The sequence below is a fragment of the Cetorhinus maximus genome, chromosome 1 (genome assembly GCF_964194155.1).
Source record: "Cetorhinus maximus chromosome 1, sCetMax3.hap1.1, whole genome shotgun sequence".
Classification (NCBI taxonomy): Eukaryota; Metazoa; Chordata; class Chondrichthyes; order Lamniformes; family Cetorhinidae; genus Cetorhinus; species Cetorhinus maximus.
Window position 1 is genome coordinate 196,284,889 of NC_135879.1, and position 72,089 is coordinate 196,356,977.

The 72,089-nt window shown below is 41.3% G+C and overlaps 1 protein-coding gene across 1 annotated transcript; it reads right to left on the reverse strand.

Moving 5' to 3' along the window:
* Nucleotides 1–46,632: 46,632 nt before the first annotated feature.
* Nucleotides 46,633–59,154, reverse strand: sub1a (SUB1 regulator of transcription a). Its single transcript, XM_078551455.1, has 5 exons — nucleotides 59,028–59,154; nucleotides 55,757–55,825; nucleotides 53,803–53,916; nucleotides 50,451–50,559; nucleotides 46,633–48,213 (listed from the first exon to the last, which is right to left on the reverse strand). The coding sequence occupies exons 2-5, from the start codon at nucleotides 55,823–55,825 to the stop codon at nucleotides 48,134–48,136; spliced, it is 372 nt and encodes a 123-aa protein (XP_078407581.1). The 5' UTR covers nucleotides 59,028–59,154; the 3' UTR covers nucleotides 46,633–48,133.
* Between the last annotated feature and the right edge of the window lie 12,935 nt (nucleotides 59,155–72,089).

Genomic DNA, 72,089 nt, shown 5'->3' on the forward strand with positions numbered 1-72,089 from the left:
AGCATTGCTATCAATATGCAAACCCTGTATGGCCTTTGCAAATGTGAAGGAGTCCTTCACCGTGTATGTAAAAAACTTGGTCAAATTTGGTTGTAGCAATTTGTCCAATCATTTGGCCAATTCATGTTGTGCAAACTGATTATAGATAAGATGGGGCGTAGAGAACATCATTTTTGTGTGCCTTGGGCAGCCCATACATATGCGTACATAGCGAATCATGACAACAAACCTTGTCACAAAAGAGGGCGACTATGCAGACATTGTAGTTAAGAAAATGGAATATTTTAATCAGTAAGGGGATCAAGGGTTATAGGAAAAGGCAGAAAAGTGGAGTTGAGGGTTATCAGATCAGCCATGATTTCTTATATTCATAAATATCACGCAGTAGCTCATCACTCTTACACAAGTCCAGCAAACATTTTTTAGCTTACTTTTGAGCTAGTCTGTCCATTCAGCAGCAGGTCCAATGCATATGAATTTGGACCTGCCAGTAAGAATGGTGTGCATTTTGTTGACATAGTCATGCTTGTAAAATAAGTGACAGCCATTCGCTGACACATTCCTCAGGACAATGCCTTGACCAATCAGGGTCAAGCTGCCTGGTTTAAAATGCTTGGCAGTTAACTGTCAGTCACCATCAGTGATGCATTCTCCAGGGCAATGCCACTTCCCAACCAATCAGCACTCTCTTCATATACAGTATAAATTGTTGTTTTCCCCCTTATATTGGTATCCTTGCAAGTGTCCTGATGAGTGCAAGATATGTCCCTTCTTTCAGCAATACTCAAGTTCTGTACCACCAAATGACTATTTATACAACCATGCTTCTTGAGTGAGGTCAAAGATCAGGGATTTTTTTCTGGAACGCGGACATCTCGGTTAATGACCATCTCACAAACTTTAAATTGGACACCGTAGCCAGTGTGACAGTCCTCTTGGACAAGGAACCCTTGCTGAGAGACCTCCCACAATGAACAACAGGCACACCACTCTATGAGCCCGGAGGAATCCGACTTCTAGTATAACCAAGATTCTGGAACCGTTAAGGTAGTCTTTGATGTCATGCACATTATCCGTAACCAGTCTTTTTCTCTTCTGAGCAGAGACGCCTGTGTTGCCCTGAACCTTCTTAAAATGACAGAAGACGTTAAAACAGCCTCTCGTCAATTACACAGAAACTGATAGTTCCCGAGAGCCCCAACAGAAAAGATATGCTTGACTGGGACTTCAGCTCTGAATTGTCTTTACTCTTTGCAGGGCCGGTTTGTCCATTTTTTTTGCAGGTGCCAGAAGCTCTTCATTGGTCAGACCAGCCAACCATCAGATGGTGACCACAATGCCTTGAGTGGAAAACAACCAAGAGATGAACCAGCAGCAAGAAGAGTCTCAACTTTTGGCTCTGACATCTGTTGGCAAGATACTTCAAGACGCCACAACACAGATGCTGCAGCCTTCGGCCAGTACAACCATTAGCCAGACAATGCTGGAACAGAGAAGCAGCCATCAATTGACTGCAGCACCCTTCAATGAGGCAAGGAAGCAACCAATGAGAATGTCATTGCACAGAAAGGTAAACTGCAAGGTGAGCCCATTGATAAATCACACCTACACATTAGGAAGAGGGATCTTCCATCCTAACATGCATCACGGTGAACCGCACGCGGGAAGATAAACAGAATGAACACTACAGAAGAGTTGCAAGTTTGCTCTCCCTGTAAGAAACGGGATAAACCAATGACCATCAATAACACCAGATGGGGAGTTGAAAAGGAATGGTTCAACTCCAAAGAGCGGAAAAGACAATCTCTGAACACTTCCTAATATCACTTTCTGCCCATCTGCCCCTTTCTCTTCCCTACCCCATTTTTTACTGTGTCTACCTCTGGTTAAAATAAATTCTCCCTGAAATCTCTTACCACTGCACTATCAAATCCCTAACCATCTAGCCTTTGGCCTATGATTCATCAACACATTTCTGCAGTTTCTGATTTGCTAAATCACTCCCTCTCCATCATCTCTAATGTCCTTATCCCCACTAAATCCATTACACGCTTCACCTGATATTCACTGCCCCCACTTCTTTGCTGTCTTAAGTCTAAGTGATGCAGATTTGAACATTGTTGGGAGACAACTGGTTTAACCATTCATTGCCAGATCTGGCTGAATCGCATTATGGGGTATTGTTCCCCATCACAAAAACAGAGCGCTATGCAAAGATTACCCAAAAAGGTACTGGTAACTCCTGGCTTGTCCGCTCCACCACAAACTGTCTTTTTAAACCACCCACCCTCCTCCACACTCACCTCCAACAAAAAGTGTGAGCAGCTCATGAGCCTTTTCATTACAAACATCGAGAGCATCCATTCATCTGCCCCTGCTGCTTCTTTCCCTTCCCCTAGCACATTTGGCATAACTTCCCCTAAGGTTCCCTCAACCCTAGCCCTGAACTTGCACCTTTCCCAAGTTTCTCTCTTTTTCCCCTCATGTCCTCTCTGAGTTCATCTTATCATTGAGACCCACCTCCTGCTCTCTAGACCATATTCCTACTGAAAGGCTGATTACCCAGCCTCTCTTCTTCTTTGGTGTCTTGGCTGAAAGTATTGAAGTTTCTCACTCCTCAGGTATTGTGCCACTCTCCTAATCAGCTGTCATCACCCCTCTTCCCAAAAGACCAACCCTTGGCCCTTCCCTCCATGCAAACTATCGCCTGATCTCCAACCTCTTTTGCTTCCTTCTCCAAATGTCTTTGAACTAGTTACCGCTTTCCAAATCCAAGCCATCTTTATTACATGTATGAAACCCTCCAATGAGATTTCTGCCCCACCGTTGTATTGAAACGGTTCTTACCAAAGCCACAAATTACATTTTAGTTGACTGTGACAAAGGTAAGCTATCCACGTCATTCTCGATCTGTCTACAGTCTTTGACCATGAAATTCTGCTCGAATGCCTCTCCATCATAGTCTGGCTGCATGGGACTGCTTGGTTTCACACAGACCTGGTTCTATTCTCATCTATCCAGTTGCAGCCAGAGAATCACTTACAAAAACTTCTCTTCCCACTCTCACACCATTTGGTGTCTCCCAAGGATTTAACCTTGCCCCCCTCCAATTTTTCATCTATATACGACCCTTCGGCAACATTATCTGAAAACAAAGCATCAATTTCCAGATGTATACTGATGATACCCAGATCTATCTCACCCCCATCATTCTTAACCCTCTGTCCACTGTCTCATAATTGGCAGACTGATTGTCTTACATTCAGTAATGGATGAGCAGAAATTTGCTCCAACTCAATATGGGAAGAGCAAAGTCTTCAGTCCCCATCAGAAACTGTATTCCCTTGGCACCAATTCTATCCCTCACCCTGGAAACTGTCTGAGGTTGGATAGGTCTGCCTGTAACCTTGGTGTTTTAATTAACTCTAGGATGAGCTTCCGACCACATATCCACACCATCACTAAGACCACCTATTTTCACCTCCATAATAACATCTGATTCTGACCTTGTCTCCACTCATCCGGTGCTGAAACCCTCATCTATGCTTTTGTCACCTCTATACTTGACCATTCCAATGCTCTTTTTGCTGTCCTCCCTACGCCACACTCTGCAAACTTAAGGTCATTCAAAACTGCTGCTTATGTCCTAAATTGCGCCAAGTCCTACTCACCTACCTCCCCTCTCTTCGCTGACCTATGTTGGCTCCCAATTAAGCAATGCCTCAATTTTAAAAGTGTTCTCCCTTTTAAATCGCTCTATGGCCTCAGCCCTCCTTAGGCCTGTGATTTTGTCCGTATAGTCCCCCAAGATTCCTGCGCTCCAGCAATTCTGGCCTCCTTTTTTTATTCATTCACGGGATGCGGGCTCCGTTGGCTGGGCCAACATTTATTGCCCATCCCTAGTTGCCCTTTAGAAGGCGGTAGTGAGTTGCCTTCTTGAACCACTGCAGTCCATGTGGTGTAGGTGATGATGTGCATTCCTGAATTTAACCACTCCTCCATTGTTAGCAGTACTTTCAGCTGTCAAGGCCCTTACCTTCCTAACTTCTTTGTCCCTCTACCTCACTATCCTCTTTCAAGACATTTCTTAAATTCTACCTTTTTTGCCAAGCTTTGATCACCTGGCTTACTATCTCCTCATGGTGCTTGATGGCAATTTATTTTTTTGAGAATACTTGTAATGTGCCTTGGAATTTTTTTATATGTTAAATGCAAGTTGTTGTAGTTTCCTTTCATTTTACTAGTAATTCTTTCCTACTTTAGGCCTGTGTACATACACTATTTCACAGCCAAAAAATCATGTGGACAACCTAATTGATGTTATGTGCATCTTCTATGCTTGAAGTGAATGAGGGTAATTCTCACTCTACCTCTAGGGAAGCACTCTGCTTGGTACTGACCCCAACTGTCTGTCCTAAAGCTTCATGTGTCTTTCCCACAACAGAAATGCAACATGCTAGATTGGGTATGTGTTTCTTTTATACTTGTTCGTGGGATGTGGGTGTCACTGGCTAGACCAGCATTTATAGCCCATTCCTAATCGCCTTTGTTCAGAGGGCATATTTTTGAAGAGTCAACCACATTGCTGTGGGTCTGGAGTCACATGTAGGCCAGACCAGGTGAGGACAGCAGATTTCCTTCCTTAAAGGCTATTAGTGAACCAGATGGGTTTTTACAACAATCAACAATGGTTTCACGGTTATCATTAGACTTCTAATTCCAGATATTTATTGAAATTCAAATTCCACGATCTGTCATGATGGGATTCAAATCCAGGTACCCAGAGCATTACCCTGGGTCCCTGGAATGCCAGTCCAATGACAATGACAAAACGCTACCACCTTCCCCTATTGTTCAACAACAATAAACTGCGAGGTCGATGCAGAAATTTAATTTTGTCCAATCTTGTTTCTACGGAACATTAATCAAGATGTTTTCTTCAGTAAAACTTTAAACAAGTTAATATAGAATTTCCTACAGCAAAAAAAATGTAGTCTTTTAAATGTCTTATGGCCCATTACACATTGGAATTACAGTATCTTTAATTTTTCTCAGTTGCAGTTCTAATACCCAGTCCAGATGGTTTAGCCTCAGCAAATCTAGATACAAGATAAATCACACTAATCTTTTGCTGCAAAAACATTTGAGTTTAATCTCATTTCTCGGGAAACATGACAAGGATATAAAATGTTCTGTTCAATACAGAAAAAAATTGAAGGTAACAATGTTCAGTTTAAAACGCTCCATTTTACATTGCCTGACAATTGCTTTTTTAATGGAAATTTAACTATCAGGGCAGGTAATTCCAGCTTTATTAAAACAAAATATTATCCACTATCTACCCACACTACCAGCAGCTGCTCCCTCAGGTTCCTTACTAAAATTTGTAATTGCTGTGAATTGACCTTCCACCCTTACTCGTTCCTGAAGTTCTCCTAACGTAAAAGACTTTTTGACTCACTTTACTCTTCCAACTCTAATTTCCATGATCTTGTACTTTCCACCAGTGCATCATTTTGTTTGGCAATTACGACCAGCGTCAAGTTTGATCCATGATATCTCTGCCATGTTTTCACTCTCTAGGCTCCAATGAATCCTTTGGTCCAAATTGTGTTATTATCCTGCATCCGCAGGTTATCCTTCTAACTTTTTACTGACCTGTGCCATCAGTTCAATCAAACAGAACAGCTGAACTAAAGAGGTGAGTTGAGGGAGACTGCCCTTGACATCAAGGCAGCATTTGACCATGTGGCATCAAGGAACCCTAGCAAAACTGATGTCAAAGGGAATCAGGGGGAGTCATACCTAGCACAAAGGAAGATGGCTGCGCTTGTTGGAGGTCAATCATCTCAGTCTCAGGACTCACTGCAGGATATTCTTAGCACAGTGTCCTATAGGCCCAACCGTCTTCAGCTGCTTCATCAATGAATCCTTCTATCATAAGGTCAGAGGTGGGGATGTTCGTTGATGATTGCACAATGTTCAGCACCATTCACGACTCCTCACATACTGAAGCAGTCCATATCCAAATGCAGCAAGACCTGAACAATATCCAGGTTTGGGCTGACATGGCAAGTAATATTCGTGCCACACAAGTGCCAGGCAATGAGCATATCCAGCAAGAGAGAATCTAACCATCACCCCTTGACATTCAATGCATTACTATCTCTGCATCCCCCACTATGAACATCCTGGGAGTTACCATTGACCAGAAACTGAACTGGACTAGCCATATAAATGCTGTGGCTACAAGAGCAGGTCAGAGGCTACGAATCTTGCAGTAAGTAACTCACCTCCTGACTCCCCAAAGCCTGTCCACCATCTACAAAGCATAAGTCAGAAGTGTGATGGAATGCTCTCCACTTGCCTGGATGGGTACAGCTCCAACAATACTCTGGTCCCAGGAGTACTTTGTAGGTATGACTGCAGGCAGGTTCTTTGAGAAATCAATGTTACCACATACAGGTGTATAATTGTACGTCCAGGTACATATATCTGTTTATGTATATTTAGCTGACCGCATAACGACATAAGGTGACAATTTACATACCTGACGTGCTTCATCTGATCCTCTTCCTCCAGAACTTTACAAAAATGGAGCAATTCCTGTCGAGTAAAGGGTGAATGGTTTTATTAATTGGACAATTATGTTAATGATGATGTAAGCATGACATCATGATCAGATGACCATGAAGATCCAAGAGAGCAAGATACAGAACTGTCAGTGTCCAGAGAACATTGTACTTACCATGAGGTCTTTGTAAATAAAGAGTTCAACGAAAAACTATATACTGACCATCTTCAAATCACTTGTGGAGTTAAGTGAAACCTTGTCAAAACATGTGGGAGCGCTGGAGGCCACAGTTTAGGAAGCTGAGACCCCAGATTGGTAACTCATGACTTAAGACCTTGGAACAGCTCAACTTTGTGACAAAGAAGAAAAAAAACTAAAATATACCTTGGGGCGGACAGTGATCCATGCACGTTGTCAGCAATCATTCAGCAGGCACTACCCCTTCCACAGCCCAAAAATGTTGCTGACATACAAAGATTTTTAGACATGGTCAATCAGGTGGGGAAACATGAAACATGAAACAATTTCCTATTGTATTGGAAACTTCAAACAGTAACTACAGAGCAAAACTCATCCTTGTGGAATCTCACACCTAACATTGTATGGACCCTTCAAGGAAGCAAGGGAGCAGTAGGCAGTCTGTCTCCTCAGCCTGGACTTATAACAAAGAGAGAGCCATCAAAATTAATTATGTCAACAGAGTTGCTAATAGCCACCATCTATCTCCTAAGGTGAACTGTGGATTTTGACCAGGGACATTGAATCTGATCATTAACCCGCAACTGACTCAGCATTGGGCAACGCCACATGACCTAAACTGCTTTGGCCTTTGGAAAGTTGTAATGTTACATTTTTTTAAAATTCATTCATGGGATGTGGGTTTCTTTGGCTAGGCCAAAATTTGTTGCCCATCCCTAGTTGCCCTTGAGAAGGAGGTGGTGAGCTGCCTTCTTAAACCACTGCAGTCAATATGGCGTAGGTACACCCACAGTACTGTTAGGAAGGGAGTTCCAGGATTTTGACCCAGTGACAATTAAGGAATGGCGATATATTTCCATGTCAGGATGGTGAGTGACTTGCAGGGGAACTTCTAGGTGGTGGTGTTCCCATCCATCTGCTGCTCTTGTCCTCCTGCATGGTAGTGGTCATGGGTTTGGAAGGTGCTGTCTAAGAAGCCTTGGAGAATTCCTGCAGTGCATCTTGTAGATGGCACACACTGCTACTACTGTGCGTCGGTGGTGGAGGGAGTGAATGTTTGTGGATGTGGTGCCAATCAAGCAGAATGCGTTGTCCTGGATGGTGTCAAGCTTTTTGAGTGTTGTGGGAGCTGCACTCATCCAGGAAAGTGGGGAGTATTCCATCATGCTCCTGACTTGTGCCTTGTAGATGGTGGGCAAATTTTAGGGAGTCAGGAGGTGACTTACTCATTGCATGATTCCTAACCTCTGGACTGCTCTTGTAGCCAAAGTATTTATATGGCTAGTCCAGTTCAGCTTCTGGTCAATGGTAACCCCCCCAGGATGTTGATAGTGGGGGATTCAGTGATGGAAATGCTATTGAACATCTAGGTCAATGGTTAGGTTCTCTCTTGTTGGAGATGGTCATTGCCTGACACTTGTGTGGCGCAAATGTTACTTGCCACTTGTCAGCCCAAGCCTGAATATTGTCCAGGTATTGCTGCATTTAGACATAGACTGCTTCAGTATCTGAGGAGTCGCAAATGGTGCTGAACATTGTGCAATCATCAGTGAACATCCCCACTTCTGACTTTATGATGGAAGGAAAGTCATTGATGAAGCAGCTGAAGATGGTTGGGCCAAAGACACTACCCTGAGGAACTCCTGCAGTGATGTACTGGAGCTGAAATGACTGACCTCCAACAACCACAACCATCTTCCTTTGTGCTAGGTATGACTCTAACCAGCAGAGAGCTTTGCCCCTGATTCCCATTGATTCCAGTTTTACCAGGGCTCTTTGATGCCACACTCGGTCAAATGCAGCCTTGATGTCAAGTGCAGTCACTCTCACCTCATCTCGGGAGTTCAGCTCTTTTGTCCATGTTTAAACCAAGGCTGTATTGAGGTCAAGAGCTGAGTGGCCCTTGCGGAACCTAAACTGGGCGTCAGTGAGCAGGTTATTGCTAAGCAAGTGCTGCTTGATAGCACTGTTGATCTTTCCTTCCATCAATTTACTAATGATCAAGAGTGGACTGATGGGGTGTTAATTGGCCAGGTTGGATTTGTCCTGCTTTTTTTGTACAGGGCATTGCTGGGTAATTTCCCACATGGCTGGGTAGATGCCAGTGTTGTAGCTATACTGGAACAGCTTGGCTAGGGGCACGGCAAGTTCTGGAACACAAGTCTTCAGTACTATTGGCGGAATATTGTCAGGGCCCATAGCCTTTGCAATATCCAGTGCCTTCAGCCGTTTCTTGATATCACATGGAGTGAATTGAATTAGCTGAAGATTGACATCTGTGGTGCTGGGGAACTCTGGTGGAGGCCAAGATGGATTATCCATTCGGCACTTCTGGCTGAAGATTGTAGCAAATGCCAGTGGTACAGGGCGTACCCAGGGATGGTAGTGGTGGTGTCTGGGAAATTGTCTGTGAGGTATGATTCCATGAGGATGACTATGTCAGGCTATTGCTTGACTAATCTGTGAGACAGCTCTCCCAGTTTTGGCATTAGCCTCCCATTTGTTAGTAAGGAGGACTTTGCAGGGTCGACAGGGCTGAGATTGATGTTATCGTTTCCGATGCCTAGGTTGATGCCAAGTGGTCCGTCCGGTTGCATTCTTTTTTGTGATTTTGTAGCGGTTTGTTACAACCGAGTGGCGAGTTAGGCCATTTCAGAGGGCAGTTAAGAGTCAACCATATTGCTGTGGGTCAGGAGTCACATGGAGGCCAGATAAGGTAAGAACAACAGATTTCCTTCCCAAAAGGACATTAGTGAACCAGATGGGTTTCTACAACAATTGACAATGGTTTCATGGTCATCATCAGGCTTTTAATTCCAGACTTTTATTGAATTCAAATTCCACCATCTATAAGACCATAAGACATAGAAGCAGAAGTAGGCTATTCAGCCCATCGAGTCTGTTCCACCATTCAATGAGATCATGGCTGATCTAATAATCCTCAACTCCACTTTCCTGCCTTCTCCTCATAATCCTTGATTCCCTTACTGATTAAAAACCTGTCTATCTCAGCCTTGAATGTACTTAATGACTCAACTTCTACAGCCCTCTGCAGTAAAGAATCCCACAGATTCACTACCCTCTGAGAGAAGAAATTCCTCCTCACCTCTGTTTTGAATGGGCACCCCCTTTCTCTGAGATTATGCCCTCTCGTCCTAGACTCTCCCACAAGGGGAAATAATCTCACAGCCTCTTCCCTGTCAAGCCCCCTAACAATCTTATATGTTAGTACAGGCCCAACCTACACAACCTCCCCTTGTAAGAAAACCCCTCCATCCCCGGGATCAACCTAGGTAACCTTCTCTGGACTGCCTCCAATGCCAGTATGTCTTTCCTTAGATTAGGGGGCCAAAACTGTTCACAGCATTCTAGGTGAGGTCTAACTAGCGCCTTGTATAGTTTTAGCAAGATTTTCCTATTTTTATATTCCATTCCCTTTGAAATAAAGGCCAACATTCCATTTGCCTACCTATTACCTGCTGAACTTGTATGCTAGATTTTTGGGATTCATGCACGAGGACCCCCAAATCCCTCTGTGCTGTAGCTTTCTTCAATCTTTCTCCATGAATATGTAATATTCAGCTCCTTTACTCTTCCTGCCAAAATGCAAAACATCACATTTTCCCACATCATATTCCATCTGCCACATTTTTTGCCCATTCACCTTAACCTGTCTATCTTCCTCTATCGACTCCATGTGTCATCTTCACCACTTGCCTATTTTTGTGTCACCTGCAAACTTGGCGATAGTACATTCATTTCCTTTATCTAAGTCATTAATATATATTGTAAATAATTGCGGCCCCAGCACTGACCCCAGTGGCACTCAACTAGTTATAGGTTGCCATTCTGAAAATGCCCCCCAGATCCTAACTCTCTGTCTTCTATTAATTATCCAGTTGTCTATACTACCCCTAACAACATGGGCTCTTATCTTATTAAGTAGCCTTGTGTGTGGTACCTTATTGAACGCCTTTTGGAAATCCAAATATATTACATCTACTGGTTCCCCTTTATCTATCCTGTTTGTTACCTCCTCAAAGAATTCTAATAAATTTTTCAGGCATGATTTCCCCTTCATGAAACCATGCTGACTCTGCTTGATTATATTATGTATTTCTAAATGATCTGTTATTACATCCTTTATAATGAACTCTAACATTGTCCCAATTACAGATGTTAAGCTAACTGGCCTGTAGTTACCTGTTTTATTGTCTCCCTCCCTTTGTGAATAAGGGTGTTACATTGGCAGTTTTCCAATCCTCTGGGACTTTTCCAAAATCTAAGGATTCTTGGAAGATTACTAGAAGTGCATCCATTATCTCTGCAGCTACTTCTTTTAATATCCTAGGATGCAACCCATCAGGTCCAGGTGACTTATCAGCCTTTAGCCCCATTAGTTTCCCTAGTACTTTTTCCCTACTGATAGCTATTGTCTTTATTTCCTCCTCCCGCTTTTGCCCCGTGATTATTTAGTATTTTTGGTATGTTATTAGTGTCTTCTACCATGAGGACTGATGCAAAGCATTTACTCAACTCCTCTGCCATTTCCTGGTTCCCCATTATTATTTCTCTAAGGGGCCTATATTGACTTTGGTCTCTCTCTTCCTTTTTATATATTTAAAGAAGCTCTTACTGTCTATTTTTATATTACTTGCTAGTTTACCCTCAAAATTCATTTTCTCTCTCTTAATTTTTTTGGTTATCTTCTATTGGTTTTTAAAACATTTCCAATCCTCTGGCTTACCACTAATCTTTGCCACAATGTTTTTTCTTTCACTTTGACACTATCCTTAACTTCCTTGGTTAACCATGGTTGCTTTATCCTTTTCCTACAATCCTTCTTCCTCACAGGGATATACTTTTGTTGTGAGTCATGAACTATTTTCTTAACGTCTGCCATTGTTCACCAACCGTCTTTTCTGCTAAACTCCTTTCCCAGTCCACTCCAGCCAACTCTGCCCTCATTCCTTTGTAATTACCCTTATTTAAGTTTAGCACAGTGTTTCCAAACTAAATTTCTCACTCTCAAACTTAATGCTAAATTCCACCATGTTATGGTCACTGTTTCCTAGGGGATCTTTTACTCTGAGATCATTTCTTAAACCTGCCTCATTACATATTACCATATCCAAAATAGCCTGATTCCTGGTTGGATCCACAACATGTTGCTCCAGGAAACTGTCCTGAATACACTCTATGAATTCTTGCTCATGGCTGCCTCTGCCAATTTGATTTTCCCAATCTACATGAAGATTAAATTCCCCCATGATTAATATACTGCCTTTTTTACATACCCTCATTAGCTCCCGATTTATTCTCTGTCCTACAGCATAGGTACTGTCAGGGGGCTTATAGACTACTCCCACCAGTGTTTTCTTCCCCTTTTAGTTCTTACCTCCACCCATATGGATTCCAGATCTTCTGATCCAAGATAATTTCTTGCTATCGTACTTATTCCATCTCAAAGCTACCCCACCACCCTTTCCTTCCTGCCTGTCCTTTCGAAAAGTCACATACCCCTGAATATTTAGTTCCCAGTTTTGATCTTCTTGTAACCATGTCTCTGTACTGGCTAAAAGATCATACCCATTAACCTCTATTTGTGCCATTAATTCATTTATTTTGTTCTGAATATTACATGCATTTAAGGAATGAGCTGTTAATTTTGCCTTTTCACCCTATTTGCTGCTTTTTATTATGTTTGTACACTCTGTTCCTTCCTGTCACACTCTGCAATGCCACCATATCCTTTTGCTTTGGAAGCCCTACTTATCCCTTCTCCAGAACCCCACCCCTCCTTATTTAGTTTAAAGCTATAAAGCCATTACGGGATTCAAACCCAGGTCCCCAGAGCATTAGCCTGGGCCTCTGGATTATGAGTCCAACAACAATACCACTACACCCTCACCTCCCCATTCCTGGGCACCCAGAGCAGTCTGCTGTTAACATCCAGACTGTTAACACCAAAGCAGGACTCCAGACTGACAATCATGCCTGCCTCAAGTCTAAACCTCCTCAAAGCCTGGTTCTCTGGAAAATCACCTGTAGAGCAGACCAAGTCTCTGTATACCAACCTCATCTTGTTGCATCATCACCAACTCTGTAGGAATTCGGCGAATTTTGCTTTGTTAGCTGAACCCACCTGAACTTTAACTCCTACGTGAAGCAATCCTCACTGGACTCTGACATTCTGGACTCTAATATTTACATGAATTAATATCCGTAACTTATCTTACTCTTAAGTTATCCCTAGTTGTAAAACTCTTCTTTCTGATCTCCATGTGTGTGTGTGCGTGTGTGTAGTTGCAAAGACCACCCCCCAGGTTTGAATATACGAATAAACAATACTTCTGATTTAACCCAAAAGAGAGTTTGCTGCAAATTACTTTAAAATTGACTTCACAAACATAGAATTTAAGGAGACGCACCACAGTCTATTTCAGAAAGTAAACACCTCTGTTTACAGACAGATGGTGAGGAAAAAAAGGAGTTCAGTTTGTCTCTCTGCCCTGTCCGTAACAGGGTTGAGGGGAAGATTTAGTAATGTCATGGTTATATTATTGGATTAATAGTCGAGATGCACAGACTAATAATTCATGAGAATATAATGATAACATTTGTTGCCAATAAGTCTGTACATTATACAATTATACATTGATGTGTTTGGTTCTAGGAATTTGCTGTGATCATTTATTTTGCTGGTCTGGCTACCACTACCAAGTTGAGCTCCGCAGTGCAGGTTGAAATTGAGGAGGAGCCCACCAAAACAACTCAATGGCTGCAGGAGAGGAGGTGAGGAAACTGTGTAGGAGGGGAAAAATAAAATCTAAGCATTAGCCTTTGGCTCATCAGAAATCGGTGCTGTAATAACTTGGGAGCTTTCAAAGCATGTTGGGATATATATTTTTTCTTTATTATTAACATGTTATATAGCATTCAGTCAGAAAGGTTTTGCATTGCATCAAATGCTTTCTTTAATTGGTAATATGGGCTAGGACAATGCTGTAAGTTGCAACTGATTGTATTGAGAATTCCAAGGATCTTTACTTCTGCCAAACTCCAGTGCACAACAAAATCTGAAGGAACTTTAAGTTTGCTGCAATAAAAAATTCCTGTAAATTGGAAAGGTACAGATCTAATGGAAGTTACACCCAATGAATCATAACCTGTCTAATCTCTTTACATATGTTCATTGACTTATTTATTCATTCAGGGATGTGGGTATCACTGGCTAGGCCAGCATTTATTGACCATCCCTAACTGCCCCTGAGAAGGTGGTGGTGAGCTGCCTTCTTGACCTGCTGCAGTCCATGTGGTGTAGGTACACCCATAGTGCTGTTCGGAAGGGAGTTCCAGGATTTTGATCCAGGAACAGTGAAGGAACGGCGATATATTTCCAAGTCAGGATAGTGTGTGACTTGGTGGGGAACCTGCAGGTGGTGGTGTTCCCATGCATCTGCTGCCCCTGTCTTTCAAGGTGCTAGAGGTTGTGCATTTAGAAGGTCCTATTGAAGGAGTCTTGGCGAGTTGCTGTAGTGCATCTTGCTGCTGCTGCTGAACATCAGCGGTGGAGGGAGTAAATGTTTAAGGTGGCAAATTGGGTGCCAATCAAGCGGTACTTTGTTAAAAGCAAAATACTGTGGATGCTGGAAATCTGAAACAAAAACAAAAAATGTTGGAAAAACTCAGCAGGTCTAGCAGCATCTGTGGAGCGAGAAACAGAGTTAATGTGGTGGTGGGGAGAAAAGGATAGAAAATGGATAGAGGGAGGATAAAGAGGGGATAAGACTATGAATAAATTATTAAAAATAAAAATAAGTGCATGCTCTCCTCTGGACCTGAAAAGTTTTGCACCCCTCTATCACCTTCACATGGTCCTTCTCCAAAACTTCCCTTCCCTTCCTTTACCTTTCTGTCTCCATTTCTGGTGATAGACTGTCAATCAATGTTCAATACAAACCCACCAACTCTCACAGCTACCTCGACTACAGCTCCTCACACCCTGCTTCCTGTAAGGACTCCATCCCATTCTTTCAGTTCCTTCGCCTCCATTGCATCTGTTTCGATGATGCCATTTTCCAAAACGGCACTTCTGACATGTCTTCCTTCTTCTTTAACTGAGGTTTCCCCTCCACTGTGGTTGACAGGGCCTTGAACCATGTCCGACCTATCTCCCACACCTCTGCCCTCACACCTTCCCCTCCCTCCCAGAACTATGATAGGGACCCCCTTGTCCTCACTTTTCACCCCCTAGCCTCTGTATTCAAAGGATCATCCTCGCCAAGGTTTCCTCAGGCTAATGGAGAAGCTGTAGAGGCATTACACTCAGAACTGTAAAGGCATTACTGAAAAAGAATGAGGATTTTCAACTAGCGCTCTTGAGTTATAGATCCTCATGCCTGTAGAATAGATTGGCTCCATGTGAGTAGCTCAAATTGCGGACACACATTACTACCCTTGCACATACATTGATGCCACAGGTCAAAGACACAAACTTAGAGAAAGTACAAGAAAGAGAGGAAACGTACCAAAATAAACAGTCGAAACACTATGATGGCCATCATAGAGCAAGGACATTATCAGATCTTTGACAGGGAGACAGGTTTAGATCAGAGATCAATTGAGATTTGGAGAAATAATGGAGAAAGCACCAGACCTGAGATGTTCCATTGAACAGGGCACAGTAAGAAGAAGCAGAAGAGCTTTGATTGCAATTGAGGAATAGTGTGAAAATCAGAGGCCAGAGAGGTCGCACTCATTAGAAATAAAATAGAGACTGAAGCAGGTGATTCCGAACCCTCTACTAGTTTGAATTCTGTTCAACAGCCTCCAGATCAAGAGCAGAATGAGAATGCCTTATTCTCCACAAGCAAGAGGAGAGCTAAGTACAAAGGACTAGTGAATGCATCGCAACATTTAACGGTGTAAGAGAAGGTAAAAATCTCAACAAACTGGAGGAAGGAGAGTGAAGAGAGAACACGAAGAGAATGTGGAGAGAGAAAAAAGAATGACATTTACCTAAGAGAGCAAAAAGAGGCTACGTTGCCTGGGTGACTTCAAAACACTGAAATAGAATGACTTGCACCCACTCCAGCCAAAATGTACCCCCCTTTAAAGAACTGCATTTCTTAAATATATGACCAGGAGACTGAAGCATTGGTTTTCCAGGAATGCCAGAGAATATTGAAGCCTGAACAGAGACTTGTGGGGAGATGTAGTATAATCGAGTATGTTAGACTAAATCCCATAAAGGTTTAACTGTAATAGCCTGTGATGTCATATAAGGAACTGACATATGCTCATGTGACCTGAGAGTCAAGGGCCAGAAACTTTCCCCCGTCGGGGGGTGTTGAGCAGGGGCGGGCACGAACCTGATCAGCGCCCCTGATCAGGGATGCACCGCCATTTTACGTGGGCGGGCCAATTAAGGCATGCCCAGCATGACGCTCACCTGGAAGCGCTGAGCCCTCCCTGTGCGGGCGGGGGGGAATTCACTGAGAGGTTCCCTTTTGCATGTGCACAAAAGAGTGCAGAGATCTCACCGAGGCACGGAGGGGCCTCAGGGAGATTTGTTTCAATGCTAAAGTTTTAAGTAAAGATTTTTAAAACTTTTAAAACATGTCCCCTCATGTTACACTATCACATGAGCTGGGACATGTCAAAGAATAAATGTATAAATTTTTATTAGATTTTAAAAACGTGAAGGCCGCCTGGGCTCTTCGTCTGCCCGCCAAACTTAAGGTTGGACAGGCAGCTCATTAAATTGAATTAATTAGGTTTTAAGTGGCCTTGATAGGCCTTTGACAGTTCGGTGGGTGCGCAGCCGACTCGGATGCACTGCCGCCGAACTGAAAATCTAAATGATGCGTGGTGACGTCAAGACGCCCACCCGACATCACCTCGCATCATTTTATGTGCTGGCAAGCAGGGGTGGGGCCCACTCGCCGACAAGAAAATTCTTCCCTAGGAAAAAGCAACATGGGAAGAAGCTGGTGTAAAGGAGTATCCTCATAACTTGTAAATATGTTACTGCAAAGTTAGAGAGTTTTGCAGCTGGCAGACTTTGGGAGTTATGGAAAATACTCGAACCCAATAGCACAATAATATAGTTTTCATGTTTTAACCAAAATAAATCTCTGGCAGCGAAATTGAATAACACCTGGGCATTGGATAGGGATGCATGACTAATTGACACCCGTTGCTTCTGATGTAAGCAGTACACAGACGTTGTACTGCCAATTCATTTAAATGGTTGCAGCATGCAGCCAGCACTGATTACTCTGTTGAATGGCTGCACAGCTGAAGGAGAGGTGCAAAATCATGAAAGGTTAGCACAATTTCAAGTTAGCCTGCATTTCCTAAAGCAAGCTTGCAGTTCTTGCAGGGGAGGTGCATTTGGCTGGAGCAGGTGCTGTAAGTCATTTTAAGACTGAGTTTCATTTATGAAAGACACAAGAAAGTGTGAAGATGGATTTTTTAAATTTTTTTGGGAATATGGTGGTATTCTTTAAAGAAGGCTCTGTGTGCGTTTGTGCATGTATCCATGATTATTTAAACTGTGGGAAGGTTAGCAAAGACAGCTTGTCTGTGGGAACTGAGAGATGAAAGATAAAGGTGTTAGATGCATACATTTGTAATGAGAAGCTAAGGTAAATTGGATTTATAAGTAAATAGGTTAGGTTTAAAAATTTGCATTAAGAAATAGAGACTTGGCTTTTCAGCTGTTACATTTCAAAGGGGAGTAAGGGACTTTTACAACTTGCAAAGGTTTCATAAGTAAACAAGGGAAAATTATTAAATTTTATTTGACCCAGAAGGGGAGGCAATAGGAAAACATGAAATATTTTTATCTTTTGAAAAGGTTGAGTTCAGAGAGATGCTGAGGACAATAGAATCAAAGATGAAAGGGAAAAAAGATATTTAATGCTAGATGTTGAGCTGAGTTGTGTAGTTGTGTGGCTGTGTGGGGGGGGGGATTTCCTGAAACCGGATCTATGCTGAGAGAAGGTGTGAAAGTGTGAATTTGAAGCAGCCATCGAGTTTCTAAGCCAGAGAAGTCTTTTGTTTCAGAAAGCAGTCTTGTTTCTGAATATTCTTGGATTTCCACAGCAAAGTGGAAGAGAGCGAGAGTCATTTGGTATACCTTTACTAAAGTGGCAGCAGTTTTTGCCTTGGATAATATTACTGGATTTTTATGGTTGAAAATTTATAAGGGAGTTGTTGCCAAGTAGTTTACTTGTGTGTTCTGACCAAGTGAGATTTTTGGGGGATGCTTTGTAAAACTGTTTTAACTATGTAGGTTTAATCTTGAGTGCTTAAGTTTTATTTTCTTCTTGTAAATAAATATTTTAAACTTAAAATCCTAGAAGTGTTACTGGCATTCTATGCTTCTGGGATCAGTAGTTCTTTCCCTCATTTTCAAAATGGAAAAAAAGTTTATGATCAGTAAGACAACTTTCCCTTGGGTTGGCTTGCTCAGCAAATGACATCGGCTGTGGTTGTATCAAATTGCACAACATGGCAGAGAGCGCACTCCAAAATATTCCTATGCTGCACTGAAGACCATAGTACAGGAGGTGGACAGCAGACCAGGAGGCTGCCCAGACAAACTTTATGAAGAGATTAGGACCAGATAGTTATGGCAGTCAAAGCCAGGGGTCTAGCCCTGAGGACCTAAATACAATACGGCAAGAAATTCAGTAATCTCGCAGGAGTGGTCAAGATCAGTGAATGTATCTTCAAATGTCATATTGATAAATTATTACTAATTATCATTTAATTACAATCAACATTCAATTCATTAATCAAATCTAGAATATAAGGTGTAAATTAAATAACAAGGGATAGTACACTCAAAAGATCCTAAATTTTTCAATCCATTAAAATCTGAGGTATGTAGATAATAAGAGTTAGATAAGACACTTACGTTAGCCCCCCCACAAAATTAAGTAATGTCAGCACAAGGAAAGCAGCTACTTGGTGAGCAGCTCAAGCGGTAGCTGGCATTACTGCTATGCATCTGTGAGGTTGAGGGTTTCTGGATGTGGTCAGCCCACAGTTTAAAGATGTGCAAGCAAGGCAGATGGGGAGGTGGTGGCGTAGTGGTATTGACACTGGACTAGTATTCCAGAGACCCAGGGTAATACCCTGGGGACCTGGGTTTGAATCCCACCACAGCAGATGGTGAAATTTGAATTCAATAAAATCTGAAATTAAAAGTCTGATGTTGATCACAAAACAATTGCCAATTGTCACTAAAAACCCATCTGGTTCACTAATGCCCTTTAGGAATGGAAATCTGCTGTCCATATTTGGTCTGACCTGCATATGACTCTAGACCCACAGCAAAGTGGTTGACTCTTAAAATGTCCTTTGAACAAGGGATGGAATTAGGGAGGGGAAATAAATGTTGGCCTGGCCAGTGATTCCCACATCCCATGAATGAACTTTAAAAAAGGCATAGAGCCAGGTGACTGCAAGGAAGTTGGTGGGGGCCAGTACTCAGCCAGCAAGCCTGGTCTTTATCAGTGCCAATGACAAGGTAGGAAAGGTATGAGGTTAAACAGATATATTTTAGGGAGCTAGGAAAGAAACTTGCAAGCAGGACCTCAAAGATAGTAATCTCCAGATTACTCCCAGAGCCACATACCAGTGAGTATAGAAATGGAAGGACAGAGCAGATGAATGCAAAGCTGGAGAGATGGTGCAGGAAGGAAAATTTTACTCTGTTGGAAAACTGGGGCCTGGTTTAGGAGACCTGTACAGGCCAGATGGGTTGCACCTGAACAGAGCTGAGACCAATGTCCTTGTGGGGTGATTTGCTAGTGCTATTGGGGAGGGTTTAAAGTAACTTGCCAGAGGAATGGGAATCAGGAAGTAACATTAAGGAATGAAAACAAAGTGCACAAAGAATTAGGAGAGACAGATAGCACTAGAGTAAGAACTGGTACAGTACTATATGGGGTCAGAGTAAGAGGAAATGCAATAAGGCCTAAATTAGGTTTACAGTGCATGTGTGTGAATGCACAGAGTGTGGTAAATAATGTTGGTGAACTGCAAGCACGGGTAGTCACGTGGGAATATAGTGTTGTGGCAACAATGGAGACCCGGCTCAGAAAAGGGGCAGGATTGCATACTAAATATTCCAGCATGCAAAGTGTTCAGGAAAGATGGGGAAAGTAAGGAAGGAGGTAGCATGGCAGCATTGATTAAGGAAAATTTTACATACAGTGTTGGGGAGAGAGAGAGAATGTTCTGAGGGAGTCAAGAACAGAATCTAGGATGCTTCCCCATGTGGGGGAACCTGGAACTGGGGGGAACAGTTTTGAAATAAGGGGTCTCCCATTTAAGATGGAGGTAAGAAGGAATTTCTTCTCTGAGGGTCAACAGTGTTTGGAATTCTCTTCCCCAGCGAGCAGTGGAGACTGAGTGGGTCATTGTATATATTCAAGGCTGAGTTAGACAAATTTTTGACTGACAAGGGAGTCAAGGGTTGTGGGTGGGAGGCAGGAAAGTGGAGTTAAGGCCACAATCAGATCAGCCATGGTCTTAATGAATGGTGGAAGCTGAAGGGCCTTAAGGGGGCGAATAGCCTACTTCTGCTCCTATTTCTTATGTTCTTTGTTTTTCTGTTAGAACAAAGAAACAATGGAGGTACGATTACACTACCAGGCTTCTTCTGTAGGCCTCCAACAAATCTGCGAGGAAATTATAGAGACGTGCAAGAACTATCCTCCTCCAAGTACCATGCCCTAAAAGGGCATTGGCAACCATGGACTCCCATTGGATTGGCCCATGATTATGCTTGGCTAAGTACTGCAATGGTTTGCCATTGCCTTCTGCAGTATGGCTGACCAGGAAACTCTCCTGGCTCTAACCACCAGAAAGACTTAGGCCCGGATTTTCTCTTTGGTGTGTGGAGGCAGGTGCCGCACGCCGACGTGTAAAATGATACGCAGTGCAATTGGGCGTGCATCCCGACGTCACTGCATGACATTCCAATCTTCCATTTGGTGGGTCCGCACTGGAGTCGGCTGTGCACCCGTCGAGCTGTCAAAGGCTTGTTAAGGCCATTAATCAACCAATTAAACAAATTGACAGGGCTGCCTGTCCAACCTTAAAGTTGGCGGGCAGGCGAAGAGCCCAGGCATCTGTCGCATTTTTCATAAAACCTCATCCACGGGAGGGATGAGGTTTCATGAAGGGTTTATTAATTAAATAAAAAATTTCATGAAAATTCATAAACATGAGGGGACATATCTGAATAATTTTATTTTTCCTTTTTTCAAAGTTTCACATTGAACATAATCTCCCTGAGGCAGCTTCGTGCCTCAGGGAGATATCTGTGCTCTTTTGCGCACATGCGTGAAAGAGCGCAGGCCCCGACTCTCCCTCCTCCCCCTGCCTGTACAGGTAGCGCTGAGTAATAAGAAAGAAAGATAACTTAATTGAAAGCGAAAGAACTTTGCACTACAAGACCTCTGTTACAAAGCTATAGAACAGTTAGAAAGTGGGACTATAGTCATCTTACTATAGATTAGGATAGTGTACAGGACAGAAGGGTGGAAGAGTTTCTAAAGTGTGTTTGGTTGAATTTTCTACATAATAGCCTGTAACTTCCACGCATCCCAGTGTCGGATTTGGGGGGTTCCCCAAAGATGTGCTGGGGAATCCCTCTGGCAAGTTCTTTCGCTTTCAATTAAGTTATCTTTCCTTCTTATTACTTTTTTAATATATCAATGTATATTATTGACATATTATTATTATCATTATTCAATATTCAATAAAGTTGTTGTTTTAACACATTACTTGTCATAATCACTCATTCCTGTTACATCCAGAGTATGGCTCCGAACTTAAGTGACTCAGGAAGGAACTCTCAGGCCCCTCCCTACAGAAGGAAGAACAAAAGGGAAGGTCTGTAATAGGGTAGAGGGCAGGAGAGATCGAATGACAAAATATTTTATGGTACAAAAGCAAATGGGAGTGGTCAAGGGTTAAAAAAAACAAAAATGTGTCCAGATGAGATGTGAATGGTTGCATAGCAACCATCTAAAGTGAAGAAATAAAGGGGAAAAAAAAGAAAAAAAATGAACCAACAAAAAGACATGTAAGTGGGAGGCAGAAGCTATGAGCTAAAATTATTGAACTCAGTGTTGAGTCCAGAAGACTGTAGAGTGCCAAGTCGAAAGATGAGTTGCTGTTCTTTGAGCTTGCATTGAGTTTTCTTGGAACACTGTAGCAGGCCAAGGACAGAAAGGTCAGGGTGGGAGCCAGGTGGAGGATTAAAATGACAAGTGACAGGAAGCTCAAGGTCTTGCTTGCAGACTGAGCAAGAGGTGTTCCGCAAAGTGGTCACCCAGTCTGCTTTTGGTTTTCCCAGTGACGAGTAAACTGCATTGTGAGCAATGAATACGTTATGCTAGATTGAAAGAAGAGAAGGGAATTGCTGTTTCACTTGGGAGGAGGACTGTTTGGGACCTTGGATTGTGAGAAGGGTGGAGGTAAAAGGACAGGTTTTGCATCTCCTGCACTTGCACAGAAAAGATGCTGTAGCAAAGGAATGGAGTGTTGGGGTAACTAAGGACCGGACCAGGGTGCCATAGAGGAAATGGCCCCCTGGAATGCTGGAAAGAGAGGGCAGGGGAAGGCGTGTTTAACAGCATCATGCTGGAGGAGGGTGATTAGTTGAATCGGGATTCTAATGGGGTGGAAGGTGAGAACGAGGGAAACTCTACCATGCTTCCAGGAGGGAGGGCATGAAGTGACAGCAGAAGTGCATGAAATAGATTGGCCTGAGTGGAGGGTCCTGTCAACCAGGCTGGCTGGGAATCCTTAGTTGAAGAAAAAGGAAGACATAACGGAAGCTCTCGTATGGAAGGTTGCATTGTCAAGACAGATGTAACTGAGACAAATAAACTGGAATTGGAGGTGAGGTATGAGCTAGGAAGTGTAGTCAAGATAGCTGCAGGAGTCTATGGGGTTATAGTGAATATTAGTTGATAGCCTATACCCTGAAATGGAGGCGGACGTCATTATTTGTGATTTTGTCCTGTAACTGAATTCTCATGATGGATCTCAGGTGTCTTTGGAAGAAGTGTTCCAGAGCTTTGATGTGGCACCTATAGCAGACCCAGGATTCTGCATCACATGGCAGGGTGGTAAGGACAAGGGCCTGGTGGGGTTTGCTTTAGTCTTTAGCTTAATGCCATGCTGCTTCCAGGCATAATCATGGAATTGGCCACAGGCAGAACTTGCTTTCCGTATACAGGCTCTCTAACTCAGTTTAAAATCACCTGTTTAGAACATAGCTATAATCACAAGGTTAAAGTTTGAATGGGTGTGCATGTGTTTCTTTTATTTATTATATTTGGATGTCTTGTAATGAGACACTTGTTAACATTCGTGTATCATTCTCTGTGAGGGGGAGGTGTTATGATAGTGTATCGAGTACCATGAGGAATATTAATCAATATTTTCATTAGCTACTGTAATGCCCCTGATTGTTTATAAAAATGGAAAGAAACAGCTAGAACAGCAAATGGCTGCAGAATTCATCTGACCTGCAAATTGATCAAGTTTCTAGAAGAAAAGGAATTACCAGCAGACTTGTCTAGGCAGTTCCCCTGGTGTACTGAAACCTGGTTAAAGTCTCTTTTATTCTGTGTAACAGTAACGAAGGTAAACAATTGGCCATTTTGGTGAGTGAATCAAACTTTTAAACTAATGGTGTGACCTGTGGAGTTGGGGGCTAGTCAAACTGCACAGTCCTCCCTTCCCAGTCATAACACAGATTGGAGTCTCTTGCAGGGTTTGAAACATGGACAGTGGGTGATTGGACGGGGAATAATAATAATTGGCAAAAAAGGATAAAAGGACAAAGGCCAGGTTTCTTATACATTAGTAAAGCAAAATGGCTTTGCAAGTTGCTAAGGCTTTTCGAGAGATGGGAGAATTAACTCTGACTGGTTTACAAAAATAACCAAGAATAAGCTAATGGGATTGGCAGATCAATTGTAGTTGGAATTAACTGTAGGGGCGAGGAAAAGGGACATAGTTGAGGTAATAGTGCAGCAAATGAAAGTGGAAGGGATACAAGAAAGACTACATTCTCCAGGGGTTAGTCAATTGAGTTAGCTAGGATTCATATGAATTAGGAGCAGGAGTAGGCCACTCGGCCCCTTAAGCCTGCTTCACCATTCAATAAGATCATGGTTGATCTGATTGTAACCTCAACCCCACATTCCTGCCTACTCCCAATGACCTTTCACCCCCTTGTTAATCAAAAATCTATCTAGCTCTGCCTTAAAAATATTCAAAAACTCTGCTTCCACCACCTTTTGAGAAAGAGTTCCAAAGACTCACTGCCCTCTGAAAGAAAAAAATTCTGCTCATCTCTGTCTTAGATAAGCAATCCCTTATTTTTTAAACAGTAAGCCATAGATCTAGATTCTCCCACAAGATGAAACATCCTCTTCGCATCCACACTCAGGATCTTAAAGGTTTCAATTAAGTTGCCTCTTATTCTTATAAATTCCAGTGGATACAAGCCTAACCTGTCCAGCCTTTCCTCATAAAATAACCCACCCATTCCTGGTATTAGTCCAGTAAACCTTCTCTGAATTGCTTCTAATGCACTTACATCTTTCTTTAAATAAGGAGACCAGTACTGTATAAATACGCCAGTGCCCTATACAACAGAAGAATAGCCTCCCTACTTTTGTAATCAATTTCCCTCACAATAATGATAACATTCTATTAACTTTCCTAATTACTTACTGTACCTGCACACTAACCTTTTATGATTCATGCACTAGGACACCCAGATCCCTCTGAACCTCAGAACTCTGCAACTTCTCACAATTTAGATAATAAGCTTTCTTTTTATTCTTCCTGCCAAAATCAATGATTTCACATTTACCAACATTATGCTCCATTTGTCAGATCTTTGTCCACTCACTTAACCTATCTATGTCACTTTGTCGCCTCCTTACATCCTCTTCACAATTTACTTTTCTACCTATCTTTGTGTGGTCAGCAAATTTAGCAACCATTCCTTCTGTCCCTTTATCCAAGTCGTTTATATAAATTGTAAAAAGTTAAGGCCTCAGCATTGATCCCTGTGGCAGACCACTTGTCACATCCTGCCGACCAGAAAAAGACCCATTTATGCCAACTGTCTGCTCCGTGTTAGCTAACCAATCTTCTATCCATGCCAATATGTTACCTCCTACACCATGAGCTTTTATTTTCTGCAATAACCTTTGATGTGCCACTTTATCAAATGCTTTCTGGAAGTCTAAGTACAGCACATCCACCAGTTCCCCTTTATCCACAGCACATGTGACTCCTTCAAAGAACTCCAATAAATTGGTTAAACATGATTTCCCTTTTACAAAACCATGTTGACTCTGCCTGATTGCCTTGAATTTTTCTATGTGCCCTGCTATAACATCTTTAATAATAGCTTCTGACATTTTCCCTATGACAGACATTAGGCTAATTGGTCTATAGTTTCCTGCTTTCTGTCTCCCTCCCTTTTTTGAATAAAGGAGTTATATTTGCTATTTTCCAATCTAATGGAATCTTCCCCAAATCTAGGGAATTCTGCAAAATTAAAACCAATGCATCAACTATCTCTCACTAGCCACTTCTTTCAAGGCCTTAGGGGAAAGTCCATCTGGACCTGGGGATCTGTCAGCCCGCAGTCTCAATAATTTTCTCAATACCACTTCCTTGGTGATTGTAATTTTCCTGAGTTGCTCCCTCCCTTCCATTTCCTGATGTACAGATATTTCCGGGATGTTACTTGTAACCTCTATGGTGAAGACCGAAGCAAAATACCTATTTAATTTGTCTGCCATCTCCCTACTTTCCATTATCAATTCCCCAGACGCACTCTCTCTATAAGACCAACACTCACATTGTTAACTCTTTTCTTATTTAAATATCTATAGAAACTCTTATTATTTGTCTTTATATTACTAGCTAGCTTTCTTTCATACTCTAATTTTTCCCTTGTTATTAATATTTTTGTCATTCTTTGCTGTTCTTTAAATTCTTTCCAACCTTCTGACCTGCCAACTGTCTTTGCATAATTATATGCTTTTTCTTTAAGTTTGATACTGTCTTTAACTTTTTTAGTTAACCACGGATGATGGACCCTCCCCTAGGATTTTTTCTTTCTCATTTACATATATATACATATTCTGTGTATTCTGAAATATCCCTTTAAATGTCTGCCACTGAACTTCTATTGACATATCCCTTAACCTCATTTGCCAGTTCACTTTAGCTAGCTCTGCTTTCATGCCCTCATAACTGCCCTTATTTAAATGTAAAATACTAGTCTTGGACACGCTCGTTTCTCCCTTAAAATGAATGTTAAATTCAATCACTTTATGGCTGCTGCTACCTAGGGGTGCCTTCACTAGGAGGTTATCAATTAATCCTGTCTTGTTGCTCAATACCAGGTCTTATATAGCCTGCTCTCTGGTTGGCTCCAGAATGTGCTGTTCTAAAAAACTAACCAGAAAACATTCTATGTACTCTTCATCTATGCTACCTTTTCCCACCTGATTTTTCCAATCCATATGTAGATTAAAATCCCCCATGATTATTGCTGTACCTTTCTGACAAGCTCCCATTATTTCTTCTTTTCCATTCTGTCCTCTGTGTAGTTACAATTAGGAAGTCTGTACACCACTCCCACAAGTGACGCCTTGTCTTTATTATTCCTCATCACAACCCAAACCGCTTCTACATCCTGGTTTCCAGAACTTAGGTCATCCCTCTCTATTGTGCTAATACCATCATTAATTAACAGAGCCACCCCTCCACCTTTTCCTAACTCCCTGTCCTTTCTAAATGTCACGTACTCTTCAATAGGATTCAGTTGCAAATGAAGCAGCTTGAACATGAAAAGGAGATTAAAAAAACTTGAATTGGAGGCAAAAGGAAAAAAAGAGAAAGGAAAGAGAAAGAGAGATGAGAAAACTTGAAAAAGAAATACAAAGAGAATTGGAAATACAGAAACTTGGCCTCCAGAGAGAGAAGTTAGCAAGGGAGGAAAAGGAGAAGGATAAAGAAATGGAGGCAGAGGAGAGAGAGAAGGAACAAGAAAGGGAATATTATCTTAAAAGGCTGGGATTAAAAAAAGAGGACTCAGATGCTGGAGAAGGTTCTGATGATGAAAAACCACTTCCAACCCAAAGCCTAGTGGGAAGATGTTCATGAGGTTTATGCATCACTTTCAAAAGAGCTTTCTGTGGATTATGATGCAGTAAAAAAGGCTAATCTTAGTGCATATGAGTTGGTCCCTGAGGTATACAGGCAGAAATTTCAAACGTAAGGAAACAGCCTGGGCAGACCATGGTGGGGTGATGGCATAGTGGTATTGTCACTGTCCAGAGACCCAAGGTTTGAATCCCACCATGGCAGATGGTGAAACCTGAATTCAATAAAAGTCTGGAATTAAAAGTCTGATGACAACCATGAAACCATTGTCGGTTGTTGTAAAAACCCATCTGGTTCACTAATGCCCTATAGGGAAGGAAATCTGCTGCCCTTACCTGGTCTGTCCTACATGTGACTCCAGATCCACAGCAATATGGTTGACTCTTAAATGCCCTCTGAACAAGGGCAACTAGGGATGGGCAATAAATGCTGGCTTAGCCAGTGACGCCCACATCACATGAATAAAAAAAACCTATACTGAACTTGTGAGGATAAAACAAAGTAATTTTGACCATTGGATATAGGCATTAAAGGTAGAGACAATGTATGAAGCTCTTAGGGAAATAACTCCCTTGGGAGAACTTAAAAATTCACTCCCTCCAGTAGTTGGAACCCATGTTGAAGACCAGTGGGTTGCAACAGCTAGACAGGCAGTGGAGATGGCTGATGATTATGAGCTGGCCCATAAATCTAAACCTTTTTTCTTGTCTCCCCCACAAACCCAAGGAGGATAGAACATGGGAAGGTAAAAGGAAGGCAAGTAACCAGGGAAGAGAGGGACACCTTGGAAAGGCATAACTTTTCCTCCCAGAAAGCACATTAAAATTAAAAGTTGAAGTTTTAATAAAGGGTCTTGGCAGGGAGTACATACCTGTACCTTTGTAACAGGTGCACTTGGAGTGTGACCTAATCTCTGGGACAATGACAGTAGGGGTTGTTCAGAAGTTACCCGTAGATGGAGTTGACTTACTCTTGGGAAATTATTTAGCTGGAGCAAAGGTAGCAGCTTCTCCCATAATTATAGAAAGCCCAAGTGAGGTTAAAGATACAGAACAGTTACAGGAAAAGGTACCAGGAAATTTTCCTTTGGGTGTGATGACCCGAGCGATGAATAAGCAAAGTCCATCATCGGAAGTCCAAGTAATACCACAGACAGATATTTGGCTAGCTGAAACTTTCTTAAAAGACTTAGATAATCCGAAAGAGATGTTTAGCAAACCTATTCTAGTTGAGACTCAACAAAGCAATCTGGAGTTAAGTAAGGTAGCACAATCAGCCCAAACTGAAACTGACATTAGAATATAAGAAATAGGAACAGGAGTAGACCATTAGGCCCCTCGAGCCTGCTCCGCCATTCAATAAGGTCATGGCTGATCTTCCTGTGTTTTGATTTCCACATTTCCATCTAACCCCGATAACCTATCATTCCCTTGCCTAACAAAAATCTTACTACCTCTGCCTTAAAAATATTAAATGACCCCACATCCACCGCCTTCTGAGGCAGAGAATTCTAAAGTCACATAACCCTCTGGGAGAAAAAAATTCTCCTAATTTCTGTCCTAAAAGGGTGACCCCTAATTTTAAAACAGTGCCCCCTACTTCTGTATAATTATAATAATTCACCCACAAGAGGAAACGTCCTTTCGACGTCCACTTGTCAAGGCCATCCACGACCTTGTATACTTCAATCAAATCACCCCTCACTCTTCTAAATTCCAGTGGAAACAAACCCAGTCTGTCTAACATTTCCTCATAAGACAACCCACTCATTTCAGGTATCAATCCAGTAAGCCTCCTTTGAACCGCCTCCAATGCATTTACGTTCTTCCTTAAATAGGGAGACTAAAACTGCACACGGTATTTGAGGTACAGTCTCCGAAGCATAACATCCTTACTTTTATGTTCAACCCTTCTCGTAATAAAGGATAACATTCCATTAGCCTTCTTAATTACTTGCTATACCTGCATTCTAACTTTTTATGACTCATGTACTAGAACACCTAGATCCCTCTGCACCTCAGAATTATGCAGCCGTTCTCCATTTAAGTAATACTCTGTTTTTTTATTCTTCCTACCAAAGTGAACAACTTCACATTTTCCCACATTAAACTCCATTTGCCAGATCTTTGCACACTCAACCTATCTGTATCCATCTGCAACCTCCTCATGTCCTCTTCACAACATACTTTCCTACCTATCTTTGTGTCATCTGCAAATTTAGCTACCATGCCCTCATTCCCCCCATCTAAGTCATTGATATAAATTATAAAAAGTTGAGGCCCCAGTACAGACCTCTGTGGAACACCACTCATCACATCCTGCCAATCAGAAAAAGACCCATTTATGCATGCTCTCTGCTTTCTGCCAGCCAGCCAATCCTCTATCCATGCTAATATGTTACCCATTACACCATGAGCTTTTATTTTCCGTAATAATCTTTGATGTGACACCTTATCAAATGCCTTCTGAAAATTCAAGTACAGCACGTCTACAGGCTCCCCTTTATCCACTGCAAATGTTACTCCTTCAAAAAAACTCTAATAAATTGGTTAAACATGATTCCCCTTTCACAAAACCATGCTGACTCTTCCCAATTGCCTTGAGTTCTCCTACGTGCCCAGCTATAATCTCCTTAATGATCGATTCTAATAACTTCCCCACGACAGACATCAAGCTAACTGGCCAATAGTTTCCTGTTTTCTGCCTCCCTTCCTTCTTGAATAGAGGGGTTATATTTGCTACTTTCCAATCTGATGGAACTTTTTCAGAATCTAGTGAATTTTGGAAAATTAACACCAGCGCATTGACTACCTCATTTTGCCACCTCTTTTAAGACCCTAGGATGTAGTCCACTGGGACCCGGAGACTTGCCAGCCTGCAGCTTCATCAATTTGCTCAGTACCATTTACCTTGTGATTTCAATTTCACCAAGTTCCTTTCTCCCGTTCACCTCCTGATTTGCAGCTATTACTGAAATGTTTTTTGTATCCTCTATAGTGAACACAGAAGCAAAATATTTGTTCATTTCTTCCGCCATTTCCTTATTATCTACAATTAACTCCCCACTGTCACTCTCTAGAGGACCAACACTCACTTTGCTTTTTTCCTTTCTAAAAACCTGTGGAAACTCTTGCTATCCATTTTTACATTTCTAGCTAGCTTACTCTCATAATCTAATTTCTTTCTCCTGATTAACCTTTTAGTCATACTCTGCCGTTCTTTATATTCTGTCCAATCATCTGTCCTGCCACTCATCTTTGCGGAGTTATATGCTTTTTCCTTAAGTTTGATGCTTTCCTTAACATCTCTAGTTCACCACGGATGGTGGGTCCTCCCTTTAGAATTTTTCTTGATAGTAGGAATGTACCTATTCTGAATACCCTGAATTATCACCTTCAATGTCTGCCATTGCTTCTCTATTGATCTATCCTCGCTTCCCAGTTTGCTTCAGCTAGCTCAGCTTTCTTCCCCTTATTTAAGTTTAAGTTACTAATCTTATATCCACTCTTCTCCCTTTCGAACTGGATGTAAAATTCAATCATATAGTGGTCACTGCTACCTAGGGGTGCCTTTAGTCTGAGGTCATTAATTAATCCTGTCAGGTTACACAATACCAAATCTAATATAACCTGCTCTCTGGTTGGTTCCAGAACATGCTGCTGTAAGAAACTATCTCGAAAGCATTCTAAGAACTCCTAATCCAGGCTACTGCTGCCAATGTGATTTTTCCACTTTATGTGTAGATTAAAATCACCCATGATTATTGCTGTCCCTTTATTACCAGCAGACAATATTTTTTCTTGAATACTTTGTCCTACACTGTGGCTACTGTTAGGGGCCCTGTAGACCACTCCCGCTAATGACTTTTTTCCCCTACTATTCCTCGTCTCCACCCAAACCGATTCTACATCCTGATCTCCTGAACCAAGGACAAAGAAGTGTTGACGGTGGTGATATTAGCTAAGAAATGTGCTAATAGGTGACCTTAAGGGTAGAAAGCAGGACGAGCAAGGTACAGATAGCCCTAGTGGGGATGGGGTGGAGGGAAAGGATCGAAATAGGCTGAAAGGTAGAGATAAAACAATGCATGGAAATACATTTAAAAATAATGGAAATAGGTGGGAAAAGAAAAATATATATAAATTATTGGAAAAAAGGGGGATCGGAAAGGGGGTAGGGATGGAGGAGAGAGTTCATGATCTAAAGTTGTTGAATTCAATATTCGGTCCGGAAGGCTGTAAATTGCCTAATCGAAAGATGAGGTGCTGTTCCTCCAGTTTGCGTTGAGCTTCACTGGAACATTGCAGCAGGCCAAGGACGGACATGTGGGCATGAGAGCAGGGTGGTGTGTTGAAATGGCAAGCGACAGGGAGGTCTGGGTCATGCTTGCGGACAGAACGAAGATGTTCTGCAAAGCAGTCACCCAGTCTGCATTTGGTCTCTCCAACGTAGAGGAAACCGCATTGGGAGCACCTCTCTTCTATTTTTCCTTAGTTCTGTTGAAGAGTCATACGGACTCAAAACGTTAACTGTATTCCTATCCGCAGATGCTGTCAGACCTGCTGAGTTTTTCCAGGTATTTAAATTGAAAGGAACCTCATTTTAAATTCATGAGATAAAAATATGTTTTGCCTGGTGTATGTTTAAGTCTATGGGTTATTGTTGCCTTGGGGAAGATTACCTGTGAGTGATTAATTTGGGGATTTGTTTAATAGTTATTATGGTAGTAATTTGTAGACATGTGTATGTGTTTAAAACCTTGTAAAATTAATAAATGTTTAATTTAATTTATATAAAAAACCTCTGGAGGCTTGGTGGTTTAATTTCTAATTCAGAGATGCATCTCAAACATATGAAATAAAAATATAGGTTATGACAATTGCTTAAAGTTTCCCTCTGGGATTTTAAATAACTCAGCCTTTACCAACTGCTGTGCCATAACATTATATTCAAAATAGAATTCTAATGAGCAAGTGGAGACCTCCTCACAGACGTGTCCAATGAAGGGTGGACAGTTGTTCATCAGGTAGTGGTACAAATATCGTAAAGAGATATTACAGATAGCACATGAAACTCCTCTGGCATGGCATGTAGGTGCACGGAAAACTCAAAAGCAGATAAACTGACTTTTACTGGCTGGGTCACTTTGCACTTTGGTAGGAAGAATAGAGGCATGGACTATTTTTCTAAATGGGGAGAGAATTCAGAAATCTGGAATGCAAAGGGACTTGGGAGTCCTAGTCCAGGATTTTCTTAAGGTTACCTTGCAGGTTGAGTCGGTAGTTAGGAAGGCAAATGCAATGTTGGCATTTATTTCGAGAGGACTAGAATATAAAAGCAGGGATGTGCTGCTGAGGCCTTATAAGGCTCTGGTCAGACCACATTTAGAATATTGTGAGCAATTTTGGGCCCCGTATCTCAGGAAGGATGTTCTGGCCCTGGAGAGGGTCCAGAGGAGGTTCACAAGAACGAAACCAGGAATGAAAGGCTTAACATATGAGGAACGTTTGAGGACTCTGGGTCTGTACTCGATGGAGTTTCGAAGGATGAGTGGGGGGGGGGATCTGATTGAAACTTACAGAATACTGAAAGGCCTGGATAGAGTGGACGTGAGGAAGATGTCTCCATTAGTAGGAGAGACTAGGACCCGAGGGCACAGCCTCAGAGTAAAGGGAAGACCTTTTAGAACAGAGATGAAGAGAAACTTCTTTAGCCAGAGAGTGGTGAATCTATGGAATTCATTGCCACAGAAGGCTGTGGAGGCCAGGTCATTGAGTGTATTTAAGACCTAGATAGATAGGTTCTTGATTGGTAAAGGGATCAAAGGTTACGGGGAGAAGGCAGGAGAATGGGGTTGAGAAACTTATCAGCCATGATTGAATGGTGGAGCAGATTCGATGGGCTGAATGGCCTAATTTCTGCTCCTATGTCTTATGGTCTTATGGGTCTTCACAAGGATGTGGTTCAGTTTTGTAAAACGCGCCGTACATCCCAGATGGTGGAAAAATCACAACATGCAATCAAATCTGCACCCTTAATTCCCATACCAGTTTTTGAGGAACCATTTAGTAGGGTGTTAGTAGGCTGTGTGAGACCGTTACCAAAAACAAAAGCAGGACACCAGTGCGTCCTTACTATTATGGATATGACAACTCAATTCCAAAGGCCACCCCTTTAAGAACAATTACAACTAAGATAGTGGTAGAGAAGTTAACCCAATATTTTATTAGATATAGATTAACGGTGGAGATCCAGTCAGAACAAGGTTCCAATTTTATGCCTAAAGTTTTTCAAAACATAATGAGTAATTTGGATATAAAATAGTTAAAGTCCACAGCATATCATTCACGGACACAGGGTGCTTTAGAGAGCTACCATCAAAACAATGATTAATGCATATTATGGGATAAAGGACTGGATTTTGTTTTATTTGCTATCCAAGATTCACCAAATGAATCTACTGGTTTTAGCCCTTTTGAATTAATTTTGACATGAGGTAAACGGTCCTCTGAAATTAATCAAAGAAAAGTCTTTAGGACAGAGGGAAATCCACCAAGTTAGATTATGTGTCCGTGTTCCAGGAATGGCTCAATAGAGCCTGCAAAATGGCCCAAGAACATCTTAAAAGTTTCTCAAACATAAATGAAGGAATGGTCAGATAAGCAAGCTATGACCCGAACATTACAACCAGGGGATGAAGTGTTAGTGTTATTGCCTTTACCGGGGGAACCTCTGAAAGCATGGTTCAGCGATCCATACATGAGGGTTGGTAAAATAAACTATTTGATAGACACCCCAGAATGGCGGAAAAAGAATCGGCTGTGTCATATCAGTATGTTAAAACAATACCATTGTAGGGAGGAGGATAAGAAGGCGCAGTTATGTCAAGTAGTAGGCAGAGTGGAGGAAGAAAGAGACAGTGAGTGAGTCAAAAGGAGATTTAGACAGTTCACAGATTGAGCCTCCTATTACCCAGTTAGCTAACACTGAAATATTAGGACAGTTAGATACCATATTTTCATTCTTGGAGGCAGGACAATGAGAGGATCAAGTGAGGGTACTTATAGTATTTGAAAGGATCCATAGGGACAAGCCAAAGTGTACAACCTCAGCCATACATGATGTGGATATAGGAGAATCTCCACCTATAAAACAGCATCCTTTTCTCTTGGGGCCAGAGAAACAGGCTCAGGTGAAAGCAGAGATCCAATATGTGTTAGAAAATCACCTCATTGAATCCAGCCAAAGCAGCTGGAGTTCCTCTGTTGTGTTAGTACCTACACCAGGTGGTTTGGCCAGATTCTGTGTAGACTACAGAAAAGTCAATGCAATAACAAAAGCAGATTCCTACCCAATTCCTCCTTTGGAAGACTGACAGAGTTGGCAGTGCCATGTTTCTTACCAAAGTAGATCAATTAAAGGGATAATGGCAGATTCCTTTAACACCCCAAGCTAAAGAAACATCAGCCTTTATCACGGCAGACAGTCTATTCCAATGCCGAGTGATGCCATTCGGGCTAAAAAACGCCCCAGCAACTTTTCAGAGGCTAAGGAACCAAGTGGTGGCTGATGTTCCTAACTGCATGGTTTATCTTGATGATGTACTGATATTTAGTGACACTTGGAAACACCACCTGAAACAGCTAGAAGCCCCATTTTAAAAAAACTAGTCAGCTGATTTGGTAATAAACCTTGCCAAAAGTGAATTCACGAAAGCACGAGTAACTTATCTAGGGCATATTGTAGGGCAAGGACAAGTGTTGCCAAGAACAATGAAAGTACAGGTATTGGTGGAGCTCCCTGCCCTTAAAACTAAGCAAACGATCAATAAGTTTTTAGGGATGTATGGGTTTTACCGTAAATTTGTACCAAATTTCAGTACTATAGCTGCTCCACTGATGGACTTTCTACAAAAGAAAGTCAAGTTGGTGTGGTGGGAGAGTGTCAGTCTTCTTTTGAAATGCTGAAAGCAATATTGATCAATGAAGCAGTGTTGACTGCTCCAAATTCCACTAAACCCTTCAAAGTAACAATTGATGCTAATAACCTCGTGGTAGGTGCACTCCTGTTACAAGATGAATTGGGCATAGAAAGGTCGGTGGGATACTTTTCCAAAAAGCTGCATTGACACCAAAAGAAAATACTCTACAGTGGAAAAGGAAACCCTGGGCTTGCTATTGGCTCTTAAATATTTTGACGTGTATGTCTGCCATCGATTCAGGGAGACACTGGTATATATTGATCATAACCTCTTACCCTCTGAGACAAATTTAAAAACCAGAATGCCAGACTATTTCAATGGAGTTTATTATAGCAGCCTTATCACTTAAAGATTGTCCACATTGCATGGAAAAGCAATGTAATTGCTGATGCTTTGTCTAGAATTTAACTTTGCTTTAAATTTTCTAAATGCCAAAGTGTTACAAAGAATAACTGTATTAGCCTTGTATTGTTATGACACAGCACATGATGTGTGCCAGGCAGATCAAATCCATGAGGGAAACTTAATCACATGGCCACAAAGATTTTGCAATTTGTAGTTATTTTGAGATGCGTGTCTGTTATGAGGCAGCCTTTTGGTAAAGTTGTTATTTAAAAATCCCTAAGGGAAATTTTAAACAACTGTCATAACCTATATTTTTTTAGTGGTATGTTTGAGATGCAACTCTAAATTCAGGAATCAGATGACCAGTTCTCGAGAGGTTTCATATTTTATTAACATACACAAGTTAAATACATATACATGGCAACAAATTACTACTATCATAACTTTTAACAAATTCCTAAACTAATCTCCATTAAGGCAACAGAAACCCATAGACTTTCAGCAGACACCAGGCAAAACATTTTTACCGTACAAATTCAAAATGAGGTTCCTTTCACTTTGGTTCCGGTGGAGACAGTTGTAGGCTTACGGCTACTTTGATCTTACATTGCCTCTGCTCTGCACACATGAAAACTGCTATCCTTATACCTAGCACAGCTCACTGAATGTAAATTCTCATTGTATCACCAGCCTCTTCTAACAATAAAACCCTTTTCATAGTACCAATTTTATTAGTAATATAAACATATTGCTTGGTCTCTGCTCACTAGGTGCCATATTTCACCTCACTTCTTGAATTCTTTATTCAAAAAATGCAAATGTACTCTACCTCTCTTACATCTCACAACTAGTACACATCAAAGCACACAGACTAACTGGCTTTAATCCAATTAAGACACACCGACAGACTAAACCTCTATTTTAAAGGAAAAATATTTTCCAATAATATTATATACATTAATAACTTCATGACAGTGCCCTGAATTCAGTAGTAACAAATCCACCAAGACTTTAGAGATTTTTTGTAGAAAACTAAATTAAACATTCACTAACAAAAGAAAAGATTTCAAGCACTTGCATAGGTCTACAAATTACTACTATAATAACCCCTAAAACCCTTAATTAATCAGGCTTCTAATTATGTTAAGGTAACAGTAAACAAACAAATAGATTTTAAATAGATTCCAGCCACTTAACACAATACCCTGGACGGTAGAATGCAAAATAGCTTTTCCCAGCTTCAGTTTCTGTAGACAGCAGCATATTGCACAAATGCTGGAGTCTTTTCACACTTCTGGTCGATCTTGTAATGGCTTCCTTGACCCATAGCTTCAATCTCCTTTATACATGTTTCTCCCTTTTAACGCAAATTCCATTGTTCCCATATGTCTTTGGAACTTTACTTTCCTCATAATATAAATCTATTCATGGTGCTAATATTGTCAGTGACCTTTGGGAAAAATAAACACACTGCTTGGCCTAGCATCTCTGGCTAGGTGTAACATCCTACCATTTCTTTGAAACTCCAGCTACCCTGATTTATCTAAAAATGCAAATTCTCCTCGCCTCACATTCTAAAACTTCAGCCTTCATGTTTACGTATTTAGTATTTCAAATATAGCTTCTTTTGATGAGTCAAAGCCTCCAGACCAGTTGTCTCCAATTCAATTAAATCCCATACATACACAGAAACTATCCAAACCCCACTATGAACCTGCTTTTACAATAAATCACAATAATATTATGAGGATTATTATACTTTTGTGACAGTATCAAAAGTGAATGAATGAGTGTGATGGTGTGTTTTAGTATTTTTGTTTATGTTTTATAACACTTTGTAATGAAATGCATATAAATATGGTGTTTCATTTCTCCAAGGCAGGAAGTATGATGAGCACTTTAATTACAGAAAATGGTTCATCAATTAAACAGTTGTAAAAAAAAAAGCTGGAAACCCCTTGACCCTGGTGGACTGTGTACAAAAAGGGCCACGTGATAGTTTATGGTTCTGGAAAAAATAAAATATGCCTGAAACTGTGTTTGAAAGTTGGTTTTGGTTTTGCTTTGAGAAGGAGAAGGACTAACAGCTTGGGAAGGAAGACAGCAGCCCTTTTGTAGTCCAGAGCCAGCCCACAGCCAGAAATGAATGTAAGCTGCTTTTAAGTTGCCCTACTTGCTGGAATTGAGTGCTGCAGGTGTTCCTCGAGTCTGCCTGAAGTAGTGCAAGAGTCAATTGTTTTACAGATCAGTGCTGAGAGACCAACTGCAGAAACCGGACGCCATTTCAAGGACTCCATCATCCTTCCTTTTTCCTTTTTCTTGTGGAGTAGTGGGGCTGATCAAACTGCACACTCCCCCCATCCCGGTTGTAGCACTGTTGGAAGCATGCCATGCAGCTGCACTTTCTAGATACACAAACACATAGGGCAGGACTTTTGTCCTTGGCGGGGACGGGCGGGAAGCCGACTGCCACACTGCAATTTTACACAGGCGGGCCAATTAAGGTCCACCCAGCATGGAACGCAAGCGGCAGCACTCAGTGCTGCCTGTGCGGGTAGGAGGAGGAGGGCATGCGGGCCTAGAGCAAACTTCGCATGTGCGCGCGAAAGACGCTTCAATCTCCCTGAGGCAGCTCCGTGCCTCAGGGAGGCGAAGCCCTGTTTAAAAAAACTAATGAACACATTAAAAGTGTCATAAAGCACGTCTCCTCATGTGACTCTGTCACATAAGCAGGGACATATTTTTAATTCAAGTGTAAAATTTTTATTTTATTTTTATTTGATTTAGGAAACCTCATCCCGCCTGTGGATGAGATTTCCTAAAAAGTGCAAAGGCCACTTGGCATTTTCACCTGCCCGCCAACTGTAAGGTTGGACAAGCAGCGTAAATTTGAATGTAATTACCTTTTTAGTGGCCTTAATAGGCCTTTTAATTGTCAGCTGGCATGCTGCTGACTCCTGCGCACGCCTGCCAAACTAAATATCGCGGGACTAGGCAATTATGTCGGGACGCTCGCCCAACGTCACTGTGCATCATTTTACACTCGACCGGGTCAGGCGTGCGCCCGCCCGCCAAGCTCAACATTCTGCCCATAGTCCTCAAGGTTCTTAAACTCGATATGAACTAATAATATCATGTTTTCTAAACAATACACAATGGAAGTCTTCTGGAATTCAGCCAATAAATTTCTATCAAAACAGACACCATAGCTAGGGGAGTTTATTTAGCTTTATTGGACACGGGTTGAGCTCTAGATTTTTAGAACTCCCTTACGGGTTGGACAAAGACACTTCAAAACATTAAGAAATTATACTGGATTATAAATATAATTCTCTTTAATCAATATTTGTTTGTATATCCAAACTGTTTATTCTAGTGGACTTAAAAAATGCAAACAGAATTACCTGGAAAAACTCAGCAAGTCTGGCAGCATCGGCGGAGAAGAAATCAGTCAACGTTTCGAGCCCTCATGGCTCTTCGGCAGAACTGAAGCATAGTTTCAACAAGGGAGAAATATAAATTGGTTTAAGGTGGGTGGGGGGGAAGAGACACATTGAGGGTGTGGTGTGAGCAGATAATCAAAAGATGTCAGAGACAAAAGGGTCAAAGAGGTGTTGAAGGTGGTGGTCTTTGTCTGAGAAAAGTGCTAATTAAGAATGGAAAACAGGATATTCAAAGTACAGCTCTAGTGGGGGTGGGGTGGAAAGACTAAAGGTTTTAGTTTTAGATTTAAAAATAATGGAAATAGGTGGGGAAAGAAGAATCTATATAAATTATTAAAAAAAAAGGCGGGTGGGGGGGGAAAAGAAACGGGGTGGGGATGGGGGGAGGGGGAGTTTAAGATCTAAATTTGTTGAATTCAATATTCAGCCCAGAAGGCTGTAAAGTGCCTAGTCGGAAGATGAGGTGCTGTTCCTCCAGTTTGCGTTGGGCTTCACTGGAACAATGCAGCAAGCCAAGGACAGACATGTGGGCAAGAGAACAGGGTGGAGTGTTAAAATGGCAAGCAACAGGGAGGTTTGGGTCTTTCTTGCGGACAGACCGCAGGTGTTCCGCAAAACGGTCGCCCAGTTTGCGTTTGGTCTCTCCAATGTAGAGGAGACCGCATTGGGAGCAACGAATGCAGTAGACTAAGTTAGGGGAAATGCAAGTGAAATGCTGCTTCACTTGAAAGGAGTGTTTGGGCCCTTGGACGGTGAGGAGAGAGGAAGTGAAGGGGCAGGTGTTGCATCTGTCCGCAAGAAAGACCCAAACCTCCCTGTCGCTTGCCATTTTAACACTCCACCCTGTTCTCTTGCCCACATGTCTGTCCTTGGCTTGCTGCATTGTTCCAGTGAAGCCCAACGCAAACTGGAGGAACAGCACCTCATCTTCCGACTAGGCACTTTACAGCCTTCTGGGCTGAATATTGAATTCAACAACTTTAGATCTTAAACTCCCCCTCCCCTCATCCCCACCCCGTTTCTTTTCCCCCCCCACCCGCCTTTTTTTTTAATAATTTATATAGATTCTTCTTTCCCCACCTATTTCCATTATTTTTAAATCTAAAACTAAAACCTTTAGTCTTTCCACCCCACCCCCACTAGAGCTGTACTTTGAATATCCTGTTTTCCATTCTTAATTAGCACTTTTCTCAGACAAAGACCACCACCTTCAACACCTCTTTGACCCTTTTGTCTCTGACATCTTTTGATTATCTGCTCACACCACACCCTCAATGTGTCTCTTCCCCCCCACCCACCTTAAACCAATTTATATTTCTCCCTTGTTGAAACTATGCTTCAGTTCTGCCGAAGAGCCATGAGGGCTCGAAACGTTGACTGATTTCTTCTCCGCCGATGCTGCCAGACTTGCTGAGTTTTTCCAGGTAATTCTGTTTTTATTTTGTTTTGGATTTCCAGCATCCGCAGTAGCTTTTAGCTTTTTGTTTTTAAAAAATGCATGTTATCTTAATAGAATTGGCATGTTATAATTAACTTCAATTGCCATTTATGCTATGATATAATCCTCATTTATAAAATGTAATCTATAATTGGTTTTAACAATAAATATTCATTCAACACATATAAAAGAGTTGTAGCCTCATGAGCCCACATATAATAATATCCTAGAATTCTAAGTTAGGATTATAAGGGCTGATATTGGTAAACTCAACAGTTTATTCTACTATATTATACCTTTATGTACTTTCAACCCTAAGATAATTTTGCTGGTTTGGAAATTCTGGGATGGAGGATATTTTATTTCAGAACCCAGTCTACAGCTGATCAAGCTGACTATGTTTCTTTAATGATTTGAAATTTCTTAGTTGAGGTTCTAAGCTAACAATACGTTCAAGGGAATAGGTTTACCTTGTTGGGGTAGTGAAGATAGTAGAACCATTAACAGTCTCTTTCCTTAGCTTGGAATACCAGCTCTAATCATTTCTGTTCTAGCTATAATTTCCCTAAAATTAGTTTGTCAATTTCAGTTTCCTCAGGTTCAAAATCCAGATGTCATGGCCACAAGTTTTAGAATTTCAGTTTTCCTGGCTTTTGGGAGAAACCCTAACCCTAATTTCCTTGCTGTATTTTTTAATTCCTCAAGGAACAGGGCCCTTAAGCTATTCCAAGTTACCTCACTCTGGTCTAGGAAGGTACTGGCTTCAAAAGTGAATATTTTGGTTAGTATGGTAACATTGCAAACCACAAGAGAACTGTACTGGCATTTTAGTTCCCACTTCCAATTCCAGATAACTCACATTGGCCAAATTACCATCGTCCATTCTCTGTTCCCTCCTCTAAATAATCAATAAGGTTGGTCAAGCAAGATTTTCCCTTTTGAAATCCATGTTGGCTATTCATTATTATATTTTTTCATTTCTAGATGCTCTTCCAATCTCTCCTTTAAGTAGAGTTCCAATATTTTTCCTACCGATGTTAAGCTGACTGGTCTATAATTTCCTGTATGTATTCTATCCCCCTTCTTAAATATAGGAATTACATTAGCTATCCACCTGGCACTACACTTTTAAAAAAATTATTAAATAAAAGTAGTAATACCTCAGTTATTTCTTCCCTGATTCTCTGATCATTGAGGATGGGAATGTTTGTGAGCCTCCTTCTCCAGTTGGTGTTTCGTTGTCCACCACCATTCATGACTGGATCCAGCAGGACTATTTGAGCTTTTAAGCTGATCTGTTGGTTGTGGGATTACTTTGTCTATTGCATGCTGCTTCTGTTGTTTAGTATGAACATAGTGCTGCTTGACCAGGCTGGCACCTCATTTTTATGCTATTGATTCTGTTCCTGGCATACTTTCCTGCACTCCTCATTGAACCATGGTTGATCCCCTGGCTTGATGGCAATGGTAGTGTGAGGTATATGTTGGGGCATGAGATTACACTTTGTGGTTGAATCACATTCTGCTGCTATTGAAGTCCCACAGTTCTTCATGGATGTCCTGTTTTGAGCTGCTTCTGTTTTGCATCTATTCCATTTAGCACAGTGGTATTGTCACACAATATGATACAGAATATCCTCAGTGTGAAAACAGGACTTCATCTCCACAAAGATTGTGCAGTTGTCAGTCCTGCCAGTCCTGTCATAGATAGGTACATCTGCAATAGGTAGTTTAGTGAGGGTGAAGTCAAATAGGTTTTTCCCCCTTGGTTCTCTTACCACCTGCCCAGTCCTTCGAGATTCAGCAAGATCAGTCAGTGGTGGTGCTACTGAGTTATTCTTTGTGATGGACCTATAGGTCCTCCACCTAGAGTATATCCTGCGCCTTTGCTACCCCCAGTGCTTCCTTCAAGTGGTGTTCAACATGGAGGAGTACTGATTGATCAGCTGAGGGATGGCAGGGAGTTTCTTTGCCCATGTTTGACCAGATGCCATGGGGTCTAGAGTCAATTTTAAGCACTCCCTCCCAGCTATATACACCAATGCGATGGAGGAGTCTGCAACATTGACTGTAAGTAAGATTGGTGAGAATGACAATCTCAGGGTGCTGTTAGACTAGTCCCTGGAACAGCTCTCCCAACTTTGGCATAATTTCCCAGAAGAGGACTTTGCAGGGTCAACTGGGGTCATTTGTCAATGCCAGGTAGCCCATCTGTTTGGTACAACTGAATGGCTTGCTGGGCCATCAGAGGACAGTTAAGAGTCAACTACACTGCTATGGTCTAGTCGCATGTAGGCCAGAACAGGTAAGGGCATTAGCAAACCAGATGGGTTTTTAAGACAATTTAGTAGTTTCATGATCATCATTACTGACACTAGATTTTATTCTAGATTTATTAAATTTAAATTCCACCAGCTGCCGTGGCAGGATTTTAACTCATGTCACCAGAGCTTCTGGATTAATAGTCCAGTAATATTATCACACAACTGTTCCCATGTTGATATTCAGAGGGATCTTGACTCCTTGTGCACAAATCACAAAGTTAACTTGTAGGTATAAAAGTAATTAGGACAACAAAAAACTATTGGGCTTTTATTTTAAAGTAAGATGGAGTATAAAAGTAAAACAGTCTTACTGCAATTGTATAGGTCTCAATTGATGAGATCACACCTGGTCTCAGGATTCCTTATAGAAAGATATTCTTGCCTTGGAGAGCAGGTAACCAAGGTTCACAAGATTTAAGCAAAAAACTGTGGATGCTGGAAATCGAAAATTCCTGGGATGAGAGAGATTGAGTAGGGCAGGCATATATTCTCTGGAACAAAAACAAAAATACCTGGAAAAACTCAGCAGGTCTGACAGCATCTGCAGAGAATACAGTTAACGTTTCGAGTCCGAATGAGTCTTCATCAGAACTAAGGAAAAATAGAAAAGAGGTGAAACATATTTCATCTCTTTTCTATTTTTCCTTAGTTCTGATGAAGAGTCATTCGGACTCAAAACGTTAACTGTATTCCTCTCCGCAGATGCTGTCAGACCTGCTGAGTTTTTCCAGGTATTTTTGTTTTAGTTCTAGATTTCCAGCATCCGCAGTATTTTGCTTTTATATTCTCTGGAGTTTGATAGAATGTAAACAATTTAAGTGAAATAGAAGATGCTCAAGCAGTTTGACAGGGTATATGCTGTGAGGATGTTTCCCTTCACTGGGAAGTCTAGAACCAGGGGTTAGTCTCAGAATAAGGGGTTGGCCAGTTAACACTAAGCTGAGGAGAAATTACTTCAAAGGGTTACGAATCTTTGAAATTGTAGATGCTCAGTGTCAAGTATATTGTCAGACAGCGACAGATTTTTGGATACTAAAGGAATTGAGGTATGGGTATAGTGAGTGAAGGTGTAGCTTTTTTTTCATGGGATGCAATTGTCACTGGCAAAGCCAATGTTTGTTATCCATCCCTAATTGGGCTCAAGAGGATGGTAGTGAGCCACCTTTTTGAACCACTGCAGTGCGTGTCATATAGGTACATCCACAGCACTGATAGGAAGTTCCAGATTATTGATGCAGTGACGGTGAAGGAACAATGCTATGGCTCCAATTCAGGATGGTATGTGGTTTAGAGAGGAATTTGCAAGTGGTGGTGGTTCCATATTGCAGATGATCAGCCATGATCTTAGTGAATGACAGAGCATGCTCAATGGGACAAACGGCCCACTCCAGCTCTCATTGCTTGTGTTCTGACATATAACAGCACCTCATCTTCCATACAGCCTTCTGAATTCAACAAAATTAAACAACTTCACATCATAACCTCTGCCACCATTTTTCCCCCTCAGATAGTAGCTGTTGGTAATAATTCTGCTATTCCCATTGACACAGCCTTCAGACCCAACTTTTGTTTCTTTACATATTACCATTTCCTCTCACCAGCATCAATTTGATTATTTAATCTTTACGGTCTTTCACCCTATCACAGGCCTTTCCTTTTGTTCTTTCCTCTCCCCTGTCCTTGCTTAAAACCTGTTACACCTTTAACTTTTGCCAGTTCTGACAAAAAAGTCAATAACCTAAAACATTAACTGTTTCTCTCTCCAAGTGCATGTGGATTTCCAAAAGGTATTCGATAAGGTGCCACACAAAACATTAATCTGCAGGATAAAGGTTCATGGAGTTGGGGTAATATTAGCATGCATAGAGCATTGGTTAAAAGACAGGAAGCAGAGAGTAGGGATAAACAGGAGATTTTCAAGTTGGCAGGGTGTTAAGTAGTGAAGTGTCACAAGGATCTGTGATAGGGCTTCAGCTAATTACAATTTATATTAATGACTTGACCTAGACACCTTACTCGATCTCTTCATCTAAATTGTCTGACGATACAAAATTAGGTGAGAATACAAAATGTGGGGAGGACACAGGCTGCAAAGAGATATAGACAGGTTAAGTGAGCGCACAAGGTGGCAGATGGAGTATAATGTGAAGTGTGAGGTTATTCACTTTTGTAGCAGTATAAAAACAGATTTTTGAACAGGCAAAATGTTAACATTGATGTTCAGTGAGACTTGGGTGTGTTGTATAAGGAATACAGAAAGTTAGCACGCAGATACAAGGAGCAATTTGGACGGCAAATGGCAAGCTCTGAAGAGTCATACAGACTCTAAACGTTAACTGTTTTTCTCTCCACAGCTGCTGTTAAGACCTGCTGAGTTTTTCCAGCATTTTCTGTTTTTGTCTGAGGCAAATAGCATGTTGGCTTTTATTTCAAGGGGTTAGAAGTACAAGAATAAGGAAGTCTAGCTACAGTTCTTTGGTGAGACCACACCTGTGTGCAGTTTTGGTCTCTGTTTTTAAAAAATATACTTGCCTTGTACAGCAAAGGTTCATTAGATTAGTTCCTGGAATGAGGGGGTTGCCCTGTGGTAAGATGCTGCTTAAATTGGGTTTATACTCTCTGCACTTCAGAAGAATAAGTGATCTCATGGAAGCAAACAAGGTAGACACAATTGTTTCCACTTGCTGGGGAATCTAGAACATAAGGGCACAACCTCAGTACAAGGGGTTCATTATTTAGGATGAAAATGAATAAAAATTTCTTTACTGAGGGTTATGAATCTTTGGAATTGTCTACCCCATAGGGTTGTGGATGCTCCATCAATGAATATATTCAAGACAGACTGATAAATTTTTTATCTCTCAGGGAATTAAGCAGCATGGGGAGCAGGCAGGAAAGTGGAGTGAGGGAGATTGGCTATAATCGTATTGAATGGTGAAGCAAGCTAGAGGAGCCTAATGGTCTAAGCCTGCTGCAATTTCTTATATTCTCCATAGATGCTGTCTGACATGCAGAGTATTTCCAGAATTGCCTTATTATTTCAGATTTCCAACATCTACAGTACTCCAGATTTCATTATCAACCTGGAAGTGCTTGCGGTAAATGATAATCAGTAAGGGCCATATGATAAATCCTGAAAGTGCAAACTAAAGCAATTATAGGAAAATAATGTAAATAAAGCCATGTTGTTTCCCAGCTGATTTTTTTTTTTAAACCAGTGGGAAATCTATCCAAGTAAAAAGTCAATTTTACCAATAACAAACTGATGTTTTTATTGTAGCATATGTGCAATCAAAATTGGCATTTTAATTCAGCAGTTTTTAAATTAAGCCCATTGGTATTATAATTGAAAGGGACACCATCTCCACATGTTTGCAAATAAAAAACACCAATGCATCAATACCTCACTAGAGAATGATATAATCTTGACAAAAAGAACACTCTTCTGGATACTTTGTTGCTTAGGGATTTGTCAGGAACGTTGTGCATCATTCTGACATCACATACTAGAGACAAGCTAATTAATTTTAACACAATGTATGTGGCTTTGGTGCATGGAAAACAAATCTTCCAAAGATGATGTCTTGTTAAGATCCCACTTAGTTCAGCATTAAAAAATGACTAAACAAAACTAATAAACTTAATGGTATAAATAGCACAGCAAACATTTGTCAAAACAAATAAGTTTCAATTGCAACTTTAATTTCTAGCTTACTTGCTCCATCCAGGGTAATAGTAACCAGTCTACTGACTGTTTAACAGAAGCAGTATGCATGCATTTAATTACTGCCACACAACACTGACAAAGAAAAATGCACTCTATTTCATACTCTAAATTTGGCAAAAAAAACAATATCTTTTGTGGGACACAATTCATGTTCAACTTTGGCTTAACTATCAATACTTCCCAATGAATTTCTGTGCTGAATTAATGTAAATCTACAGAAGCAAAACTAAAAATAAGCATCCTTGTGGCCTTAAAAGGATCATGATAGTAAGTTTTTAATTGCAAGATCAGTATGATTGCTTTAAAGAAATGATTATGTAATTCTTTAATGGTAAGCTTCAGTGAATTAACTTTAAAGTCAAAGTCAGAACAAGTTGCCGCAACAGCTTTATTTATTTTTTTTACCATATTTCAATACAGATCAGAGAAATATGAACATGGTGAAATAATACAAAAAGCATACTGAAAATAGTCAAAGCATGCTGCGTGAAAATATTAAATTGGGACTGATACCTCATGAAAGTACTGTGACAAGAGCCCACGTGGTTGTATGACTGACCAGTCACTTCTCAGCTTAAAATTATTCATAAGTAGCCATCACTTAAACAGTTGCGCTCAGAGCAAACCAGAGACGAGGGAAATGCTGAAAAATGCTGGACTAAATGACAGCTATGATGCATTTTTTAAACTAACTTCGATTCAGTTATCTAAACAAGTTACAGTTCCCTGCATCAGTCCATTAGTTATTACAAAGCCACTAAAAGTGTTTACTAGTCCAAAGAGAGCTTGAAAAACCCAAAGCTGAATAAATTTATTTGAACTATGGAATCCACCAAATGTGTGTGTAGGACAGAGCTAGTTCTGATTAACTGTGGAGTCAAACACTACATTATCCCATCCTCCCCATCCCCAGAAAAACATGGTATATTAGGATTATCAGAATCTGAGAGAAGCTTCAATATACAGTATACTTTTTTTAAAAAGAAAGCAAAAAAAATTAAATTATCCCTATGGTATTGGTGACACGTAATGTTTTTTCATCCCCTCCCCATCTATCCTGATGACACCAACTCTTACTGGAATGAAGTTCCAGACACGTAGCTCTTTGGCAACTCATTAAGATGCCATGTGTATATGTTTAGCCCTGGGTCAAAAAGTTGCAACCATGGACAGCAACACAGTAAGCTTAACCCAACCCTGAACAGACATCAACAGGTTCATTTTCCAGTAGTGGATAGTGAATGACAATCACAAGTGGAAACCCTGACCGAGTTTCACTGTTCCTATTCCAGGGCACAAAGGCAAATTGTTGTGGCCCAACTGCTGTTGCAGCCAAGGTCAGCTCAGCTAATATTGAATAAACCATAAATCAACCCTCGGATCTTCTGGCCTGTATGGTTTATTGCTACACCTGATGGTGCATTTACCCACAAGGCCACTGGGGAAAGCTAAAAATGCCAATTTGAAATAGCCAGAAGATTCAATGATTGAACCATACTTCAAAAAAAATCTTGGTAGAGCTGCATGAATTTAAATATGAAATTGTTCTTGAAAATATTTGTCTACTAGCTCAGGATAATATAAGCAACAGTCTACAGACATGATATGGCAGTTGCTAAACATCAAATCAGGAAACAAAAATGTAATTTTAACACTAAAAACAAATTCCATACCACTTTTCTATATAGTGTACCCCTTAAAGAGTTTTTAAAAAATATGAAAGCTGGGATGTACTGCAGATACATAAAACAGTCACATTATGAACATTACAATACAAACAAGCTTAATTTCTTTAGAAAACAATTAAGTGTTAAAGATGGACAAGTTCAATGACAAAAAGCAGGGTACATCTTTATATGGTCATCCTATAACCTTTTTAGTGCATCATCAATGTCAGGAATCATTTCCTTCAGTTGATTCCATTGGTCCGGTAATAAAGAGATTCCTAAATTTGGGTGGGAGGTGGAAAGAAGAAAAAAAAGTAACAAATGGGAATCGAAGCTTACCAACAGTTATAAAACATATTATGGAATTGTTGAGATCTTATCTCCTCACAGGGTACAGTCCCACAAAACCACTCACTCTACAGTAACTTGTTTGAAGTGACATTATTTATACGTGAACAGTAGGCAATGCCAGGCTTTTTGAAAGGTACCATACCAGAGTCAGATTGTATCTTTAACTGAAATTTAACTTGGACATTTCCCCCCCAGGGCTGTTGAATAATCATTCGTAATGTTAATAGTTATTTACTGTAATACCTATTAGTCAGCACAGCTCAACTACTTACTAAAGTGATCGGAGTTATCAGGGAGCACAACTCGTTCTTCTTTTTCCACCCTCCTATGAATTCCATTTTGTCTAACTAAGGGAAAGGAACACCTCGCATTTGGGTAACAGAATTATAAACAGGTTTTCTACAAAGCTCCCTCCCCACTCCAAATGGGCAACTGTTGGAAAAAGCGCATCCAACCATGCAATGAAGCATATATATCAATACAATACATCATATAAAGGATAGCAATAACCACCATAAAGAATACAGGAAAGTTAAAATTTCAGATGCATCTCCTTCATCAGAATCTGGAATACAGCCAGTAGGTTATATAGTCTTTTATGTACTTCCTTTAAGATTGGCAATTTTTGGTTACATCCCAGTAAGGATGGCCAGGACCATGCTATTCACAGTGGGCACCATAGGATCAATCATAAGATCATAAGAAATAGGAGTAGGTCATTTGGCCCTTCGAGTCTACTTCACCACTCAGTAAGATCATGGTGATCCGATTGTGGCCTTAACGCCACTTTCCTGTCAGAACCCCTAACCCTTCACACCCTTGTAGGTCAAAAATCTAACTCAGTCTTGAATATATTCAATAACCCAACCTCCACTGCTCTCTGGGGAAGAGAATCCCAAAGACTAACAACCCTCAGAAGAAATTCCTCCTCATCTATGTTCTAAATGGGAGGCTCCTTACTTTTAAAGTGTGCCCCCTAGTTCTAGATGCCCCCACAAAGGGAATCATTCTCTCAGTATCCACCCTGCTAAGTCTCCTCAGAATATTATACATCTCAACTTTCATTCTTCTAAACTCCAATGAGTTATAGGCCCAGCCTGCTCAAAACGTTCCTCATAAGGCAAATCCCTCTACCCAGTAATCAGCCTTCTGAACCTTCTGCGAACCGCTCCCAATGCAAGTATATGCTTCCTTAAGGAAGCCAAAACTGCACACAGTACTCAGGTGTGGTCTCACCAATGCCCTGTACAGTTATCTGCCAACCTTCTTGCAATAAAGGCAATTGGTTTTGAGTGGAGAAGATTCACCATGGTTTTACATTTATTTAGCCTTGGGCAGTACTTAAAATGTTTTAAATACAACAAGACACCTTACTTTAGTAACTGGTGCCTAGGGGTTAGAAGTCAAGTGATTAGCAAAAAAACCCGAGGTGACACAAGGAAAAACTTTTTTTTAATAGAACGAGCAGTTAGGATGCACAAGCTGATAGGGTGGTGGATAGATTTAATAGTCGCTTTCAAAAGGGAGCTGGGATAAATACTTGAAGGAGGAAAAACCCGTAGGAATATAGGAACAGAGTGGAGTACAAGTGACTTGACTGCTCTACAAAAGAGCTGAAGCAGCAGATCAAATGGTCACTATACCATTCTATGATAAGACCTGCGACTTGAAGTTATTTTTTTCTTGAGTTTGTGGTTTGTCACTGGACAGAGCCAATATAAGGAAATGGTTGGTTTTAGTGCCAACAAAAACTTGGGATCCAAAAAAGCCTTGTACAATGCAGTTCTGTTGAAGGGTCATGAGGACTCGAAACGTCAACTGTGCTCTTCTCCGCCGATGCTGCCAGACCTGCTGAGTTTTTCCAGGTATTTCTGTTTCTGTTTTGTACATGCTGTTCATTGCAAGATTCCACTATAGGCACTATTAGAACCAACAGACCAGTCCAGAGTGGCAGTGTTATTATTTCAGATGTTTCGTCACTAATGCTCCAGGATTTTATATTTCCAAACCCAGAGAAATGAAATATTGCTACACAGCAACCAAGCAGCCCATCAATCTGGGTCGACTTTTTTTAAGCCACCTCACCCAATAAAACAAGGTCTTATTCAATTTGCACCCTCAATCCTGTCTTCCCAACATATATCTAATAATCCCAATATATTACCTTTCTTTCCAGGCTTCATTTCACCATCTTGGTTCATCCAGTATTCTCTGACATCAATTAGAACTTTGCCTTTGAATTCGCGCACGCTAACATATCTCATCTTGCCAATCTGTCAATAAATATTGTGACGAAAGTCCATTTCGTTAGTATGCTACAAAACAATGAAGTCAATATATAAGTGAATGTACACACTGAGAATTTGGATTCCATAGGTGCAACAGAGATTAGAAGAGGTTTAGAAGATGATTTAGAAGGGAGACGGTGGCTTAGTGATAAAGTCAATGGACTAGTAATCCAGAGGCTCAGGCTAATGGCTCTGGGACACAGGTTCAAATCCCATCACGGTAGCTGGTGGAATTTAAATTCAATTAATAAATCAGGAATGGAGGAAAGCTAGTCTCGGTAATGGTGATCATAAAACTATCACCAATTGTCGTGAAAACCCATCTGGTTCACTAACACACTTACCGAGTCTGGTCTACATGTGACTCAAGACCCACCACAGCAATGTGGTTGACTCTTAACTGCCTTCTGCAATAGTCCAGTAAGCCACATCAAGGGCAATTAGGAAAGAGCAACAAATGCTGGCCTTGCCAGTGGCACCCACATCCCATGGAAAACTTAAAAAAAACGTTTTGGTTGTAGGTAGAAGTCCTTCTATCTTACTCCTGGTGCCTTGTATCGGATGAATGAAAACTGTTACACCTAGAACATCTGGAACTTTAATGTTAACTTTAATTTTTAAAAGGGAGACTGTGGGCCCTGACAATTGAGTCGCTATCCTGATAGTACTCGGGAGCTAAGATGGAGATTTTCCTCAGCAATTGTATTTGTAGGAAAGCCACCATCAGAATTTTTGTCAATTAGTGAAACTGTCCATTTCTTTGGGTTATCTGATTGTTTGTGTGGACAGTGACATTCGTCTGCAGTTGTTAACACGTCTGCATTGGAGAATCTGCTTGGGTGGGAGTCCAGAAAATTTCTGGAGATTTGCCTGGGAAATTTTTGTGCCTTTGAACAGTCAGAGTTTCATCTCCTTGCCTGTTTTTGGATATACCGGACTCAGCTTACATGTGAGCCCACAATCAATATAATCCCAATGGAATATTCACCACGGATTAATAGCAGGCAGACTTGGAATAAAGGAAGATTTAACTTTACTGCATCCACTGTATAGCATACAATTCATATTAACCGATTTAGCCATTAAAATGACAAAATAAGGTGAAATCTTGTGGCACAGAAAGAGGCCATTCAGCCCATCGAGTCTCTGCCATCTCCCTGCAGAGCAATCCACTCAATCCCACTCCCCCGCTCGTTCCTCGTAGCCCTGCAAGTTTATTTTCTACAAATGCCCATCCAAATTCCTTTAGAAATCATTGTTTTTGCTTCCACCACCCTCATGGGCAGCCAATTCCAGGTTATCACTCATTGATTTTTCATTGCAGTCATTTGGTGATCATTGTTCTTGTTTGTTGATCCCAATGTGGATTGTAACCAAAAAAATGAAATTAATGCCAGCTGCCCAGTTAACACAACTTAGTGAATTTGGTCTGTACCTTCATGTGAATTCCTTGGCCCAGATGAAGCAATTTCAAAATGCGTTACTAATATTGCAAAGCATAATTCAAACTGCTCATTGGGGATATTTTCCATGTTAGAGATTCATTTGGCCAGCTCAGCAAGTTCCATTCCAAACGCAGTGTTGTTATTAACAGCAGTGATTTCTTCTCAACTTACAGTAAAAGATAAAAATGTAATAACCATGGGCGAAAACAAGTTTTTTTTTTTAACAATGTTATGACAGTTAAAGGAACTTGTTTTCTTCCTTTAAAAAACTGAAGCAAATTCAAGTTTTTGTTTTTATTTTGTCTTGCATACCCACTATTTAGCAAGTTCAATTGCCTTCAAGATCAGGATATATTTATGTAAAATTAACTATTATTCTTTACTCAAAAAATAAGGTCAGGGTTCAGGAAATAGAGAACATTCTACTCCAGTCAGTTCAAATCACTAATTTTCAAAATGCTGGCTTACAGGCTAATGACAGAAGAAAAATATTCTTCTGTCATTAGCCTGTTGGTGAAGGCAGGTTCAAGTGAAGCATTTAAAAGAGAATTAGACTGTTATTTGAAAAAAAACAATGTGCAGGGTTACGGGGAGAAGGCAGGAGAATGGAACTGGATGAGTTGCTCATTCGGAAAGCTGGTGCAGACACGATGGGCCAAATGGCCTTGTTCTACACCGTAACAATTCTGTGGTGTTGAAAGGTTTCTTCCGTATTAGTGCAGGTTGGGAGTGAGCAATCCAGTTTATTGAAAGGCAAGAAAGACAACTGTTTACGCCAGCAAGCAAACGTTCAATTACTCTGCACATAGGCCGAATTAATTTCTTTTGGGGGGTGAAAACATTTTATGATTACCACCTATATTATCTGTAAAGATTATACAGGCACTTACCTTCCAATGTCTAAGACACACATCAAACAGACTTCAAACTGCATCATTGTACTACAATGGACATGAAAGAATTATGCATATTCATACATCCATTATCACATTGGATTGAAAACAGCAAATGCACATTGTATCAATAGTGCAGGAAACACTCTAGATTCAATTGGTATGGATGAGTCACAACTGTACCAATCCAGTTACTCAAATATGCAAATAACAATCCTCATGGGTACAAGGTCAAACTAGTTACTATCTTGGTTACCAATACACAAATATCAATAGAGTGAACACCTGCATCTTAAATTGTTTAATAGGGTTAACCACTCCCCCACAATGATTCCTAAACTTTAAAAAAAATCAAGCCAATATTGAAAAATCAAGTCAATATTGGGACTCCACATTTTAAAATGATGTCCACAATCAAACTCCCAACTATATAGGTGGCAATCTTAGCAGAACAGTAGGGATGTAAAAATGCTTTAAATTACTTAGAAACAAAGGTCTATTTCCTAAAAAAAAATGACCTGGATAAAACCCAGTTCTTCACCTGGAGTACTCTAACAGATTTTTGTCTCATCATGACAGTGCCCCCAAGGTAACTATTAGCCAACTTCTGGGCAGTCACCTCATAACCAGCTTCAGGAGCCAACAGAAAAATACTCCCTCTCCCTCCCCACCCATCCCAAACCTGGTTAAAATGAATTGAAACATCAATAAACTACAGCATATAGAGTACGCCAGTCAACAATTTATTTTGGGTCTCTTAAATAGAACTCCTCCAACAAACCAGTATTTAGGATAAACCATATATACTGAATGCTTTAATTGTTCAAAGAAAAAGCTAGCAGTATCACAATTGTACACCTGTGAATAATGCTGCGACAGAGCCAACACACCTGAAATAGGTTGTCATCTTTGTCACTCTTAGTGCATTTTGCACCCCCAGAACTCTCTCCACTCTTTTGCTTTTTTACTTGTTTCTCTACTGGAGTTGGCTTCTTTCTCTTAACCTGTAAAAGAAACCAAGAAATGCATTACAGAAATTAACTCTTCATAAACATTATGGAAGAGAAAGGGAGGGGAACAGAGGAGAGAGCAAAACACACAAGTAGTAGTTTTCATGTTGCTTAAATTTTCTATTTCAGGTTCACTTAAGAGTTTTATCAAACCTTAAAATTATCAGCCAATTATAAAATAGTATTTACTGCACTAATTCAAGTTTCTGTTACTTTCATTCCCAATCACTGTTAGTGCTAGAATTCCAGACTGAACCAGAATTACTCTCTTCAATTCTTACCAGAATAACTACTGATCTGCAATCTCAGGTCACTCTGAATTCAGTACAGAGTACAGCTAAATTGCCAATTGTACAGAATGAATCTAGGTCAGATGATTATCTAACATCTCATTTTGCAGACAGAAATTAATAACTGGTTTATATACACAGCCATCATGTCGACTGATATTTGCACTATATTTGAATCACATGCTTAATGTACACATGGGAAAAAAACTTTTACTACACCCCTTTACCCTGTATTCAACAGACTACTAGCTCTACCAGGAACAAATAAAACGGGACGTCATTAAGTGGTGTTTCAAAATATACCCTAATCTGCATCATTTTCTAATGTTGTGTTGAGGTCACAGAGGATGCACATTAATCAAAAGTACAGAATACAATTATTAGAAGAGAGAGGAATTAAAGAAGACAGGGCCTAATTTTTCAGTAGGATTAAGGGCAAAACTATCAGCAGTCGCCGTCAATACTCCTCTGAAACTGACAGCAACTTCTGGAGTCTGCACATGCGCATTTAAACATGGAAATCCAGAAGTTGCTACACTTCTCCAGCACTGCTGAGGTCTCCCCAGACTGCAATCAAATTTAAAAAGACTGATCTGACGAGAACTCTGCCTTTTTACACTATTAGTCTTGCTGCGAAAACCCTTGAAAGAATTACACTTGTTGAATAAGGTCTAAGTGGGTGACTGAAAAACTCTGGCCCTTGAAAATTAATTTTATATTTGTGGAATGTAAAATTTCTCTATTGTGTTAAAATTAAAATAACTTTCTCCTAACAGTTTGATATTTCAGCTTCCACCTTAATCCCATATATTGTACCAATCATTTATTTCAATCAGCAAAATGATCAACTAGGAGTCACCGCTTTTATCTTCCTGGTTTGCTGTCGGTGAAAATACTTCAGCATGATTGGCTGGTTATCTTGCTTGATATTACTGTTGCTGGATGCTCGAGAACTCATGGACTTGGTACCAGATCCAAACTGATGTCAGGAAAAGAGAAATTCATACCACAGAAGTAGAGAGGTTTTAGTGGGCAGCTTTCCTTGAGGTCAACAGCGAGAGTGACCACAAAATCAAGGCCATAGCTTTGCTGAAGGTCAGGGGAGGAGGAAAAAACTTTTTGATTACCTCTCCAGAAGCCCATGAAAAGCCATGGGCCCGTGCTTTATTTCAATAAAATCAGCTGGTTGACATACATTTGCAGATGTCAGTTTGGAGCCAAAAGCAATTTTCAAATTTAGTACTGCAGTGAAGAAATTGTAATGGGAATGTCTTATTCAGTAGAAGAGAGCTGTTATGAATTGTAATTATCCCATCTATATTCACAGTGTCAACATTTAATGACTTAGCCGTGATGGCACTTTAAATTCAATAGATAGCTCAGCGCCACTTTCCTAAACCTGTCTGCTATCTAATCATACTGAAACCAAAAATTGAGAACGTTTCTTCTGTTAAGTCATTCAGGTGTTATGTAAATAACCTATCAGCTATATAAAACCACACATATGCTTTTAAAACAACATTCAACATCATATTTTGCCTTACCTTTTGATCAACCTCACTATCTGATTCGCTGTCTGAGCTTGTAGAAACAACTTCCCTTGACTTAGGCATCTAGTGATTTAAAAAAAAAAGTTATTTTAAATTACATTGTCAAAAGGTCAGAAGAACAAATTCATTAAGACAAGAAAAACTCTTCCATATAATACAGGTCATTTGATGGAGACAAGTCTGCTTTCAGTTATGTGTTTAAATAAAGCAGTGCAATACTGTACTTCAGACCTTTATCATACAGGCAGGACAACCACAGGAGTGTAAGACAACTCTGCTACAGAGCCAACACACATTCTTCTCCACACTAGTTTGTCTTCAACAATATCTTGCATTTATGTACCACCTTTAATATAGAAAATTACTAGAGACTTAATCCAAAACTGGAGATGAATGGAGAAACTAAAAGCTTTGGTCAAAGGGATGTTAAGGAAACCTTTAGTCATTTCAATTTGCTACTTCCATTCTTGAATGTTGCCTCTTTCAGGAGATTGCATGGAATATTCAATTAGAAGTGTTACATGGGTTGGGAGAAAAATGGCAGGACACATGAAGGTTGCACCTTGTCTGGATGGGCCAGTCCTTTCCTACATTTTTTTATGTGCTCAAGTGTTAATTTATATTCAAAGTGTGCTTTTGGCTGTCAGCATCTTAACAGCTCAATTAAACAGGGCGGATTATACACAGTTACTGGAACACACGTCAATTTAAAAACAATTGTCATTTTTGTCTCATTTTTCAACTAGTGGGTAAAACATTAATTTCAAAAGTACAATAAGCTCTTTGCTGCTAATCTTTATCCCATTTTCCCAAACTCAACACAGGTCGAAGCAAAAATTTTAATACTGGTATCATGGTATGATACTATGGTGTCTTAAGAAATTTTTCTCCAGGCTACAGAACAGAAAACGCAGGACCCAGAGTGGGTACAATCTCGCTCTCTTCATCCAACCTGCAAGTTTGAGCCCTACAATCTCGCTCTCTTCATCCAACCTGCAAGTTTGAGCCCTGTCTGGTGTTTGACCATCCACATGCCACAAGCAGTGTTTTGAGAATCAACCTTGCAGCTGTTGACTAAAGGAGACCAAGTAGAATCTGTCCATCTATATTTCTGTATCATCGCATCGCAGAATCTGGAAAGTCTCCTACCCAGTCTGAAACCCATCCACACATCTATTAATCGAATCTGTATAGAATGGACTTTAAAACAAAAACTGTTTAATCTATCCTCCCACTTTGTAATGTGTGTGCATGCGAAGTCTTGAATGCATGTGAGAGTCAGAACACTATTATTTTTATTAGATTGGATGTTTAAGTACAAATAATACTACTCTTCTTTTCAAAAACTTACAAGGAAATCTTGTCTTTTACAGGCACAGAACTGAAACAGTTAAACAATCACTGAATTGGCAAGTATATCTTTTGTAAAACAGAACACTGTTGAGGTCAAGCAAGGAGTGGGAAACGAAGGGAGCCATTCCACTCCTCCTCGCCCGATTGTAACAATATGGAGAAAACTTACCAACTACAAAAAAAGGGCAGGAAAAGACCGGTAGTTAAATTAAACCTGTTCCATTCCTGGTGCAAAGAAGCGTCATTATACCATACAGAGAATTTTCTATATTCAATGGCACAGGCTCAATACTTCCATCATCTTTAGATAGGACCATAGTAATTATTTCCCCCTAATCCAAGGTTCTAACATTTGTACAAATTTTTACATTATCTGTGAACTTTCAGACAGCTCCTCCAAAGATTTCATCCAGATAGTTAATAAAGGTTATGAAAGACAGCAGACTAACATCAATCCCTGGCGGAATCCTCTAGTAACCTGTCTTCATACAGAATCATGATCATTAATCATAACCATCTGCCTATTAGAATGCAAAAAAATCCTTTTCCAGCCCAAGATCTGTCCAGCAATCCCACAGAAATCTACCTTATAATATAGACTACAGTGTGGCACATTGGTAAAAGCTTTCACAAAGGCTATAGTTGATTTAGGTGCTTTAGTAATTTGTACAGATGGCCCATTATCCCATAAAACCCAAACAGTATTAAGAACATAATAGAAGCAGGATTCGACTATTCAACCTCTCAAGCTTGCTCTCAATACAATAAAGTTGATATTCTGACTTTATTCCACTTTCCTGTAACTGTGAGCCATATTACACATTATGTAATTACATATTATGCATTTCTTCAGTATACATCCTATGAAAAGTATAGATCAATCAGAAGTGATATGTACAGTTATGTAAAATAATTCTAATTGTAAATGCAGAATTTGTATTCATACTAATGCACAATATTCATTTTCAGAAGTTAATGCACAAGGCTGAATATTCACCTGGGGTACCAAATACTCTTGCACCAGCCTTGATTAGCCTGTATCATGCACACAAATTTCTGGTGGGGCTGGAACCGCAGAGCAACCTTCTGACTCAAATGCCAGTGTATGAAGCCAAGGACAGGAACTCACATGGCTAAGTGAACCACACCGAGGCAGGAAAGCCATGTGACTGGCAGGGACACGCTTCACTTTGGGAGTGATCAGTCATTGTTGGGCAATACACTTAGCTTTTTGCATTGCTCACTAATCGCACTGAAGCATTTAAGCAAAAACTATGCAATGTCTCTAAAACAATACAGACATCCTGATTGCGTTTTTATTAAATTTAAGTGCTAGAACCTCAAAATTTCACTATCAATTTTATAATTCTTGTGAGGAAAGGCTCGCCTGGGGACCGATTAACCAGCCAAAATCATCCAGGGAGCTGCTGCAATTTTACAGAGTTACTTTAACCGAGTTAACCTGATATTTTTTTTAAAGTGATCTGTGATATAAATGACTGGAACAGTGTATTGTTCCTCTCCCTCTGGGCTGCACTGGGAAGGAGGGAGGGAGGGAGCTGCCAAGCTCGACGCTCCACTCTGACTGCGGCTCCCATTTTATTTCCATCCGAAAAGGACACAACGCACTTGGTTCAGGGGCTGCAGCAGCAAGAGGAAGTCCGGCCCCCGCTGCGCTCTGATTGGTGGATCCACCTAGTTACCCAGTCAGCCGCGCTGCCCCATTGGCCGAGCTCAGCCTTCCATTAAAAGGGAGCGCCGGCTTCCTCCTTGATCTGAACAATTAAGAGAAAAAAATGGAACGAGACCCGCCACCGCGGAGAAAAAAAAACCCGGGAAGAGAAAAGCAAAACCTCGAGTCTCCTCCCTACCGACCGGCGATTCACCCATCTTACTGTTGAAAAATACATACATTGACGGAGTAGGGTTCGTGTAACCGGCAGTTAGAGCTCACACGCAGCTTCTCTCCTACTGAATCTCCCCCAACAGACACTGCTCGCGCTATTGCGCTGCTGGAAGCGCGTCACTTCCGCTGCTCGCCTGTGGAATGCTGGGAATTGAAGTCCAACCCACGTGTCCCTGGACCACAAAAGTGCCATTGTGAATGTTCTTTGCTCCCCTCCTTCCAAGGCCAATGCACTAGTTATGACTGGTTTGGGCTAGCACAAGACAACAAGTGACAGCTTGTTTTCCAAGTGGAGAAGATGGACCTCTATGCAAACTGCAATATTGCATTTTATATAGATTATTATTATAAAGACCAATCAACATAATTTGGAAATGTAAGAAGCTATATGACCAGGATTTTTAAAAAATTCTTTCACAGAATGTGGACACTGCTAGTTGGGCCAGCATTTATTGCCCATCTCTAATTGCGCTTGATCTGGGCTAGTCACATATCTCTTCTCCATTACCAAATGGGTGGGATTGCCCTTGCCTGGTCCCACTTCTATCAGCCCAACTGTAGCCAGAAAATCCCCTGCAAAGACATTTTATATTCGTTCATGGGGTGTGGGGGTTGCTGGCTAGGCCAATATTTATTGCCTGCTCCTGCACCATTATAGTCCTTATGAGATTTTTTTTTCATTCATGGGATGTGGGCATTGCTGGCGAGGCCAGCATTTAGTCCTTGTCCTTGTTCAGAGGGTATTTAAGAGCCAAACACATTGCTGTGGATCTGGGGTCATATGTAGGCCAGGCCAGGTAAGGACAGCAGATTTCCTTTCCTAAATTGTGCTTGGCCCTCTCCTATATTAATTTACATGCTATGTCTCAGCATGTAATCCAAAAACACAGAATTATGCAGTCAACTGTGACAGAATGACACGTTCATTGTGCTGACAACTTCCATGTCAAAGGTCCTTCATTCTGACTGTCTATGCAAATTGTTAAAATGAATTAAAAATCCAAACTCACCTGTGTCAATGCTTGAAAATACTTATACACTGCACCAAAATCTTCTTCCTTCCGGAAAGCCCCTACCCCTGGTACACTTGATACAGTCCCATGCCAAATGTCCCTTTAAATGAGTGGCCATTACCTCCTTCCAGGTCATAGCCTGCCAGTTCAGTGCCCAGGTGTCCCACCGCTAAGCCTCATTGGGCGGACAGGCCATCTTGAAATGTTGCGGGCCGGAAACCCACCTGGTGGATGATAACTGGAAGGCTGCCTTATTATCCTGCATCCTGGAACAGCGGGGCTGGGACTTGGTGAGCCACTCGCTTCCGGGCCCGACTCCCACTCACTGCCACGGAGCGTATTATTCAGCCCAATGAGAGGGGAAGAAACATGGGATTAAGAGAGAGAGATAAAAGAGACAGGAAAAAAAGCTTTAATTTGTTGTCATGGACAGAATTTACATGTTTTCTTACTGTCTGTGGTTAGTGTTTTTGGATGTGAGGGATGTATGTTTTCCTATCCTCGGAGTGATTGTCCCAATTTAAATAATTCCAACAGCAAGCTTTTGGTGAATTTAAAAATAAGGAAGGTTATTTATTATCACACACTTGCCCTGGAAGTTTATAAATACAATGTCTCATTCACTCAGCTCACCCAAACTATCACTCACACAAAGATTAGATGCAGATGAGGGAAAAAAAAACAATACAATTACAATGTATGTCTCAGTCTCTCTTTTGTGGCAGGCTTGTAGTTTTTTAGATGAGTTGATGCTTTAGTTGAAGTGAAGGTCTTGTACAGCAGAGGATTCTCAGTAAGCCGCAAAGCCTCTTGTAGCTGGCTTTCCAGGAGGCTGATTCTCAGGTGAACTTGAAGTTGTAACAGTTTAGGGAGCCCTTAACCCATTCTCAAGGTATGGTTGTTTATTACCTTGGCTGGTTATTTGACAAGCAGCTGGTTTGATGGCTGTCTGATGGATTTCTCTCCAGAGCAGTTTCTTCCTGTTTTAATAGCAGGCATCAAACATGGCTGTCTTACCATGTGACCTGTCACAAGTCCAAAGACCTTTTCCAAATAAGTGGGCATCTAGGTTGATTATATATCCCGTGTGATGAGTTTCACATCTTGGGATTTTGTATCTGAACCACCCATTCAACTTGAAATTACCTTTTTAAATTAGTTTCAGGAAAACATCAGTCTCAAGAGTTTCTTTTGTTCCCTCTTGAAACAGAACTAGGTTTCTCTGAAAGAAAGTTGCTTGTAAAAAAAGCATCTTGCTTTTGACCAAGCTGCCTAGGAGATAAACAATAAGAAGAAAAGGGTCAACCAGTAGTTAATTATATGGGTGTGTAGGTCCCTGGGTGTGGTTCTGTGTTCTGTATTCAAACAGTTTGAGTTTAGTTTGGAACAATCTGAATGCAGAGAACATTTCTTTCAAGCAGGATTCAGCCAAAATTCTTTGTGATGGCTAAAAGGTTTATAAAAACCTTGATAACTGAAGGACTCTACCAATAGTGAGTTGGACTTTAAGGATAGCCAAGCTGAGAAGAGAGAGAGAGTGCTAGGTACAAGACTCCAGAGTTTAAAAAAATTAGAACCAAGAGAATTCCAACTCAAAGTGGCTACACTTAAGACACTAGCGATGTCTGTGTTGAACTGAGAGTCAACAACTGTGAGATGGTTGGAGGAGATTTGAAGGGACAACCTTGCCAGAAGTAAGTGGAAGGCTCAAGAAATCTCAACCCTTATTTGAATCTTTGAAACAGTGCTCAGACCAAGTGATTAATCTTCCAAGTTCTGATAAGTAGCTGACTTGAATTTTTTGGGGTGTAAGTCAAATTGGTGGAGAAGTTATACTTAGAGTATAAGTAACTGTGTTCATTGTACTTTTAATATCTTTAAGGTAACTGATTGTTTAAGTTAGAGCATAGTTGTAATTACTCACGTTCTTTCATTTTTGTATCGTGCTGCTCCTCCTCCCTTCAGGTGCCTGAGGGCCACGCCTGATTCATTGAGGGTAAGGTGCACCTGGAGGGATGTCGAGGTGCCCAATTTTCCTCTCGCATTGCCACTTCAGGAACTCATCCATGGCTACCGCAATGGAGTGCAGGTCTGCGCATATCTCCACATTCTGTTGGATCAGGGTCTCTATCCTCCCCATGGAGACCTCCATACACGCACATGTGGGCACTACTTCATCAGAGAGCAGGCGGACATGTTATGGCAGAGCGGACGACAAATGCTGAGCTGTTCAAATCCCAGAGGGAAACTTGAAACAACTGCCACAACTATTTTACAATTTGTATTTATTTTGAGATGCGTACCTTGAATTCAGTAGTAATAAGACCACCGAGTCTTATAGGTTTCTTACAAAACTAAATTAAACCTTTATTAATAAAAAAGTGATTTTAAGCACATACATAGTTTTACAAATTACTACGATGATAACTCCTAGCTCCCCAAGTTAATCTAACTCCCAGTTACACCCCTGTTAAGGCAATAGTAAAACACATAGATTTTAAAAAGAACCCAGGCAAAGTAACACAATACCTTGAACAGTCGAATTCAAAGTGACTTTTCTTCACTTCAGTTTGTGTAGACAGCAACTTGAGGCTTAGAGGCTGGAGGCTTTTCACACTTGTTAAATCTTAGAATGCCTTCCTCTTACACATATCCTTTACCTTAATCTCCTTTATACAGGATTCTCCCTTTTTAATGTAAATCCATTGCCCCAATATGTATTTTCAAATCTACTTTTCTAATAATAAAAACCTTTCATAGTACCAATTTTAATCACAGAATCACAGTGCAGAAGAGACCCTTCGGCTCATCAAGTCTGCACTGACACATGAGAAACACCTGACCTACCTACCTAATCCCATTTACCAGCACTTGGCCCGTAGCCTTGAATGTTATGACGTGCCAAATGCTTGTTTATCAGTGAGCTTTGGGAAAAATGAACACACTGTTGGCTTCTTCTGGCTAAGTGTAACATTTCGCCACCTCTTTTGAAATTCAAATTACTCTGGTTTATACGAAAATGCAAATTTTCCCTTTACACCTCATTCTAAAATTTCAGCCATGTTTACCTATTTACTTAGTTCTCCTCTGCTACATCAAAGGCTTCACATCATCTGTCTTTAATTCAATTAAGTCCCACACACATACGCGCACACCACAGATACACTATTCCGATCTTACAATAAATTCCCATAACATTATGAAAATTATTTTTCCTGACAGACACAATCCTCCGACTCACGTGCCACTCTGTTGAGGGTTTCCAAGAGCTCTGCATGATTTTCCCCCACCTTCTTCTGACTCTCCAGGATGAGTTAGAAAGCCGAATCCAGAGGCTCATCATCTGACTAGGACACAGATGCCTCTTCCCCAGTGGTCCTCCAAATTGCCAGGGAGCTCAGCCGAATCTGCCTCCTCCAGCTGCCACTCATGTCCGTGCGGTGACGACCAGATTGTGAACCCGAACCTGCTCTAGGTCTAGGTCCCACCGAGGTGTGTTTCTCTGGGCAGGTGGAAGGTGTGGATAAGCGCTGTGACAGGTCTTCCAGACTGTTTATTTCCAGCTCATCAATGGATGAGATGTCCTCTTGGCTGGAGGTGATGACCTGGATAGAGCTGAGAGACTGGCTGGCTGAGGGTGTCGGTCGCTTGGCAGAGCTCCCTGTGAACCAAAGTTGAGATGGTTAGTTCATGGCAGCAAGTCAAAAACATGAGAGAGAGCACTCACAGTTGCATTAAGAGAGGGATGATGTAGTGCATGATCCTCACGTGGGTGTTCGCCGGTGACCTCACTGTTGCCGCAGGCACAGTCCATGCCCTCACCAGTCAGCACGATGGCACACTCCTCAAAGTGAGTGAGGGGTCTAATGTTGGCCACTCCACCTCCGGTCTGGGACCTCTCCCTGATGTTGTGAGCCAGCTTCTCCTGCGTAAAAACAGATGGAGAGAGTGTGAGCAGGCTGCATGGCACTGCATGGAATGTTTGTGTGATGAGCGGAGGCATGGATGGGATGAGGATGTGATCTCCAGAGGAAATGAGCCTGATGTAAATGCGAGGGTGAGTGTGTGAGAGTTAGTGGCGTTGTTCTTTGCGGTGCAAGAACCCTGTGGATATGTGATGGGTTTGTGAGTGTGTGAGTTGAGAGTGATGGGATGGTTGACTTACCCTGGCGGAACAGATGAGATCATTCATCCTCTTCCTGTCTGGATGGCTGTCCTGTTTTGCAGGGCATTGGCGCTGACCCTGCCTCTCATGCTGGATTGGTGACCTTGCCTGCTGCTCTTCGCCCAGAGTGGGGATAGAGGACTTCACCACAGGCCTCCACTGCATACAGTAGGCCCATGAAGGAGGTGTTGCTAAGTTTGTGGGCAGCATGTTTCCCCCCTTTGGCAGCCATCAGTTCCCAGCACCTCCCTAAGCCTTGAAAAGTGCTAGCTCTGGCCAGGGGCAACCTTTAAATATGGCACCCGGTTTGCTGAAGGCCTGAGGTGACACAGGGCGGGTGAATCAGAGGCTGCCCTGTCAGTGACCTGGCATGTTTCCCAGGAATGAATTATTAATCGCAGAATTGTTACGGTGTAGAAGGAGGCCATTTGGCCCATCATGTCTGCACCAGCTCTCTGAGCATTTTAACTTAGTGCCAATCTCCTGCCTTTTCCCCATAACCCTGCACGTTGTTTCTATTTAAATAACCATCTACTGCCCTCTTGAATACTTCAGTTGAACCTGCCTCCACCACACTTCCAGGCAGTGCATTCCAAACCCTAATTACTCGCTGTGTGAAAAAGTTTTTTCTCACCTCCCATTTGCTTCTTTTGGAAAACACTTTAAAACTGTGCCTTCTGGTTCTCAATCCATTTACAAGTGGGAACAGTTTCTCCTTATCTACTCTGTCCAGTATCTCATAATTTTGAAAAGCTCTATCAGGTCTCCTCTTAGCCTTCTCCTCTCCAAGGAAAACAGTCCCAATTTCTCCAATCTTTCCTCATAACTGAAATGCCCCATCCCTGGTAACATTTTCGTAAAACTCTGCTGCACTGTCTCCAATGTGTTCACATCCTTCCTATAGTGTGGCACCCAGAACTGTACGCAATACTCCAGCTGAGGTCTAATGAGGCTGGATGCGCCGGGAATCGGACAATGTGGTATGAAAAGCCGCCGTTGATGCCTACGGGTAAAACTTGATTTTTCAAGCCCGTTACCGCACTTAGTGCAAATCTGGAACAATTTCGCCCTTAATGTTTCAGCATTAACTCTGTTTCTCTCCTCACAGATGCTGCCAGGCCTGCTGAGTTTTTCCAGCATTTTCTGTTTTTATTTCAGACCTCCAGCATCCACAGTATTTTTGCTTTTAAATAAGGTTGAGAGGAGATTTTGTCGATGTATTTAAAATTGTGAGGGGTCTGGACAGAGTAGATACGTACAAACTGTTCCTATTGGAGGAAGGACTGAGAACAATTGGGGCACAGATTTAGGGTAATTGGCAGTGGCAACATGAGAAAAATGTTTTCATGCAGCGAATGGTTAGGATCTTGAATGCATTGCCTGAAAGTGTAGGGCATGCAGATTCAACCGAGGCATTCAAGAGGGAATTGGATCATTATTTGCAAAGGGAAAATGTGCAGGGCTACAGTGAGATGGCAGCAGAGTGGCACTTGGTGCATTGGTCCTTCGGAAAGTCAGCCCCGACTCGACACGCCAAGTGGCCTCCTTCTGTGATGTAACCATCCTGTGATTCTGTGAATCTGTGATGTCAAGCAGGAAACATCAGGTTAAATCTTGTAGTAGTTCAATCATCAAGATAGCCATTATTTTAAAGTCTGGCTGTTTGGTCAAAAGGAACCCCACTTCAATATACATTCTGGACATCATGTGATTTAGCTCAGATTAAAGGGGAAAGGTTCAAAGAAAAGTTGCCTATATGCCATGTGGGACCTTGTCAAAAACCTTGTTAAAATTCATGTAAACTACATCAAATGTGCTAGCCTCATTGACCCTCTTTGTAACTTCCTTAAAAATTCATTCAAGTTTGTCATTCACAACTTCCCTTGAGCACCCCCAATTTTAATTGCTCTATCATTGGTGTCATGCTTTCAGCTGCCAAGGCCCTAAGGCCTGGAATTCCTTCCCTAAACCTATCCTCCTCTCTACATCTCTTTTCTCTTTTAAGACTTTCCAACATCTTTTGCCAAGCCTTTTGACATCTGCCCTGATAGCATCTTATGTGGCTCGGTGTCAAATTTTGCCTTATAACGCTCCTGTGAAGCAGCTTGGAATGTTTTAATGTATTAAAAGTCCTATATAAATACATGCTGTTGTTGTTTTTGTTGACTAACCTGATTGATGAATGTAGTAGATGTTATATATATAAACTTTCAAAAGGCATTTGATAAAGTACCACATAATCCAAAGTTATTTGAAAAGTAGAAGCACATGGGGTCGAAGGGAAAGTAATAACTGGGATTATGAGTGGTTGAGGGATAGAAGGCAGATAGTAGTGGTGAGCAGATGTTTTTCTGACTGGAGAGATGCAAGCTGTGGGGTGCCCCAGGGGTTAGTATTAGGACCAGTACTTTATTTGGTAACTATGAATGACCTGGACTTGGGTATAGTGAGTCCACCAGTCTTTGGGACGTACGGCCTACATACCTAGCATCATACTGGCATTGAAATTCATATACCATGTTACTCATTTCTGTGATAGGCAGAACATCTTTTTGGCTTGATGACAGCATCCTGTTAGTGGCGAATACCACATGTGTCACTACTGCATAGCAGCAGTGTGAAACAACTAGCTTCAGGAAAAAATACTTTCTGCCTATCACACAAATGAGTAATGTAATCAGTGTCCACAGTGATTCCGCAATTGGACAACATTTACTAAATAATCCTCAATGTACTAGGAATTATGTTGGCAACCAATTTAAGATTGTCAGTTGGGCTCATGATGTGGTGCATTTGTGTGTACTGGAAGCTACATATATTAATACACAGGGCCCTGTTCTTTGCAGACAGAAAGAACATGTACACACATTGCACCTGTTTCAGCAAAACAAAATAAGTTACAGTCATTTGCTGACTCATTCCCCAGGACAATGCCTTGACCAATCAAGGTCAAGCTGCCTGGTTTAAATTTCAAACAATGCTTGGCTGTTAACTGTCAGTCACCAACAGTGGTGCATTCTCCATGGCAACACCACTTGCCAACCAATCAGCACATACGGTATAAATTGTTGTTTTCCCCCTTACATTGGTATTCTTGCGAGTGTCCTGATGAGTGCAAGATGAAAAGCCTAGACATGTCTCTTTTTTCAGCTTCTCTCTAACCTGAACACTCTCCGTGAAAGCAGTCTCCATGAGAATCTGTACCCACATATGATCACTGCCTTGCTGTCTTCACCATATAAAGGACAGATTGGCTGTGACTGTCAAGTCACTCAAACTTCCTGCTGTGTACTCGTCTCCTGTGAGTTGCCGAATTTTGGATGCTGCAGAGGTTCAGTTCATCTCTGGCAAAACTCGAATGTCTGGTGAAAATGCCTGATAATTGCCTCATTGTAGGAGGCCTTGTGGAGCAGTGGTCACATCCCTATCCCTGGGTCAGAAGCTCCCTGTTCAAGTCCCCGCCAGGACTTGAAGAAGTGTTCATGACCTAGCTGACAATCAGCCTGTGAATCCTTCCACTGCTTCCTAACTACTCCCCAAAGGGAAAAAAGTGTGTGTGAAGATGAAAGAAGAAAGATTGCTTCGTTAATGTCTTCAATTGCCTTCCCTCGGCTGCTGCGTGGGTTCCTGACATCACACTCAGCCCACCCCTAGGAAAGGCGGCTGGAAGGAACATGTCAGCAAACCAGCCTGATGTATTTTTTTTCAGATTTTCTCAGTCTCCCTCTTACAAACCCGCCTCCAAGGGGATGGGAAAATTCCGCCTAATGTGGCTAGTACTAGAGGGCAGCAGCGTTTTCATATTTCGGCAGTACCTGCTGCAGAAGAAAATTGGAAAAGAAAAGCAAGTTGTTGAAAAAAAGGATGATACCCAATGTTTATAGTAGTTATCCAGCAGCTGTGAATTCAAATCCCATAATGGGAAATTAAATTCGATGAATGTGGTAATTTATGGGTTAGTATTGAATCATGAAAACTTCAGCATTATTATAAAAACATAACTAAATTACAACTATCTTTCAAGGAAGGAAACCTGCACCTCCAACTGACCTGGGCCGATATGTGACTCCAGCACCATACTATATGATTGACTTTTAATGCCCACAGGGTAACGAGGGATGGATGCCTATTCTTGTCAGAGCAATCTTTATCAATGTTGTCCACATCCTGGGAGCAAATATAAAAAAAGATTGCTTTTGTCACAATCTCTGGCTTAATTTTACTGTTCTTCTTGCGAATTACATATCCTCTAAATATTACACATTAGACCACCAGATGGCACAATATAGACATTTTAATTTCTGTGTTCAAAGGAAGATTGGACCTTTGAAAGCAGGCTGACAAAGTACGAGATAGTTAACCATTGCATCTACAGAAAAACGAGTATTAAAAAATTCATGATAACAAATCAATTCTCCCAAAGGTCTGATATGTAAAGCGATGTAGTCAGAAACAGAAAATTGGAACAATCAATGACAAGAGACCTGTTGCAAAAGGACTTTTCAAAAACACATTTCTAGAAATTATGATGTACATATTAGACTCTTAGATGAATTTATGATAAGTACATGACAGGGGTAAAACTTATGAGACCCTTACATCCAACTCAGAAAATCTATGTTTGATGTAAATTGATGACTGCGTTATTTTATGTTCAATCCAATCTTGCCCTCCCACTGGCTATTCGAAATCCATCCCCCTGTGTCACTCTTCCTGAGAGTGACATGTAAATGCTGCTCCTCAACTACCCAATCTTAATCTTTCTAACTCTTTTTCTTCATTTGATGTACCCAAGGAAGAAGTAAAGAGCAAGGCCCCACTGCATACAGCCCAGTTTGCTGCACAATCGGTGCTGGAGGGCGGGATGTCCAGCATCCAGAGTCATTGGCTGTGTCCCAGAAGGAGGTCACTGCCACTCATTTAAATGGCCACCTGGCACGGGACAGTTTCAGGTGACCCAGCAAATGTGTACCTTCTCCTTGCATCTAGCGAATTTATTCAGAGGGTATAGTATATACAAGAGACATCTATATAACTGTCTAGTTATATTTTACTCCATACATGGCCGAGGCAAGGGAGCAAGGGGAGGGGCAGGAAAGAAGGGCAAGAATGGCCCCGAGGTTCGATGACAAATCCTTCCACACCCTCTTCAGGCTGTGTCTACCAGACTTATGCCAGCAGACGGCAAGAGGAAACCTCCTCAGTGACACGGGCAGCCTGGCAGGAGGTAACAGCGGAGGTCAGCAGCATAGGCATAGTGCCTTGCACATGGATGCAATGAGGGAGGATGAATGACCTCCTGAGGTCAGCCAGGGTGAGAGAAATCCTCACTATGTCTACTCTTGTGTCAGGAAGGTACAGGGTAGGCTCGAGAATGATGGAGGCTTGTGAGGAGTTTTTTTGGAGAAGTGGCATTGGTCTTAGGGATGATGCCTCTGTGGACTTATTGTAGTGGTTCCATGGGTGGGGTGGTTTGGTGGGTGGTGGGGGGGAGGTGGGGGGGTGGTGCAGAGAGCCTGTACACATGAGGAAGATGCATAGTGTCTTGCCAGCCAAGCGTTATGCTGATCATGGATTTCTCAGTCACCTTGGAGGCAGGCTGACATTGACTAACCTAAGAGTGTTAGCCTTTGCAATGTTACGCCTACATTCAGGAAAAGTGTGGCCACAGTGCCAGGGAGAGAGACAGAACTGTTACCAGTATAAAAGAGGGTGTTTTGATAGTTTAGGCCGTTTCAATTTGGCTGTGCACTGCCTAATACTGGAACCCAAAGTGCCCTTTTAAAGTGTTTAAAATCGACAGAGATATAACCATCAGGCAAAGACTGAGACACCACATCAGTAAATAGTTTAGAAGTTTATCGATTATAAGCAAGTTTTAGAAACTTATCAACTAACTAACAGTGGCAGAATATAGATAAAGTATACTTATTAATGAAACTCTACCAACTCCACGCCTTCAAATGGGCGACCAATCCAAGGGCAGTGGATAACAACTTGAACTCCTCACACCGACAGAGGAACAGTCATCGCCTTCGAGAAGCACTACACTTTCCTGGGATTTCTACTGTTAGGGAATCCGTTGCCGAACCAGTCCCAGTGCTAACTACTCATCTGCCCTGACGTTTATTGGAAATGACCTTTGCGCTGATGAGACACTTAACTATCCCCGAAGATCTAAACCAGTTCCTCCACACTTGATGTACGCAAAGATGGTTTGCACAACCCTTTTTTTGTACTCAAAAAGATGTTGTAAGCCCACATTAGCCAAGTTGTTGGATATGGTTAATTGGTCTGTAATTTGTCAATAAGGTAATAAGAGTTAACTCCACTGGTTCTAGCTAATTATGCACATTGTCTTAAACTTAGGACAATGCCTTCCATTAACCTGTATCTCTTATCTTGGAGAGTCATGCAGATTCAAAACATTAACTCTGTTTCTCTCTCCTCATATGCTTCCAGGCCTGCTGAATTTTTCCAGGATTTTCATTTTTTATCTATTATCTTGATGTATTTACAGGAGTCCCATTCATTAAGACAGACTCAGCAATCAATTTTGTGTTCCTGATAGGGAGGGAGTCCAAGGCTTATCCCATTTTTTCTCAACCATTACAGTACTTTAATTCACTCATAAGAAATGTTAATGGAGAAATACAGAAATAACATAAAGTGACTTCTATTAACTACTGATTATTAATCACTTACCCTTCAATTACCCAAGTAATTGAGGTACTTGCTCCTAATTTTTTTTTATTCATTCATGGGGTTTGGGCTTTGCTGGCTGGGCCAGCATTTATTGCCCATCCCTAGTTGCCCTTGAGAAGGTGGTGGTGGGATGCCTTCTTGAACCAATGCAGTCCATGTGGTGTAGGTACACCCACAGTGCTGTTAGGAAAAGGGTTCCAGGATTTTGACCCAGCGACAGTGAAGGAACAGCGATATATTTCCAAGTCAGGGTGGTGAGTGACTTGGAGGGGAACTTGCAGGTGGTGGTGTTCCCACCTATTTGCTGCCCTTGTTCTTCTAGATGGTAGTGGTCATGGGTTTGGAAGGTGCTGTCAAAGGAGCCTTGGTGAATTCCTGCAATGCATCTTGTAGATGGTACACACTGCTGCTATTGGGCATTGGTGGTGGAGGGAGTGAACGTTTGTGATGTGGTGCCAATCAAGCTGGATGGTGTCAAGCTTCTTGAGTGTTGTGAGAGCTGCACACTTCTAGGCAAGTGGGGAGTATTCCATCACACTCCTGACTTGTGCCTTGAAGATGGTGGAGAGGCTTTGGGGAGTCAGGAGGTGGGTTATTCGTCGCATGATTCCTGGCCTCTGCTCTTGTAGCCCCAGAATTTATACGGCTAGTCCAGTTCAGTTTCTGGTCAATGGTAGCCTCCAGGATGTTGATAGTGGGTGATTCAGTGATGATAATGCCATTGAACATCAAGTGGCGATGGTTGGATTCTCTCTTGTTGGAGATGTTCATTGCCTGGCACTTGTGTGGCGTGAATGTTATTTGCCACTTGTCGGATATTGTCCAGGCTTTGCTGCATTTGGACATGGACTGCTTCAGTATCTGAGGAGTCGTGAATGGTGCTGAACATTGTGCAATCATCAGCGAACATCCCCACTTCTGACCTTATGATGGAAGGAAGGTCATTGATGAAGCAACTGAAGATGGTTGGGCCCAGGACACTAACCTGAGGTACTCTTGTGGTGACATCCTGGAGCTGAGATGATTGACCTCCAACAACCACAAGCGTCTTCCTTTGTGCTAGGAATGACTCCAACCAGCGGAGAGTTTTCCCTCTGACTCCCATTGACTCCAGTTTTGCTAGGGCTTCTGATGTCACACTCAGTCAAATGCTGCCTTGATGTCAAGGGCAGTTACACTCACCTC

What these genes read in the sequence shown, in the direction of transcription:
- sub1a (XM_078551455.1), bottom strand. Translation starts at nt 55,825, where the DNA reads ATGCCTAAGTCAAGGGAAGTTGTTTCTACAAGCTCAGACAGCGAATCA. An exon ending in AAGATGACAACCTATTTCAG is followed by an intron (nt 50,560 to 53,802) that starts GTGTGTTGGCTC and finishes ATTTATTGACAG; the next exon opens with ATTGGCAAGATGAGATATGT. An exon ending in AATGAAGCCTGGAAAGAAAG is followed by an intron (nt 48,214 to 50,450) that starts GTAATATATTGG and finishes ACCCAAATTTAG; the next exon opens with GAATCTCTTTATTACCGGAC.